Raw genomic sequence first — 72,089 nt, 5'->3', positions numbered from 1 at the left:
AAAAGAAACCCGAATTATTAGCTCTAGCACCCAAGAAAAGTTCCTTATTACAAAGAAAAGGCCGCAACCTATCTCTATCCACAAAGCACAATCAAGAAAGGCAAAGCAAAGCTACCCCCCAATGGAAGAGATGATGATGGTGATGATGAAGATCAGAAGCCATGAACCAACTCATGATCAGCCCGATAATAATCATCTCAATATCAATATCCCCAGCACCACCTCTACTTCTCCGACCTGGAAACTCTACGAGAATCCCTTTTATACTTGTCATCAAAAGCCGCAGCAAAATCATCATCATCAGAAGCAGCAGCAGCAAGATTCTACTGATCATCATCAGCGGCAAATTCACAGGCTCCACCTCCCTATATCGGCCCGGAAGATCGCGGCGTCTTTCTGGGATTTAACATTTATTAAGCCTTTCATGGAGTCGGAGCTGGAAATGGCCCGAGCCCAGATCGCTGATCTGAAGGCGGAGCTTGAATGTGAACGGAAAGCCAGGAAAAAAATGGAGTCCCTGAATAAAAGGCTGGCCAGGGAACTATCTGAGGAACGGAAAGGGAGAGAGGCCCTGGAGAGAGTCTGCGAAGAGCTTGCCAAGGAAATCTCCTCTCGCAAAGCGGAGTTCAGTAGGATGAAGAGAGAGATTGAGGAGGAGAGGAAAATGCTCCGCACGGCTGAGGTTATCAGGGAAGAACGCGTGCAGATGAAACTTGCCGAGGCGAAAATCCTGCTTGAAGAGAAGTTTTCGGAGTTGGAAACTGCTAAGAAGATGGGAACTGAGTCGTCATCAGGTTCCAAGAAAGAAGGAAAGATCAATTACGAAGTGGATAATGCTGTGAATCCCACTTCTTTCGGGGAGAAGCTGAGGTTTGTACTGGGGGACAAACTGCCAGCTTCTGTTAACATTGGAAATGTACATTCGATGGCTGTGATGCAGAGAAAGGCCTGTCCAGAAGCTGAGAATCCCCACATCAAACGTGGGATCAAAGGGTTTGTCGAGTTCCCGAAAGTTGTCCGAGCAATTGGTTGCAGAAGTAGTAAGCATTTGGGCAGCAAATTGGAGTGTCAGAAGGCTCAGCTGAAGATTCTGCTCAAACAGAAAGGGCCTGTCAGGTTTAATGGCCTTATTGCAAGCTAAGATCAACCTGATGACCCATGTTGAATATTATGTAATTAGTTTTGTCTCCTGATTGGATTTGGTTTTGAATACTAGCAGATTATTTACGACAACTAAAGACTTTTGTTTCTTATACTTTGAGCATGTTTTTGCAAGTGGATTACTTGTCAGGAGAAAGGATATATCCATTGGAAGTTTGAAGCAAACAGTGTTGTTGATTAATTGCTCCTGGATTTGTAATAGTAATTGAAATTTGATGTTGTTTTAGCATGAACTGTGGAACTGTATAGCATAGCAGTTGTGTAATATAATTTCTGGGAAATTCTTGTTTTAAGAGTCAGGCAATAATTCTTGTTTTTTGATAAGATTAAGGTAATTAGTTAATTATAAGGGTTAATTACACTTAAAACCCATCTAAATTACAAAATTATACTTTTTTTCTCAAAAAAGTTCTAAAATTACACTTACACCCTTTCAAAAATTCTTCCTTCACACCTGACGCCCTTCTATTGAGGTTTGGACGAAAAATGCTAATGCTAACCAAAAAAAAAAAAATTACATAAATTTTTAATTTTGCCCCTCATTTAATAATTTCATGTATATTTTTGTATTTATAAAGAGATAAAAATAATATATTTATATATGTGAAGTGAGGTTAACATCATTACATATTTTCTCTTATAAGTACAAAATTATTACTCGGGAATGTTAAAATTAAACATTTATGTAATTTTTTTACTAACCCCAATATTTTCATCCAAATACTGACGGGAGGGGGTTAGATGTAAATAGTTAATTTTGGAGAGGGTGTAAGCATAATTTTAGAATCTTTTTTAGAAAAATTATAATTTTATATCTTTAAAGAGAGATTAAATATAATTAACCCCTAATTATAACACAAGTATAATTATTTACATACATTCTCTTATGCATAAGACCACATGTATAGATAAGAATAAGATCAAAATCTACTCTTTTTCTGATGGATTATAGCTTACACGGTTGACTTCAGGTGGATATAAACAAAACTGCAGACGATCGACGACTCGAGTAAACGGAAAGGAATTAATTCGACATGATGGACAGGAAAGAGATATTCTTATTATAATACCAAAATTCAGACAACACATGGCTGTGAAAAGTCTCTTTTGAGCTGTCTGAGATGTCTAAAGTTGGAAGAAGGTGAGAGTACAACTTAGAAGATAAGAAAAGAAAAAGTTGAGAACCATATGCTGCTGTTTTATGGTACAATGGCCAGGAAAAGTAGCAGAGAATTAAGGGGAAAAGAACATTTATGACCAATCTTTAATCTTTATTACGACCCACGATTAGCACAACATGAACTCATTAATAGACAAATTCTTAAACAAATCATGTTCGGTCAATTCATGTGATTGGTTATTTTTTTTAAACTATAGACCAATGATACAACAAGTATATTATACTTACATATAATTGACTCAAATTCAACCAAAAACAACTCAGCTAAAATTTCGAATGATTAATAAATGCAAAAGAGCTCATAATGTTAAAACATTCACAATTCAATAGTCTTTACACGAGAGGAATGGTATGATCTAGAAGGGTGAAAGTATTATAATGGGAGAATTCTTATTACAGTTGGATTTGATGACAAAATCCAGACAATCATATGCTAGAGGTATTGAGTATAGTGATATAATTGATCAATACTCTTTTTGATTTTGTACATTAATCTTTTATAATCACTGTAATTTATCCTTTATTATTCCAAATGCCTTTCTCCTAAAATCAATAAGGGTTATATTTACTTTCCTAACTTATAATCTATTTCCACAAATTATTTATATTTTTTGAATAATTACACATGTATCCACAAAAAACATTAATGTTATTTACAAAAATATTTTTATTTTTTAAAAAATTATATACACAACAAAAAATGTTAACATCGTTGTATAAACTACCCTGAATTTTACTATCAGAAGTATTTTTTTTAATTATATAAAAAATAAAAATTTATATAAATAGATTATAGTTGAAGATGCATGTAAACATAATTATCCCAATCAATAAGTAGTAATGTTGAGATTGAGAAATCACCCCACAACGACCTTTCTGAGGTTTGGTACTTTCCTGTTGTATGAAAAATTTCAAATACCCTCTGTGATGTTTGATAAAATTATGTAATTCTTGGATGAAGATATAAAATTGTCAATTTGTCTTTATTGTAATTTTTTCATTTTTTCTAAAAAATATTAGAAATTTGTAAAAAATCAGACAAAGTGGATGAAAAATTATAAAAAAATTATCTACTTATTCAATAAAAAAATTATTTTTTTTAAAAATTAAATAAAATATAATTCTTATTTTATTAGGACATTTTGATCCGTTCACTATAAAAAATGGATGAAATTTTAACCAATATTAACAAAGTTGACTAATTGTTAGACGATCGTTAAAATTAGAAGAGCATTGATGAATTTTTAAATAATAAAAAAATATTTATAATTATATCAAATTTAAAAAGAATTCGTTGTAAATCACTGTTAGACTTATAGAGGAATTTGGCAAAAGTTTTCTTTACTAATGTGCAGCCCATTTTAACTAGCATCGCCACGTCTAAATGTACTTACATTGTATGGAGTACGATCAATTAATTTAGGTGACACAACAATTTATTTGATACAATGCCATCTTATTTTGACTTCATTTACCTTCTTTTGCAACTTATTTTGGGGTGAATTTATGAACATATTCCTTAGTAGTTTCTTGAATAGTGATAGGATTAATTACATTGAGATTTTCTTTAAAACTATAGAATTATACTTTTTTAAAAAATAAATCTGAACTTACACTGTCACTTTTTTTAGAATTATTCATTTGCAACTGCTACCATTTTTGTTAGAATTTAAATAAAAAATACTAATTTTAAAAAAATAATAATAAAACATAAAGTTTTGATTTTACGCTACATTCAACATATGGAATGAATTTTTTGACAATATAACTAGCTTTTTCATTTATCAATAACTTATTTTTATCCAATGACAATAAATTAAAGAGAAAAGAAAATTTTTATCCTATAATTTTGACCCGAATTTTTTTTTTGTCCTTTAACCCGACAATATTAGATTTAGTTCTTTATCTATCAATTTTGTGTAGATTCAGTCCTTTACCTAATTTATAACTTTTTTTCCTTTTTTATGATAAAGCTTAATAGTCCATCCTAATGTTCTTATAAAGCCCAAGATACTTTCGAAATAAAATTAAACTTCTATAAATTACCATTCTAGGCTAGCATTAATTGTGAGATGCAAAATGAATGGAGATGGACTAAATTTGGTCTTTAAAAAGTTGTGTAGGAGTATAAAATTGTTCAAAATTGGGCCAGAGGACTAAAATTACACATTTTTTAAAGTTACAGGACTAAAACTAAAATGTGTAAACTTAAAGGTCTAAAAAATAATTTTACCTAAATTAAAAATAATATTTCACTTTCATCCTTTTGACTTTATATATACAAGTACAAAAATATTACTAGGCGTAAATGCATTTTTTTATCCCATAATTAGGTCATTTAATATTTTGTCTTTGACTTTTTAGGACAATATTTTGATCCTGCATTATCTTAGTTTCATGATTTTAGTATTTTTTCCACCAAAGTTGATCATTCTCATCGAAAAAATACACATGGCTCTCATGTGACGTTTTAAAATTGGGGTTTTATTTCTATTGGTCCATTTTTGTTAACACTTCTATCCTTTTAAATTTTTAGGATAGTATTTTTTTAATTTTCACGCTTTCAGACCTTTTTTTGCCTGCATTCACCCTTCTTACTGGTGAAAAAGAACTCCGACAAATAAAAAGATTGAAATCGTAGAAATAAAAAAAATGTATGATCAAAATGCCATAGAAAGTTAACGGATAAAAGTACTAGATGACCTAAGTTACGAGACAAAAAATGCATTTAATTCAATAGTACTACGACACTATGTCAATAAAATTATGGAATGCTGAATGAAGGATAAAATTAAAAATTTTGATAAATTTTTTATTAATATCAGTATTTCCATCCAAACCCTAAATAAATAGGTATGTTTGTAACTGGGAAAGTCTCAAAGAGGTGAAAGTGTAATTTCAAAGTTTTTGTGAAAAAAAGTATATTTTGCATTATTGAAAGGGGTCAAGAATAATTAACCCATAATAATGTGAAAAACAAAAGAACACACAAACACCACTCATTTCGGATTTTCTAATTATATCCTTCCTACTTCCGTTATAATATTAATATCTTTTTATTTAAATTAGATTTAGGGAGTGTTGGCAAAAATTCATACTTTTAGAAAAATGAGTTTTGTAGAAAAATTAAAAGCTATAGTAGAATCAAAATTGAGTATTGTCTATAAAAAAATGTGAAAAATAAATTTAATTCGTTAAAGATCATTTTGTTCCTATGTGTTAAAAAAAAACTACTTTTTTATGTATTATTTCATTTGTTGTTTGTCAATAATAATTATTATTCCCAAAAAAAGTAATAAATTTTATTTCGATTGGTATATTTCATATATATTTTAAAAAAGAATGTTATAAAGCATATGTTTAAATTAATAATGCCCCCATTAAGGACTCTTTAATTAGAGCATGGATTGAAAAAGCTATTGATTACGTTTTCTTGGCGAACAAAGAATTATTGCAGCTAATTAAGGAAGTTAGATCCTTTCATGATTCTTAGAATAAGATTATTAGAAGAAAAGTACGTTCGTTATTCAACTCGTACAAAAGATTCATAAAAATAGTATTCTGTTGACCATATCAATCTGTTTGATGTTGACATATTATTTATTATTATTTTGCTACAATTGTAATAGTATTTGAAAATAATAAAAAATGAACTGTAATTTAATGGTGAATACTAACTTAAATCTCTAAAATAATCCATTAAACTACTCATGACATTGAAATTAATGTGTGTATGTATATATATATATCATTTACATGTGTCAAAAAAAGTAGTATTAATTTCGTATTACTATTTCATGGTTAAGTTAATTAGTATTTATACGGATTGATTTATTAGTTGTACCCTGAAAAAATGTATGAAAGTATGCAATTTACGAAAATTTCTTCTAATTAAAAAAAATCTCAAGTTCTCCAAAATATTTGAAAATTTTTTATAACTAATATTAGGGGTGACGAGGAGTCTCCACCGAGTTAACGTGGATTAGAAACCTAACCCGCCAACTTTGGAAAGGACCTAAAACTTGCCCCATCTCGCCCTGCCACAAAATCTATCGTGACAGGTCTGACCCGATAGACCGACTTTCTATATTTTATTTCTTAACAATATTTGAAAATTTAATTGCTTCACAAATAAAATTCAATATATTATTTATAAATAAAATTATTCCATCGTGTTATTTAAATATTAATGTCCAAAAGAGAATTTTGAACTACAAATAAGATTAATTATATTGGAATGGGTCCTCATGAACTCGTGACCCAATCAGATTTTTATTTTTTGAACCTAAATCGATCCTGTTTAGAACAGGTTCAAGTCGAACACCTGAGGAACTCTGCTCGGTTGCATCCCTAATAACTATTTTCTGTCAAATGAAACTACAAGTTGAACTAATTAATGTTTTCCTAAAATTTTGAAGTCTAAAATTTGGAAGATAATGAAGGAAAGAAAGGCATAACCCATCTCCTAATATTTTTGTAATTACATGTATATTTTATGTGGTTAAAAAAATTATATATATCACTACTGAGGTTTGTTTCTGTTTAACAAATAAGTTCTTCTATTACTCAAAATTTACCAAATTTGCTGATATTAGCAAAAATATTTAGAAGAATAATCTATATTAACCCTCACTTGACTTATTATTGACTTGTTATAGGTCAATTGAATTTTTTTGTGATCAAATTACCCCGTACATTTTCACGCGTTAATGCATGCGAAGAGGTATATGTTCACCATTATAAAGGTAATTTAGTTCGAAAAAATTATTTGACAAGCAATAAGTCAGTAATCAGTCAATTGAGATACTAGAATAAAAAATATCTATTGGCTACAATTTTAATAGCTATGAACTAAAACTATGGTAAATAATTTTTATTGACCATGGTTAAATAAAATCGATGCAAAAATATAAATTTTCTACCAAAGAAAAAGTTATTTGCCATGGCTAAGAGCCATGATAAAAATATTTGTCGTGGCAAATATTTTAGCCATACTTGTAGATATCACGGCCAATAATTGTTGCATGATCGTAGTCAATGACTGTTTGCTATGACTATTTTATTTTTAACTACGACAATTAACTATGATTAATATCATATTTTTTGTAGTGAGAGTAAATATCAACTCTCATTCAATTTTTTATTAACATCAACAAATTCAGTGAATTTTGACTAATAAAGTGATTTATTTATTAGATGAAAGTAAATTTTAAAAATACTAGATATAATTTTTCATACCATAAAAAATTTATGTCTAAATTATATTAAATTTTAGAGAAGAAATCTGAAATTATCTCCAAAGGAAAAAAATGTGGAGTAGAAGGAATTTATGTGTTACAGTAAAAGAGAAACCCTAAAAAGTAGTAGCTCACCTCACATCAATGCAAAGTGTCTTCCCAATTTTGGACAGCTTAACAATACTCATAAATGAAGGGTCCAGATTGAGTAGAAGAAACAAAGCAAGAAATAAGGAGGGAAGGGAACTAAAAGCAAAAGTCCCACAGATGTTGACAGTTGATGGTCCCAACCCCCCACCTCACCCCACCCCCCGGTGCGCATCCCCACTCCCGATGCGCAGAATAGCAAACGGCGTGCAGGATAGAAAGCGACGTGTATTGACGGAGAACGTCATATCACGATTTCTTTATTTTTTATTTTTTGAGATAATTAGACTTTCTTTATTTAACATATAAAATTTTTTATAATTTAAAAAATTACATCTAATATATTTTATATTTATTTTAGTAAGTCTCTTCATTTATTAAAATTTATCGAATTTGATGATATTAATAAAAAATAAATATATATATATATATATTTATTTTCAACTGACTTATTATTAACTTATAACAAATCAAATAGAAATTTTTTTATAACCAAATTATCTTCATACATCGTTAATGTATGTGAGTAGGTACTTTTTACTGTTATAAAAGTAATTTAGTTTGAAAATATTATTTAATCTGCTATATGACATCAACTTTTTTTGTTAATATCAGCAATTTCAGTGTATTTTGACTAATCAAAAAACTTATTTATTAAATGAAATACATATAAAGGGTGTCAGTTGTAATTTTTAAAATTATAAAAAAATTATATAATTACACTAAATATGAAAAAAAATAATTGTAATTATTTATTTCTTTTTTTCTTCATCTAAATTACAGCTAAGATAAGATGTAAATCCTGGTCCTGACATTGTTTGGACAGTGGGGGGAAGGGGTTTTACTGCGAGTGTGTGTATAAAAAGAAGTAAAAGTCAAAGTGAGACTTCATTGTACTTTCCTTTTTGTACTCATATCACCTACCTCTATTTACTACTCTCTGCCTAGCCATCTTCCCCGTTGACTACCAATTTTCACTGTTAAAAGACTCACTCCTACATCATTACATGTCAGAACTAATACCTTTAATAATATAATAAATTATAATTATGATGTGGGAAATTGCATTTAATATTTCTGACATATTTATTTATATTATTAAAAAAATTGAATGAAAATTTATAATTATTTTTTTATTGATTTATTACTGTTCGATTACATGTTAGATAATTTATTTTTAATTTACCTTTGCAAGACTATTTTTATTATAAAATATTTAATTCATATCATAACTGAGTAATAATCAATTGATAAATAAATATGAATTTTTAGTTTTTTTTATTTATATCAATAAATTTCATAAATTTTGATAATAAATAAATTTATTAATTAAATAAAAATAAACGATAGGACTATTAAATATAAATTTTCAAACTACAAAAAGAGATAATAGTGTAATTATCCATAAATTAAACACACAAGTCTATCATGGTCGATGAATAGTAATCGGATGGGTTCACTGAAAATTACACGATGAGTATGATACTTTTCATTATTGATTATAAAAAAAATGGAATGATCTCGACTCAATCTATCAATAGGTATCACTACATGTTATTGTTAAAATTACATGTCATCATTATAAAAAATATAATATTTAATTATAGTTAATTGTCATGATTAAAAATAAAATAGCTATAGCTAATGATCATTGATCATGACCATACAATGATTGGTAGCTTTGGTATTTGCAAGGCTGGCTAAAACATTTGTCATGATAAATATTTCTACTATAACTCTTAACCATGACAAACATATATGTATTTTTTTTGGTGGAAAAAATTATATTTTTACATTAATTTATTTAATTTTAGTCAATAAAAATTATTTGCCATAATTATTAGAATTGTAATCGATAATTTTTTTTTCCAGTGCATCTATATGAACATTTAGTAATTATCTACTAATATAAATGCGTGGAAAGAAAGAATTAAACCCAGGATCATATGTCTGAAAACAGTTGATTCTTATCGATTAAACATATAAATATTAACGGTGAACGAGTTACCATGCTAGCAATTATTGTTTAATCTATGCCTCGTTATATTTCTACCATTGATGGTGAAGATAATGGGTCTATTATGTTTGATGTTAGAGGGTCAATCGACGGTTGCGGACATAATATTTGTAAAGGTTAAATTCGTTTTGCCTCATATTATGGAGGTGGTTAAGAAAAAAAAAAAAACCCTCCCACTTTAGAAACGTTTAAAAATCGGGTGAATAACAATTTACTCCTCTGTGGTATTGAAAATGAGCACATTACCTTCTTATGAAAAAAATATAACAATTTATTACCCTATATTTTTTAAAATGAAGCAATTTACCTCCTTATACAATTGCTTCATTTTAAAAATCATAGTGGGGTAAATTGTTGTATTTTAAAAAATACAGGAGGTAAATCGCTATTTATTTTTTCATAAGGGGGTAATTTATTCATTTGCGACATCACAAGGAGGTTGCTTGCATTTTTTCCCTGTTATTTATATCATTTCATAAAAGTTATTGCTTTATTTTTTAATATACAGTATTGCTAATATTTTTGTGTTTATTTAAAATTACAATATGAAGCAAATTTTGCAACTTGACTTTTTGGCTTTTAGAGGCAATTTAAAATATTTTCAATTTAAAATTAGGGGATGTTTGAAGATTTTTATACTATATTGATAGTATACATGACTGAATTTAACCCTTTTACTTATACATATTATGCATAAATGTACTAATGCAACCACCTAAGAGCAACTCACAATGTATCATCCAAAAGTAAATTGAATTAACATTGCATCCATAAAAGTAATCCGTTGAAGACAAAAGAACTTCAATAAAAATTTCCATTCAATTCTCATTTGGGGGAAAAGTATTGAAGAAAAAAAATCTCTACCTAGTTCTTTCAATTCTGAGAAATGGAAAGCATGATTTTGAACTAAGAAAAAGTGAAAAAATTTAGAGTAGAAAAATATTTTGGTTTTGATTGTTATGTTTTCAATATTAAAAGACTTTGACTTAAAAGAATTTTGCTCATCACCTATTCGTTATTTTCTAAAAAGAGATTGTGAATTATGAGGTTGAATCTTTAATTTTTAATAAAATTTTAAAATTAGTTTATTTACTACTGGTAATGAAGTTAAGTCGGACGATTTTATTGACAAATTTAAGCTAGACTACTTGCTCATCATTTAGTAACTAGAAAAGCAAATGTTCTCATACGTACTCTTCTTTGACTGGGTAACATCCATTAGATATTTTACTAGTATAGTTGTAAAATTATGCATCAAATTGAGGTAAATTTTGCATTTTTTAATGTGGACCTAAATAAAGAAATTTATATGAATCAATCTGAAGATTTATTGAAGCAAGTCAAGAAAGAAATGTATGTAAATTAACTAAAATCCCTGTATAAATTAATAGCACACCACCAAAGGAATGAAAAACTTGATTCCTGCATGATGGAGAAAGATTTTGAATCAAATGAGTGTGACGAGTGCATCTATCATAATTCTTAAAATAAGTCATGTCAGTTTGTTTTTGTGTGATGTGAGAAAAAAATTGCTCATTTAGGATATCCAAGACTTGAGTCCTTTAGGCCAACTTTCTTACAAGCTTGGAAAGGTACCCGTAAAAAGTATGTTAGCACTCTAACACTCAAATCAGTAAATAATTATGAAAAGATAAAGACTGAATATACGAAAGCAATAGTGAATCGTAATGTTACATTAGAATGCTTAAGATATGGGTGGATGCTTTATGAGTGAATTGTTGCTGAAATGTGTGTTATCCTCTACTGGGGAAAAGAGACTTCCTTTTATAGCCATAATCCTCCACCAGTTAAAAGAAGCATGACCCACTGGGACTTGGGTCAGTGATTTGCTGCGAATAAACCTACATCAAATCTAAAAATAATTGACAAGAATGTTGAGGGGTTCTTGTGGTTGGATAAGTCCTTTAATGGGATATATCCCATCTTCTTAGGGGGTAGTTGGAGTAAACCTTAAGGTTTGGGCCCTCGTCACATGCCTCGTGGACAGTTCGTCCCATTAAGAAGCGAATAACATGTCGCTACTTGTTCGTATACACCTTGGCAGCCACTTGGCTGCATTGACATCACTCCTCGCAGATCAGTGGGCCTTTGATACAACCCACCTCCTAAAACAGCATTCATCAAATGTTCGGATAATGGGTCCTTCCCTTTTAAGGCCTCATGCATTCATCAAAATGAATTTTCGCTTGGACTGGGTGCAAATTTGAGTCATCATTCAGTCTCTTCTACTCTGAAGAGGACGAGATGTAATCACTCCTCCTTGGAGTAGTGAGTTTCCTTTGGGACTCATTGTCTTGGCTACTCATCTTTCTCCCAGAGAAGGAAGTCCTCTCATAGAATTCTTCTTGTTTTCCAGCCCCCTCGGGATCATCAAACACCTTTATCGCGAAACGCATGTCTTTTGTCAAAAGCAAGTTGACGACTACTTAATAGCCTGTAATGATGTCTAGGCGCGTGGGTGCACCTTCTAAGCATAGTGGCCAATGGTTATGCATAACTGCCCCGCGAGTTATCACTATTAGGTAACAACCTAATAGAAAGCGATTACTTGGATGGGACGTTGGTGATTACAGCTCCCAACTCCGTCCTCCATCCTTATTGCAGCTTTCCTTATTCCTTTCCTTCACTTCCCCCTATGATTTGGAGAGAGAAAATCCTAAAATTTATAAAATTCTCCTTTTGTATTTTCCGTCTTCTAGGCTTTCCTTTTTCTTTTGTAGGAATAATTACACCCCCCCAAAATTTGGTGTAATTACATGTAGATTTCCTGTGGTAAAAAATTATATTTATCACCCTGAGGTTTGCTTCTATATAACAAATAAGTCCCTCCATTAATTAAAATTCACTGAATTTGCTGATATTAACAAAAAAGAGAGCGAAAAAGAGAGAGTGGTGGCAGCGGTAGGGACGGGGGGGTTGGTGGGAGAGGAGAAGAGAAGAAGAAATGGGAGGGGGAGGGGGGAGAATATGCTAAGTATCAGTTATATATATATATATATATTTTCAAACGGCGATAAAACTGGTACAACGAGTATTACAATAATTGAGTGGTCGTGCCAAAAGGAATTGCAATTATATAGCCGTGTATAAAGCCATTACAAACAGAGTTACAATAGATATTATTTGTATTATCATAAACGAAATCGTATTATAACCGTATAAAAAGACCGTTACAAAGTGTACCCCAAAATTATAAAACGATGTCATTTTCTCCCCTTCGTTCAAAAAGTTGTTACAAATGGTATTCCAAATATTTAATTATTTTTTTTATTAAAATGTACAAAAAGTACCGTACTGAAAAATTTAATATTGTAGAAAAATATCCATTATGTGGAAAAAATACTATTAAAATACATAAAAAAAATTATAGTTGACATTGATACATTTTCCCAGTATGCAATAAATTTATATATTCATAAATGTTAGTATTACATTGATATAATTGTCGTCTTACATTGTTGAACTGCATGGTTTAATCAGGCCGTTAAAATTCAGATCAAATCGTTATATAATCTCGTACTTACAAAATAATACATTGGCCAAAGTTTTAGCCTTATTGGGTACACGGATGTAGAGATTCATACCCGAAATAAAAGAGTAATCATTCAATATGGTATATTGTTGAATCAGTCGCGTGATTTTAAATCATACCATCTGATAAGATCTAATAGGTACATTCTCGTATATATTTAAATTTGGTATGAATTGGATCGTAATTAAATATATAAATTTTTGAAATAGATCAAGGGTTGTAATGGCATTTTAAAAGGTTCGAATATTTTAATTTTGTACCGACTTTTGGGGTAGTTTTTGTAATGACCAATTAAATAAAATTTTCCTCCAAACTTTTTCATTTATCTGCCAATAATATCAGATGGACTGGCCTTTGTAACAGCCTGTTAAATCACGATCGTTATAAAAATTCCTTTCCCTCCATTTTCTCTCTTGGCGCCTAAAGTTTTCTGTCATAGTTTGGAAAGGCCACTGTAACTATTTATTTATTTGGTCGTTCCAAATATTATTTTCAAAAGAATAAATTATTAAATTTTTTTAACATTCAATTACAAAACACTAGGTTATGTACCTTCATATTCATCAGTCTCGTAGTTCTCGAAACTATCTTTATCATCCTCCTCTTTTTCATTATTAGTTTGACCATATTGCATCCATCATGTACCTACACCCTATTGTTGTGTAATCGAACGATCAACAACGATCTACATACCAGCAGGATCATGGAGATTGTACATTTGATTGTCCATAGCAACTTCAGGGATTGGTATGACTTCCTCCAACTGATATGCGATATCAGTCCATCGAGACTCAACAACAACTCTGAGCTTTAGTTTTTCAAACAGCCATCCAATCCACAGTGTCTCGCTTCATACTTGGATACTCAGTGTAGTATACTTGTACTGCATGTTATGCCAGTATGAATATTTCATTCTTTTGGTACACCTTTTTGAAGTTTGCATCAACGAGGTGATAACGAGGGTGTACTTTTATGCCTCTTACTGGATTGACCCAACGACACTTGAACAAGACGATGTGCAAGTTCGGGATAAGTGGGTATGTCAATTGAATGATAATCTTCAATTATCCCATAGAAGTTATTGTCCTCGTCTGTATACGATGAACTTTTCACACACACCCCATAATTCATGATTGACTTGCCGACCTTGTGACGTTCCATGTGTGGAAATTGTAACGATTCACAACGTAATAATTGAATATAGTCACCTCTGAACTACGACACCGATAATGACACTTTAGGAGCTCGTTGTCCATGTAGTTTAACCCAGGATAAACCTGCACATACATATATTATACAATTTTGTATGTAGCACAACATATAGTTTCAGTTATTAAAAAAAAAACACTCTATAAATGCTCGGGAAGCATCTCGCAAAAAGCAACAGGAATCAATTTTTGCATGAATAAGTAACAGTCGTGGCTTTTCATGCCGTGCATCATCAACTCCGTCATATTGATGTAGCGGGCAATGTTAGACTTGTAGCCATTGAAAAGCTTAAAACTACGAATCAATTCACATATCCTCCTCTTTTGCTCCTTTATCAGGACGTAGATCGCTTTAGGCATAACGTTCGTCTACGTTCATCCAACTCAAGCTCCGGGCGATTACAGATGATCTTCAAGTCCTTTCGTGCATTCAAATTATCCTTCATCTTTTTCTTTATATCCATCACGGTATTGAGTATATTGTCAAACATATTTTTCAATTTGCATGACATCAAGGTTGTGTTGGATCAGATGCGTTGCCCAGTATGAAATATCCTAGAATATGCTTCTTTTCATCTGTTTATGGTCGCTACATAGCTAGGAGGAAGTGTCAACGGTTGTTCAACCGCAGGACTAATGTTTGCAACCCAATCGCGGATCTGCTCTCTTGTCAATCTCGGATTGTGCAACCTGGACACCCCATAATACCGGCGATACTCCATCTAGACGCCATCTCATAGGCGGGTAGGTCAATCATAGTCCCCATCAACGCTGTCCGCATAATGAATGCCTTGTCCGTGGAATTGTTGTACGTTCAAACACCCACAATTGCAACGGCTCTTCAATCAGATGTTTCGGATTAGAAGGGTTAGGGATCACCATCATAAGAAACATATATACTCAGAACTCATGTACATATCCAGGAAAAATTGTACTGTATAATGATAACGGGCCAACATGAATAAGTACGATCGTATTTCCTGTTCGGCACAAAATTGTCTGTGCAAAAGCCCAATCGAACATTATGCAGCTCTTCTGCAAAATTGAGATACGTCAGTCAAAATGCTTTCAAACCTCTACATTGGAAGGATAACACATTGAGCCCTCCTCCGCCCGGTGTGTGGTATACCATGTCATGCGCTCCATAGTTGCTCTCAAAGTGTACAACCTCTGCAAACAGGGAGTAAGCGGCAAGTACCAAAGAATGACATTTGGGGCTTCTTGTAGCAAGGGTCCCGCTCCCTCGTCGGCTTGTACCTACTGTCTTCACAAAATTTACAGTATTCCACATCGACATCGTCCTTCCATCATAGGATGCAGTTATTCTCACATGCATCAATATTCTCAACCGGTTAACCTAATATTTTATCAATTTTTTCGTATTGTAGTAATGCTCTACGCCCAATTCATCTATTGTTCATCTCCCCAATTTGAATAATTACCCTCCTCATGAGCAACTGGGGTTTGCTCTTCCTGCACTAGAGAAGTAATCACAACATCAAAGTATTCATGCACCATCTCCTTGCTATGCAAAGTCCAATTATAATATTCTGGCATAAACTCTCGATACACAAGTGATAACGGATATCCTCAGGTGTTCTAAACTTTGTATTCTTCCACTTCTGGCAAGGACACCTAATTTTGTCTCCATCCATATGTCCACGCTGACATTTGGCCTATTCTATGAAAGTTTTAACCCCATCTTCAAACTATAGTGTAAAACCTGCCCTCATTGGGAGGTTCTTATCATATATTCATCTTCCCAATTATCATGACATGATATATCACTGCATATGCACATGTTTATATACAATTATAAATTTGACCTATAAATGTATAAATATTACATCACTAATTAAGAATACATAACATGTAAGATAAAAAATCATAAAACTAAAACAAGTAAACTATAATTAATTTAGTTAATTAATACAAAAGACTTAAATTAGTCATTGTTACCTAGTCAACTATCTCAAGAGATCAGCAGTAGCCGGTAAAAAAATTAAGCAATCTACCTGATCAAGTGTCATATAAATGAAAATTTAAGAGATATTGAGAGTGCGTGTGGTTAATAAGCAATTTTACAATAAATGAAATAAGATAAAAACAACTTCCAACACACACATATATAAGATATTTTGTACCTACAATTGTAACGGCCTTTGGAATGCAAAATGTAGTCGTTGAAATATAGTCATTAAAAAATACAGCTATTATAAAGTTCGCATTTACAATGGTTTTTGTAATACACTTGGGTAAAAAAACAGTCCATATTCCCACAATTTTTGTAATACCAAAACAACATCGTGTTTCTTGCAGCTTTTTACTCGTCTATAGTAACGGCTTCTCTTTTTTTTCATTGGCCATTCCAAATAATTAACGGGTTTTGTAACCTTCTTGTTATTTTAAAACTTTGTAGCGGTTGTTTATACATTGTTTGTAACAGCTGACATTATAAGAAATGTCTGTTCCTAAATTAATAACAATTACAGAAATCGCGAAAAATTATAACAATCGTTGTGATGTAACGATTTTTCTGAAAGATTCATGTGGTAACGGCCATTTAAACGGCTTAGGCCGTTACAACTTAGTAAAATATATATTATCTCTGGAATAACATCAGCATAACTTATCCATTACAAATTTGTACTAAATATAATGCATATTGGAATGAGCATATGGTCGTTCCACATTTGACATTACAAATCCAGCGTTTTTTGTAGTGTTAAGAAGCACCCCCCTGAGAAATGACCATTTCACCCTATCATACACTTTGCTCATGTCTAGTGTAATTGCTGCACTACCGCCCTTCGTCCGAGTTGAAATCCTAAGATGATGATTAAGTTCGAACTAACGCATTATCTGGAATCAGCCTCCTTGGGATAAAAGCATATTGAGTTTGAGAAATAATCTGAAGTGAACATTTTAGTCGGTTAGCTATGCATTTCAAACTATCTTAACAATGACATTGCATAAACAAATAGGGCAAAGCTGAGCCACCACTTCTGATGACTCACATTTAGGAACGAGCACTACATGTGTATGATTCATTTTCCTATATAACACCAAATGATTCAAGACACAAAGGTACCCAGCAAGTGACATAATTAGCAATGATAGGCCAGAATTTTTGGGGGGGAAAAAAAAGTGAGGGCATGCCATCAGGATCGAGTGATTTAAGGGGGTATATACTGAACACAACTTACTTCACCTCGATTGCAGTGAGAAGCTCGGATCGATTCATCTCAGTAGTTACTCGTGGTTGAACAATTGATAGTACCTCATTCAACTCGAAGTTTGCTGGTTGAGTAGAAGCGAAGATAATTTGAAAATCCTACAAAAGAACCTCCTGAATATCTGTTTCGCTTTCCCTCCACTCTCTTGTGTCATTTTTATGTCTTTTGATATGATTCCTTTTTCTTTTTTGAGCCGATGCTACAAATGAAAAAATTTTGTGTTACCGTCCCCATTCTTCAACCAATGCATTTTACTGCACTATTGCTAGTGTAACATTTCTGCATTTTGAATCTCGTCAATCTTCTGTCTGATCTGTCCCAACTTTGTATAAGTCTTTTTGTCTAAACACCCTACCTGGAGAGCCTCAAATCGTTCATCTAGTTCCTTTACTTGCTTCGTCGGTCTAACTCCCCTCGAGCAATTCCAGCACAACAGGCGAGCCCGTGTATTCTGTATTTTCCTCCACACCTGAAGGTTTGGATCTGCTACTGTGTCAGTAGTCGAGGTTTGTTCCACCACTTGCCCACACTCCTCAGATTGCAACTAGCTAGTTTCAAATTTGAACAGAGTTTTCCGCTTAATCCCGCTAGTCCTTCCATCCGATCCCATGAGATAACAAGCATGGCATGGCCCAAATACGGTGTCGCTCTATGTACTACACTTGTATTCGAAAAACTCGAAAGACAACGCATATTCCAACAAGCTCAGTCTAATCGTGCCCACACAGCATCGGGGTGCTGCCGTCTATTACACCAACTGTAAGGAGTCCCTGGAATCCCAAGTCACTCAGATCACTACTCAGTAGGGCTCTAAGGAAGTCCTCCATCTGCCATACTGGTCATCGCGTACCTATTTTCTCATTTGGACGAAGGATCTCGTTAGAGCCAGTATCTAATTGTTTACTGAGTTGAACCAATCGATTCCATGTGTCTTTCTTAATTGACGCATCAGTCTCTCCATACAAACTAGTGAATCTCCAATCCGCCAGTTGACCCACGGAGTTCACCTGAACGTCAATGTGATTCAGTGAGAACGAGAATAACTTGAATCGCCACATTCTTACGCAATAATAGTGCGAGGCCTCATGCTTTCCCAACCGCTGGAACACACACTGCAAACAACTTCAATCGATCTCTAATTCTCTCAAACCTAGTACTTCTGCATTTTGTTTCTAACAGAAATACCAACAAGGGTTGAAAATCTAGGATCCACTCTCCGAGTTTGCAAACAATCAAGGGCACCCCTAAACCTCGATAATTCCAACTTAAGATCGTCATGGCTCTCGGCGGGGTTGCGGTTATATGAACTTCCATTCCATCTGCTATTACGGTGAGCTTTTTTTCATTTTTTTAGTTACAGAGAAAACTAATGATGATAATATATCACAAAATTGTAAATTGTAATTTACCTAATATAACAAGTACTTCGAAAAATAATACAATTTTGCTTCGAAAATATCCAAATATATATTAAAATGTTGTTACATTAAATTGAACGAGCAAGGTAAGGATTTTACATTTTAGGTCATGTGTGTCCACAGTAGTCCATTTGCATATTTTTACGTGGAGTCAATTAGTAATCGTATCATAAATTTTAATTGAATTCTTGATAATATTGTTATTTACTTTATAGTATCTATACGATGAAAAAAATAAATTTCATTTTCACTTATAAATAGCAGTTATTTATACCACGATATTATTTTTATAAGTTATAAAAAACATCCTTATGCATTTGCAAGCACCCTACTCAATTAATTTTTTTTTTCTCATCTATATTATCTATACTATCTATCATATTAATATGAAAATTTCACCCACACCAATTTTTTTTTTATTTGTGTTTGATAATATCACTAAATTGTTTTAGTTTTATTTATTTATTTATTTTTTTAAATGTGATGTGTTGGTTTATTATATATTTTAAAACGTAAAGAGTTATTTATTATATGCACGTAGGGACAACGTGTCATAATGGTTACTACTAATATATAAGAAGATGCCTTTTTTTCTCACAAATGATGATTATGACACCGCAATCGTTATGTCTATAATATCTTTAAGTTTATTTTTTATTTTTTTGTTGTGTTTTTTCTTTCTTTTTTTTGAAAATGTGATAGTATTGGTTTATATATATATATATATCGAAAATATATAAAATAAAAATATAATGTATTATATACACACAGGAACGACGTGTCATGATGCCTAGTCTTTATTAAAATAAACTCAAACAGCGAAATCTCGAACCGTTAGAGAATTAAGTTTATTTTTTATTTTTTTGTTGTGTTTTTTCTTTCTTTTTTTTGAAAATGTGATAGTATTGGTTTATATATATATATATATCGAAAATATATAAAATAAAAATATAATGTATTATATACACACAGGAACGACGTGTCATGATGCCTAGTCTTTATTAAAATAAACTCAAACAGCGAAATCTCGAACCGTTATAGAGTAGTATTTGAGTTTAAATGTATTAGATTATATATTTTAAAACCCAATATTATTATTTTATTTTCCCCTATTATATATAAGAATTATATTCATTTTATTTATTTATACAAAAAAATTAATTAAATAAATATATAAAAGAAAATTTCTCATTAACAAGATTAATTATGTACAATTTAAAAATATTTTTGTACGTCCATAAAACGTGCCACGTACCACTAATTTTCTTTAATTAACAACAAATAAGTATAAAAATTAAAAAGAATTGGACTCCATATCCATCTCATACGTGTCTACAATATATGAGTGGACCAGGGTGCATCATGGGGGAGTACGCAACGTAACGGGGGCGAATGTTGGAAGCATAGGAAGCAAATACCACACAACACCCACAAACCCAAACTTCAAAATGGCGGCACCGTAATCACCCATTCTTGAGAACTCTACCATCACCACCCCACCCCCACCCTACCATATATACCAGAACAAGGAAGAAAAGGAGGAACTTTTCTTGCACAAGGGTTTTGAGGTTTGGGTTTTGTGGGTTACAGTAAGAAGAGAAGCTAGCGGACAAGAAGAATGAGGAATGGAAGTGAAAGAAAATCGTCGTCGCCATCGATGCTAGATTGTGATGTTGGGTTGGGTTTGAAGATGCAGTTGCCGCCCAGTGAATCGTATTCCTGTAAGAAGGGCATGGCTCTGAATCTTTGCGATTATCAGCGGCAGCTTGCTTGTTCTCGGAGAAATGCTAACCTTACCAGCTATGCAGGTGATGGAGGTGGTAGCGGTGGGCCCACTTTTGGTAACGCGGGCAACCAGGTGGCGTGTTTCGGTGATCTCTATGGGGCTGCTGACACTCTCTCCCTGCCAAGGATTTCTCACAGCACTGCTCTTGGAGCTTCTGGTTGTAACTCTCTCTCTCCCTCTTTCTTTGTCTGGTCTTGTATGAGAATTGTAGCTCACTAATTTTTTGGTTTTGTTCCTTTAATGTTTTGTTGTGAGTAGAGGGTGAAAGGAGAAAAGGGTGACTTTGGAGAGAGAAAAATAAACGATTCTTGTATCTAAAAGGTGTAATTTCTGTATTAGGCAGCAGAAAAGTGTTCAAAGATGTGATTTTTATTGTTGTTGTTGGTTGCAGGAGGAAGCATGGCTGTGTCTGGAAAAGCTCTTTTCACAGCCTCACAGTGGCAAGAACTGGAGAGACAGAAAGTTATACACAAGTACATAATGGCCTCAATCCCAGTTCCTCCTCAGCTCCTCCTACCTACCTCCTCCACAAGTTCACCTCTTCCTTCACTCTCCCAATCTAACAGTTCTCTCTCTCTCTCTCTCTCCCTCTCTCTTGATTAAACCAAGAAAAGACTATTGCTCTATTGTCTTTTTGCCTGTAATCGTGTTTATCATGTGTACAATTCTGAAGAGTACTGCGTGTTTCTTTCTACAGCATCTGGTCTGGATTTGAGGTTCTCATCAAACGGGTCGGATCCGGAGCCATGGAGATGCAAGAGAACAGATGGGAAGAAATGGAGGTGCTCAAGAGACGTTGCGCCTGATCAAAAATACTGCGAGCGCCACGCCCACAAGAGCAGACCCCGTTCAAGAAAGCATGTGGAAGTTTCAGCCCACAACCCTTCTTCTCAACAACAACCTCTCATCCTTCCAGCTACGAGTACTACTACTCCTCCCCTTACACAGCCCCTTCAGACCTCAACTCCTCAGTTCCCAACAATGGCTTCTACTGCATCATTTGACAAAACCAGGTCTGCTAATTAATGCTGTTTAGGGTTCCTCATGAATTTTCTATCTCAAGTATTCTATTTCATTTCTTGTTCTTATCCGAAGTTTAATGGTTGTTGGCATGTGGGGTCTGCTTCTTCTCTGGCCTTTTGTTTCTATGCTCATAAATGAGTTAAAAATCTTCTATTCCACTTTGTTGTTACTCGAATCGCGTGTCGATATTTACGCGTGGATAGTATCATGCTTCATTTTAAAATCTAATTTAATTTAATTATTATTTTTTAAAAGAAATTGTAGTAATAAAGAAGATCCCATCCCACCAAAATAAATGCGGGTGTTGATATTTTCTGTGACTCGTTGATTTTACGGAAGGTGCGTTGAGTGGTTCATGAGAGGTGGCAGCAGCAGCAGCAGCAGAGACACCGTCCCTGTCTCCACTTGCAACCAGCAACAACAGCAGCAATGGCAGCAACTGATTCAGACATCATCATCATCGTCATCATCATCAAGGTTGGAGTTGAACAGAGACAACACAGACCATGCCAAGAATGTCTCCTTGTATCAATACGAGGGTAATAAGCAAGGTTTTATGAGCTTGAATCATTACATCCCAGATACCATCAGCCTCCAGAGGTTGGAACATCATCAGCATCAGCAGCATCAGCTCAGCAGTTCATTTCTTGATTCAAAAATGGGCTCTTTGCAAGAAAGCTGCCTCTCTCTAAACACTGATCAGGGAGCACAGACAACAACAAGACACTTCATTGATGCTTTGAGCAAGAAGTTCTCACCGTCTGCTCTCAGTCTATCAATGTCCGGTGGGAATGGAGCTGATGGTGACAATGAAAACAGTGATTTGGGAAATGTTGGGATGATGATGAATTCAGACAGAGATAGTGATGGGGTTTTGAAATCTCAGTGGCTGAGTTCTGCTTCTTGGATGAACTCACCGCCTGGTGGACCATTGGGTGAGGCGCTGTGCCTTGGGAATGCTAGTGGGACAAGAGCTGGTGGTTCGAATTTGCCGTCACCTCATGGCTATAGCAACAGCAATACTAATAGCAGCTGCAGTAAAAGCTCTTGTGAAGATGGCAGCCATGCACTCAATTTCATTGGGTGACAGCTGATATTAAATTTAAATTGTTGCTTTTTTTTTTGGTTTGTTTTTCATTTTTTATGGGTTTTTTGCCATTCAAGGGTTGAACTTGAGCAAAGAGATGTGCAGCAAACGTGGCCTGAGATTTTCCTTTTTTATGTTCATCTTTAATTTGGTTCATTTACTCCTCATAACTGCTTCCATTTCCTATCACTTTCTCTCCTTAATTAGTACTCATTTGACTTTGTGATTGAATAGGTCAAATCAGTATTTTGATGGATTTCATTCTTTATTTTAAATTATATTGTATTTTTTACTTTATTTAATATATATACAGCACTGCATCACGTTTATAAAAATTACATATATTTTACTTGGGAAAATACTTTATACACGTGTTATGTGTTAACATAATGCAAAATGCAATAAAATTTGGAATACATGGGCATTGGATGAAAAAATAATTGCTTGTGATTAAATTTCATTCAAATAACATTTTGATATTAAAAAAAAAGGAGCAATGTATATATAGCTTTTGATCCCAATTAAATTATTCTTCACATAATTATTTATATTCTTATTAAATAATTTTTTTAACTCCTTTGTTAATTTTAAAAATAAAATTCATTTTGAAATTTACGTACAATTTATATTTACGTAACTAGTTATCATACTGTGATTTCAAATGTGATAATCTTTGAAAAGAATAAAATATTTTAAATTTATTTTTTTCATATTCAATTATGTAATTTGGAAGGTTCAAATTGGATCTGAATGTCCCTTTTTTTTTTTTTTTTTCCGGCAAGAATGTCTCTTTTTGTTCTATGTATCTGTCTACAAAAATGGTGTTTCCTTTACTTCAAGAAGAGGGAATCATGCTTTCTGTACAACTGTTCTTGAGGTCTCGTATTCGTTATTATTTTTTTACGTTTTGAAGTTTGGATTAATATTTATTTACATCTAAATCAATTTTTTTTTAAAAAAAAGTATTTAAAATTATTCCGAACAATTAACATTAAAATTTATTTGCTTATTTATATTTTAGAATATATTATTCATTCTCTACATAATTAAGACAAATTAAGAATACCAAATACTTTTATGCTTTTAGCTCATTTCCTCACTAGGAATGCTGACTACAATCATGTTGGAGAATTGTATCTCCCACTGGCTATTTTACTGTTGCTTTTTGTTGCAATTGCAGTTGAATGAAATTCTAATTTTCCATTAAAAAAAATACTTTTCTACTTTGATAGCAATTGATTTTTATAATTAATTTTTATTTAGAGATAATTATATTTACATCCTGTAACTTATGGTATATTTATAGAGAACACCCATATCTTTTTTATATTACACATCCACCACCACAAATGTCAAAATTGTTTACACAAACCACCGTTATTTTTTGAAAAATTAAACATACACCAAAAAAAAAAAAATATCAACATCAACTACCCTTCTTCTTTGGCTATTAGGGGTGGTTAATGTAATTATGCAAAAGGCAGGGGTAATTTGTGTAAACATGCCATAAATAAAGGAGTGTAAATGCTATAATTGGTCCTCTAATCTATTACTGAAAAGAGAACCACAGAAAGTCTTCTAACAATAGTAGTAAACGCTCAAGACAATCTCACTATTATATATTTAATAGTAAGGTGTACTTAGTGTAGTATTATTTTACCTCCGATATATTATGGTAGTATTATAGTATTATTCATATGCTATTTATTTTAAGTAAGGGTATGAATGTCTTTTTACAATAGGGACAAACACATGAAAGATTCACGCTTGTATATATGGTGTAGATATAGATATATAGATTATAAATATTCTCTCATTGTTTAAAAAATTATAAATATCCCTTTAGAATTAATAGTCGTCTAATAAATGTCCCCTACAATAAGCTATCATGAGAGGTTTTTATTATATGACCATAATTTTAAAAAATATTTATAATTTTTTAATCAATAAAAAGTATTTATAATTATATCAAATTTTAGAAAAATTCGTTATAGTTTATCCTAAATATATATACTCCAAGAAAAATTACATATAGAAATGGTATTAAAAAAAATATTTGGTAACATCTTAAGCTGTGTATTTGTGTTTTTTTATTATAGAGAAAATTATTTACTTAATACGAAAAAAACAAATAAAAATTGAATTTTTTAAACATAAAATATGATCGTTGGAGCATTGGCATAAACATAAAAAATGACCGTTGGAGCATTTGCCGCGGAAAGATCATAAAGGCCCCTATTTCTGTTCCTTCTATTTTAAAATTCAAATTTATGTCAACTCATTCATTCACTCCTGCAAATCTCCCTCACCTCTTGCCTCCATCTCTCACACGTTTGAGTGCGTGTATTTTCGGAAAATGGGGATCCCGACGGAGTCTGAACAAGAACACAAGGTATAAAGAGGAATCTGCGCGTTATTAATCTACAACTTTATTCTAAAATGGGTTTTGTTTTTTATGATTTTGGTTCTGGAAATTTCAAAGAGTTATTGTGATTACGATCTCATTGGAATATGATTTCCATTGCCAAGGTCATTCAACGTTCTTCTTCTTCTTTTTCTTTTTTGTAATTTGATGTCCTCTTTGCTGAAGGTATCTTCTTCATCTTCTTTTCCCCCTTGTGGTTTCCTGTTATGACAATCTTGGAAATGCAGGCTCCGTTTATTGGAGAAGAATTGGGATGATAGAGTGCTTTTCAGTTATTTGATTAGTTGTTCGTTGCATTTGATTTGAAAAGACTTTTGGATTGTAGTTCCAATAATTGGCCTGTAATTCGGAAATTGGATTTTAGTTTGAGGGATTTGGGTTGATAATGTAATGATTGGTTTAGGGTTTAGCGTCTTTTGATTTTACAGAATGTACTTGTGAAAATTGCAATTGTTTGTAATAAGAAGACTAAGTCAAATTGTTGAGATCATGTACTGTGTTTGCTGGCAGGAAAACGGCCATTGGCAGGTCGGATTTTATTGTTCTATTGGCTTTATTTCTGTGCTATAAGATGGTGTATTAGTGCTTTAATTTTCTTGATATCATAAAAGATATTAGATGACTGTTTGTTGTTTATCTTTATGGAAGGAGAGAAAATTTCTGTAGTATATTTGGTCTCTTCACTATAAGCTTGGTTACACAGTCAAATAGTTGATGTAATTTGGTTGTGTGTGCAATATGCTCACTTCATGTGTATGCATTGCTTTGGATATCTAATTTTCACTTTGCTTTTTTCTTTAGGCTTCATCAGAGAGCACAGCAGCAGAGAAAAAGCTGTGGACTCTCAATGACTTCGACATAGGAAAGCCTCTTGGTAGAGGTAAGTTTGGACATTTATATCTCGCAAGGACAAGATGGTCAATCCTGTTTAGATTTAGATCAGTGTGATCTTCTTGTCCATCGAATATTAATGGTGTGTACTTTACAGAATAACAATAACTTAATCTAATGTGAAAAGCTCAACCTTTCTTCGGTCTCACATTAGACAATTACTGTATGGAATATAATCATTTTCTTTATATTCATGTAAATCTACCAAAATTAAGTACTCAAATTTAGTCTTTGATATTTTAGCTGATCAGGGGCATCTAAGAACTTAGTATTTGGAAGGGACTAAAAAGATCGTGTGAACTTTATTTATCTTGCTGAGATTCTAATTGCTAAGTGGAGGGAAAAGGGATTGGCTGTGAGGATAACTTGGTACCACTTGTAGAAATGCTACTACAATGTAGTTTTTCCTCTTTTGAGCAGAGCAATCACATTGTAGCGTTAAAGGTATGTTGTTTAAGAGCAAGCTCAAACAAGCTCATCGTGAAGTCGAAACACAGAGCTATCTTCGACATCATAACATATGACGGCTTTATTGCTTACTTTTACGATCAGGTATGATGGCTTTTCTTTAATTTCAGAGTAGATGATGATAACTTTATAGTAGACTTATGTTTACTTCATTATAATTTCAGAAATGAGTTTGATTCTGGAGGGAGAACTCTACACAGAGATGCAAAGATGTAAATTATTTGACCTACAATAAGTCAGTAATAAGTTAATCGAGGGTAAATATTAATTTTTATTCAATTTTTTTGGTTAATATCTGTAAATTTGATGAATTTTGACTAACGAAGGAACTTATTTATCAGACGAAAACAAACCTCAGGGGTGCTAAATGTAATTTCTCAAACTACAAGGAGTCTACGCGTAATTATATCAAACTTTAAGGAAGGGGGCGTAATGATCCCTTACATATATGTACACTTATATATATTTATATATACAGTTACATAATATATATATATGTGACCAGTGTTGCCGCCCCCAACTTCTGGGTGACCTCGCCGTAGCCGCTCAATCTGGGCGATGGAGGCGATTGACTAGATCCATGGGGAGGCAGGGCGGCGGTGGTGGTCAGAAGCTTTGGGGAAGATGATCAATTTTAGTTTTTTCTTAGTTTTCCATTTTTTTAAAAAATGTCGTAATTTTAATTAAATATAATATAGCTGAAAATAATTTATATACTCTTTTATTTTTTAGTATTTAATTATTTTATTCTAAATTTATCATAACATAATTAAATTATTAATATAAATTTAAATTATAATAAAATTTTGTTTATATCCATAAATATTTAAACTTGAACAATTAATTTTAGTATATAAATTTCGTATTATGTCGAGTCGATTAAAATTTTAAATTAAAAATTATATATTATATGTATTTTAATATTCAATTAATAATATATCTTATAAATAAATATAATTTATTAAAAATATAAAACTAAATAATAGATAAAATTTGTCAATAATATGAAATTTATTAAAATGATGCTCTTTCCAAAATGAGAGTGGGAAGACATTTGCATACTTAAATGTCTAACAAAGGGATCGAAATGGATATTTGTTAACTAAAAATAATAATAATAACCTCAAAGATGATGTCAATTCTGCATGTTCATGACTCTCCTTTAAATAACATAAATAAACATAACACAAGGAGATTTCACGCTATTTTTTTAAAATTAAGGGGTCTTATGTAATTTGCCCATAATTATTGTAATGGATGAATAAATCATTTAATTTGTTCTTTGTAATTCATTTTTAAATTTAATTGATAATATTAAGTAAAAAATTTATACGTTAAAATTGAGTTTTTTACATTTCGTATTTAATAATTTTCATGTTTAATGATTTTGTACTAGAACAAATTAGCACAACAATAAAATATACTATATAAAAAATTTGATATTAAAATAAAATTAACGAAGTCCCGTATTTTTGAATTTTTGATAATACGATTTAATTTATTAAAATTGATCATGTTTTATTTTTAATATTTATTTTCTATTTTTTAATTTATTTTGTGTTTGTTATATTATTCTATGAAATGTTATATTTTTTTTTATTTTACTACTATATACTGAATTCTTTTTTTATTTATTGATATGAAATGATTTTAAATTAATAATTTATTATATTTTTTTATAAAAAAATTAATCTAACTAGATATATCCATAGTATCCATATTAATTTTTATTGAAATGTCCTCATTCTACTTTATTTACTTTGATCAAATTGTTACTGTTTTTTTTTTTTTAAATAGCATATATTGTCATTGCAATTTAAACCTAAATTGTATTTATTAGTGTTATTTTACCTCCATTACATTATGGGAAAAAAAAAGAGCAAAAATACAATCAGAAAAGAATTATCTAATACTGATGAGGGAATTTGCATAATTACCGAAATACCCCCCTATTTTTGGCACAAGCTCTACACCCAAGATTATAATCATGCCTGCACCTAGGACTGAGCCTATGACTGCGCATGGTGGGGCCCACTGTGCAGTTGCAGCAGCAGCGGCTGCAGGTCCGACAGAGGGTGACATGGCGCGCCCTCACTGGAGCCACGTGTGATGCATGCAGAGGGTACCGTACCAGTATAAATACCCTCATTTATGGTATTTTAAATACGTTTTGACTATCTATTTTTACCGCCAATTTGTGTTCTAGCTCCATTACCTTACCTTATTTTCGATCCCATCCTTTCTGACTTAAGCATCGGAGGGCCATCGCCGAGGGCCTCTCGGCTAGTCTGACGTTTGCTGTGTTCTCAGGATCCGTTCCAGGTAGCTTGAAAGAGGGAGGTAGCGATCACGACCCGGTTGCTCGACCTAGCGACCCCGATCCGGAACACCTAATTTTGAGAAAAGCAAAGAGATCGGCGACCCACCTGTTTACGATCCGACAGCGGGAGGACGAGACGCTGAAAACTTTCATGGGGAGGTTCAACAACGAAGTGCTGGAGGTGCAGGATCTAAGGATCGACATGATGGTTAGTATTTTGATCCATGGTTTGCAGAAAGGTCCTTTTGCATCAGCGCTCGCCCGCGACCCGCCTACGGGCACGGAGCAATTAATGGAGATGGCCCAAAAATATATCGATGAAGAAGAAATAAACGCCATGAAGGATAATTATTGGTCTAGAGATCCGACCAGGATGAGGGGAGAAAGGTCACGGAAAGGAAAACAACGAGCGGAAGGAGATCGCGAGCGGAAAGGACCTTATGTGCCCCGTTACCATAGGTACACCCCGCTGATGACTACCAGAGAAAAGGTGATGATGATGGTGGAAAACGAGGGCCTCTTGCAGCGACCAGAGAAGATGCGGGATACCCGTACAAAAAAGAACTCAAATAAGTACTGCAGGTTCCACAAGGATAGGGGGCATAACACGGAGGATTGCTCCCAACTAAAGGACGAGATTGAACGGTTGATAAGACAAGGGTATTTCAAACATTTGATTGATAGGAGGGCAGAACAGCGAGATCGCAGTAGGTCGCGAAGCCGGGAAAGGCTCCAGAGGGATGAAGCGGGGGCGAGCGGAGCTCGAGACAATGCTCCTAACAAGGGTGTCATCCACACTATCTCGGGGGGACCCACGAGTGGAGATTCAAGTAGAGCAAGGAAAAGGTACGCTCGAGAAAGCAGGTGGAAACATGATGGGCTAATGATGCATGTGGAAAAACAGGAGAGCATCATCTTCGGGGACGAGGATTTAAGTGCTGACATGGTGGAACAAAACGACCCTATGGTCATAAAGATGGACATTGCGAACTACCAGGTACACAAGGTATTGATTGATAATGGCAGTTCTGTTGACATTATTTTTAGTGATGTCCTCAGGAAAATGGATTTGGGAGATGTGAAACTAAAGGCCGTACGAACACCCCTAGTTGGGTTCGGAGGGAACGAGGTCATCCCAGAAGGTGTAATCGAGCTGCCAGTGTCGCTAGGTGAGGAGCCCAAGAGGAAGACGTGCATGATCTCGTTCCTGGTCGTTGATAGCCCGTTCGCGTATAATGTTGTGTTGGGACGACCAGGATTGAACAAGTTTCGAGCAGTGGTATCTACCTTCCATCTGAAGATGAAGTTCCCGACGCCACAGGGAATCGGAGAAGTCAAATGCGACCAACGGACAGCAAGGCAGTGCTATAATCTTGCTGTGAAGCAGGGAGAGTCGAAGAAAGAAAAAAGAAAGGAGGAAATGAGCCGGGAGGCAGCAAAGAGAGGAAAGATGGAAAGGATTGAACCATCGGGCGAGTATAAGGAGGTGGAGTTGATCTCTGGGAACTTTCAGAAAACGACCAGGATCGGATCGCAGATGACTACGGAAATGGAGGCGATGATGATCGACTTCTTACGGAGTAATCATGACCTGTTCGCGTGGAGCCCATCAGATTTTCAAGGTATCAATCCCGAGATTATTGTTCATAGACTGAATATTGATCCACAGGTCAAACCAGTGAAGCAGAAGAAGAGGGTTTTCGGGGTCGAGAGGAATAAGATAATCGAAGAAGAGGTCGCCAAGTTGTTGCGTGCTGGCTTTGTTCGAGAAATCCAGTACACGACCTGGCTATCAAATGTTGTGGTGGTCCCTAAAGCAGCAGGAAAATGGAGGATGTGCACGGACTACACGGACCTTAATAAGGCATGCCCTAAAGACCCATCCAAGGATTGACCTGCTGGTGGATTCAACGGCAGGATGCGCACTCTTTAGTATGATGGACACGTACCAAGGCTACCATCAAATTTTCATGGCAAAGGAAGATGCTGAAAAGACTGCGTTCGTAACCAAAAAGGGAGTATACTGTTATGATGTGATGCCATTCGGGTTAAAGAACGCAAGAGCAACTTACCAAAGACTGGTAAACCGCATGTTCAAGGACCATATTGGGAACACGATGGAAGTATACGTGGATGACATGCTGGTCAAGAGTAAGAAGGAGGACGATCACTTGACAAACTTGCGAACAGCTTTCGATATCATGCGATCATATGGAATGAAGCTGAACCCGTCCAAGTGCACCTTCGGGGTGCGGGGCGGCAAGTTTCTGGGTTACATGGTCAGCGAACGAGGCATTGAAGCGAACCCAGAAAAAATCAAGGCAATTATGTAGCTAGAATCACCAAAATCTATAAAGGAAGTGCAGCAGCTGACAGGAAGGATCGCCTCGCTGAACCGTTTCATCGCCAGGTTTGCTGATCGCAACTTACCCTTCTTTAAAATTTTGAGAAAGGTTAACAACTTCGAATGGAACGAAGAATGTGAACGAGCTCTCCAAGAGCTTAAAGTATATTTAACCACCCCACCCTTGCTCTCTAATCCCATGGTGGGGGAAAAGCTGTACGTGTATTTGGCTGTTTCTGATTATGCAGTGAGCTCAGTGTTAGTTCGCGAGGAAGGCGGCAGGCAGAGCCCGGTATACTATGTGAGCAAGATGCTGCAGGGAGCAGAGAAGAAGTACATCCAGATAGAAAAGCTAGCGCTAGCTTTGGTGATTACGGCGAGAAAGCTGCGACCTTACTTCCAATCCCACCCCATTGTTGTACTGACAAATCACCCTCTGAAGCAGGTTATGGCGAAGCCGGATACATCGGGCAGGATGGTTAGGGGAGTTTGACATTGAGTTTCAGACAAGGAACGCGATAAAGGCGTAGGTATTCGCCGATTTTCTGGTCGAGTTCGCGGGCGATCAGCCACAAAAGGAGGAGAGGTGGCTTTTACATGTAGACGGGTCCTCGACCTCAAAAAACGGTGGAGCGGGCATTTATTTGCAAGGACCAGCCGAAGTTGAAATCGAAATCGCGGTCCGGTTAGATTTCCCAGCAACTAACAATGAAGCCGAATACGAGGCTCTGATTCAAGGGTTGCAGACGGCAATCGATGGGGGCATAAGGCAAATAGATGTGTACACGGACTCACAACTCGTTGCAATGCAGGTACAAGGTACGTACGAAACACGAGAGCGGTCCATGATACAATACCAAGCGAAGGTAAAGGAGATGATGAAGAGATTTGAGCGGTGCACGATCAGTCAGATACCGAGAGACGAAAATATGCGTGCAGATGCATTGTCGCGGTTCGGGTCGCTGATCGAGGGAGTTAAAGAAAGAAAGATCGCGGTGATGGTGAAAACTCGACCGGTGATTGAAGAGACAGAGGTTCACCTGGTCGAGGCGGAAGAGTCTTGGAAAACACCATTTATCAGGTACTTGAGGTATGGAGAACTGCCGAAGGACTCGATTGCGGCAAAGAGATTAAAGTTCAAAGCTAATCGTTTTACCATGATCGGGGACGACCTATACAAAAGAACCCCGGAAGGCGTTCTACTGAAATGCCTGGATGCAGAAAGAGCGCAGTACGTTTTAAGAGAAATACATGAAGGCAGCTGCGGAAATCATTCAGGAGGGAGATCGCTGGCGCAGAAGATTTTGAGGCAGGGTTATTTCTGGCCTACGGTCGTAGAGGATGCGAAGGATTTTGCCAAGAAATGCGAAAGTTGCCAGAGGTATGCTGGACTGCTGCACTCACCAGCGACCCCTCTTGAACCTCTGAAGGTCGCGTGTCCGTTCGATAAATGGGGGATAGATATCGTGGGCCCTTTCCCCCAAGCGATGGCACAGAAGAAGTTCCTGATCGTAGCGGTCGAATATTTTTCCAAATGGGTCGAGACTGAGGCTCTCGCCAGGATCTCTGAGAAAGAGGTAATTAATTTTATTTGGAAAAATATCATTTGCAGGTTCAAAATCCCCCGCATTCTTGTATCAGACAATGGAACCCAGTTCCAAGGAAAGAAGATCATGGCGTGGTGCAAGGAGTTGAAAATTCAGCAGAATTTCACAGCGGTCGGGAACCCTCAAGCGAACGGTCAAGCGGAGGTAACCAACCGAACCCTGTTGCAACACTTAAAGACCAGGTTGGAAGGAGCGAAGGGGGGATGGGTCGAAGAATTGCCTGGGGTTCTCTGGGCATATCGAACGACCCCGCGAACGGCGACCGGAGAGACCCCGTTTTGTTTTCCCAAGAACGGGCCTTTGATCTGACTGTGATTGAAGAAGGAAGGGATCGCGCTTACGCGAAAATATTGCGCTACAAAAGCATGATGACCCGGAGTTATAATCGTCGAGTGCGACCACGGCATTTCCAGGTCGGAGACCTGGTGCTCAAGAAAGTGGAAGTATCTAAGCATGTGGGAAAACTCGATCCGACTTGGGACGGCCCATATAAAGTTGTGGAAATCCGGAAGAAAGGGACGTACATACTCCAAGATTTAGAAGGAAGGAACTTGCCGCGACCATGGAATATTCATAACTTAAAAAAGTTTTATGCTTGAAACGCTTGTAAGCTTAGTCATGAGAATTTTGCTGTGAGAAGGGTCTGTACTCGTCTAAAAAAGACGATAAGAAGAGAGTTGTGTACTTGTCTATGGAAGACATTCCCGCCTCAAAAAGGCGACCTATAAAAGGTCATTATCTAAATTACATGCGATTTCAAAAGATTGCAGGATCTCCTAACCTAACAAGGTTCATAAGCGATCTCAAAAGATTGCAGGATCTCCTAACCTAACAAGGTTCATAAGCGATCTCAAAAGATTGCAGGATTTCCTAACCTAACAAGGTTCATAAGCGATCTGAAAAGAAGGCAGGATTTCATAACCTAACAAGGTTCATAAGCGATCTCAAAAGATTGCAGGATCTCCTAACCTAACAAGGTTCATAAGCGATCTCAAAAGATTGCAGGATCTCCTAACCTAACAAGGTTCATAAGCGATCTCGAAAGATTGCAGGATCTCCTAACCTAACAAGGTTCATAAGCGATCTCAAAAGATTGCAGGATCTCTTAACCTAACAAGGTTCATAAGCGGTCTGGAAAGAACGCAGGATTTCTCAGACTAAGGTTCATAAGCGACCTCAAATGATCGCAGGATTTGTTATCTTTAAGGATCCACAAGGAGTGCAGTGATGTAAATTCAGGATTCCTAATCATGGAAAACGATCAGCAAAAAAGGCAATAAAAATGGGTAATTCGAAATTTTATATATTCCCGGGGCGACAAAAACAACCTCGGTCGTGAAATTACAAAAATAACGGGGGATACCCGCTGTAATTGTGCGAATGCACCAAAAATTACAAAAAGGGTGTTTGTCCGACGAGCATCATGAAATAGGAAATGGAGGGGGAAGATCATCCATCAAGGGTAGGAATTCCGGGAAGGCATCAGTTGGTTCAGGGCCGGAAGGGTAAGGCTCGAGGTTTCTGTCAAAAGAGACATCCAACTGATCGAGATCGAAACCTTCGGCCAATCCATTGAGCTTCTGGATTTGTCCTTGGCATTTTTCAAATCCCTCAATCATCAGTTCCGTGGCTTGGTTTTCCACGGCCGCTCGGAAGGTTTGGGATCTCAGAAAGTCTCGAGCACCGTTCAGCCGAGCCTCTTTCATCATGCCTTGGAAGTCTTGGCTCTGTAGAAATGAAGCTTTGCCCTCGGCCATGCCCCGATCTCGACCCTCGGCTAATCCTTCTTCCCTGCCGGACTCGAAAGCAGCCACTCGATCGGTGTGGGTTGTTCGCTTAGTCTCTTCCAATTCCCTTTCGGAAATCCCCAGCTTAGAGACAAGCTCCCCTTTCTCTGCACGCAGGGATTCGACCACCGTCTGCAGCTCGAGTATCTTCCGTTCCATCTCCGCGGCCTTCCCCTCTATCTGGATCTTGTCATGTCTCCACATGGAGCCTTGCAGGGAAATATGGTGCGCGAAGGCCATGGCCTACATGAGATCAAAAATGAGTTCATGCTGATTAAGCGGTTAATAAAGTAATAAAGTACCTGGGCGATGTTGTGCGCAAAATGCTCCTCAAGAGAAGTCAAGGAGGTCTGCGCAAGGATGACCTGATCGCGTTCCAGGCAAGCAGCTTTATAGACCTCCCAGGAATCTTGCCCCGCAAAGGTACGCAGGACGCTGCTGTTCTTTGAGATGTTCCAGTCCGGTACCCATTTTTCTCCGGACATCTCAGCACGTCGGGCAGAAGCAGGTCGCTCGTCCCTCATCCTTTGCCAGTTTTCTTCCAAAGCGGCGAGTTTCCTTTTATTTTCGGGTTCAGCGACCCGATCTGCAGCAAGTTTAGCCTCGAGTCTGCCCTGCTTCGTCGATCTCGAGGAAGGATCGCTTTGGCTCTCAGTGAGTAGTGTGGGCTCAGGCCTCGGGATGGATTCTTTCCCCCTCTTTCTCTTCAGACTAGGTTCTTCAGAGATTTCTACCACCTCGACTTGCTCGTCTGGGGTACGATCCCTAGTGGTAGTGGGGGTCGATTGTGGTTCGGAGGCAGTGGCGTGGGGGGAAGGAGTTGGGGTCGCGGCCCGGGTCTTAGGCTTTCCCTTTGCAGCCGCTGCAGCCTCTTTCAATTCGCGATCAACGGAAGGAGGAAGAGTCCCCTTCTTAGCTCTCGTCTTGTTTGCAAGTCTGGCTAGCATAACTTCAGTTTCTGCAAAGGTAAATCAGTCATTAGAAATCGTCCAAAAGATGAGAAAAAATAAATGAGGAAGAATATGGAATCACCTAAGGAGCTTTTGATCGGGATAGGAGCAGGGGAGAGGCCCGCGAGCTTCAAAATCGGGGTTAGGTTTTGTTTCACGCCAACCCAAGTGAAAATCCCAAGATTGACCGGGTGGAGGTCGAATAAAAAAATACCTATCACGCCAAGGACCGACGTTAGACCTCAAATCGTCTAGAAAGCGGCAGTCCTTGCGTGCTGTCAAATAATACCATCCAGTCTCGCCCGATCTCTTAGAAGAGGTGATATTGTACAAGGACCAAAAATTGTCAAACGAAGAAGGTAAATCGAGGTATTTCATGACGATTATAAACATGAGGATATGGCTGATTGAGTTGGGAGACAATTGCATAGGACAAAGGCCTAGCCGGACTAGAATATCGTTCACTTCTCGGGGCAAGGGGAAGCGAAGTCCGGCATCCAAATGGAGTATGGACAGAGCGCAATAACCCTCAGGGGGTTGATGCATACGGTCAAAGGAGCGAGGAATTTTAATATCATAATCGGCAGGGATATAATATTTTCTTTTTATGGCAACGGGGGTCATTTTAAGGTTGCTCGCTATTCCTAACCAAGGCTTCTGTTGCATCATTTCAGAATATTTTTGGAAAATAGGGACATCATCAGAATCACCTACTTCTTCGGGAAGAGCAGAAGATTGAGAGACGGAAGCAGTAGGGTCGCGGGAAGTACCCGCTGCCTCCCGAGGGGAGGTCGCGGACGACCCAGACGACGAACCCGTTTCCGAATTCGCCGCAGACTCAGAAACAGACACATGAACGGATACACTCCTAGACTCAGACGACATATCAAAAGCTGGAAGGAGAAAGGAGGAAAAAGTACCTGGAATTCGGAGATAGATCGCAGGAAGAGATCGAACGCGACTAAGCACAGCGGTCAAAATGGTTCAATCTGTTGCATCATTTCAGAATATTTTTGGAAAATAGGGACATCATCAGAATCACCTACTTCTTCGGGAAGAGCAGAAGATTGAGAGACGGAAGCAGTAGGGTCGCGGGAAGTACCCGCTGCCTCCCGAGGGGAGGTCGCGGACGACCCAGACGACGAACCCGTTTCCGAATTCGCCGCAGACTCAGAAACAGACACATGAACGGATACACTCCTAGACTCAGACGACATATCAAAAGCTGGAAGGAGAAAGGAGGAAAAAGTACCTGGAATTCGGAGATAGATCGCAGGAAGAGATCGAACGCGACTAAGCACAGCGGTCAAAATGGTTCAAATGCGGGGCTATTTATAGAGGAGTACCAGTAGCGACGCGCCTTTTCACACACCATCAGTAGGGGACGCGTGGCGTGGATTGAACGGCCATGATGCTTCCCCCAACGGACATGTGACTGTTCATTTCCCTTAGTGTCATTAATGACACTTAGAGAAATGGGGGAGTAATGATGAGGGAATTTGCATAATTACCGAAATACCCCCCCTATTTTTGGCACAAGCTCTACACCCAAGATTATAATCATGCCTGCACCTAGGACTGAGCCTATGACTGCGCATGGTGGGGCCCACTGTGCAGTTGCAGCAGCAGCGGCTGCAGGTCCGACAGAGGGTGACGTGGCGCGCCCTCACTGGAGCCACGTGTGATGCATGCAGAGGGTACCGTACCAGTATAAATACCCTCATTTATGGTATTTTAAATACGTTTTGACTATCTATTTTTACCGCCAATTTGTGTTCTAGCTCGATCCCATTACCTTATTTTCGATCCCATCCTTTCTGACTTAAGCATCGGAGGGCCATCGCCGAGGGCCTCTCGGTTAGTCTGACGTTTGCTGTGTTCTCAGGATCCGTTCCAGGTAGCTTGAAAGAGGGAGGTAGCGATCACGACCCGGTTGCTCGACCTAGCGACCCCGATCCGGAACACCTAATTTTGAGCGACCTACATCAAATACTAATATTAACAATAAAATCAATAAGTTCGAAGTCCCTCGCATTAAATTGATGATCTTTATTTAGAATTTTCTAATAATTATTCTTTATTATTTTTTTATATTTTGAAGTTTGAATTAGTTATTTATTTACATTTTACCATATGCTATAATTTTGAAATTTTGGAGTGTCCGAGGTAAATAAATTTTTATTAAAGATATTTAAAATTGTTCCTAATAATTAATGTCAAAATTTATTTACACATTTATATTTTAGAATATATTATTCATTTTCTAAGTAATTCAGACAAATTAGGAATACCAAATACTTTTTTACTTTTAGCTCATTTCTTTATTAGGAATGCTGACTACAATTATGTTGGAGAATCGTAACTCCCGTTGGCTATTTTGCCCGTTGAATGAAATTTTTATTTTTTAATAAAAAAAAACTTTTATTCTTTGATAGAATTTGGTTTCTTATAATTATTTCTTATTTAGAGATAATTATATTTATATCCTGTAATATATGGCTTGCTTATGGAGATCACTCTGTGTCCTTTTGATATTACACATACACCACCAAAAGCGTCAAATTATTTATACAAACCACCATTGCTTTTTAAATAATTACACATACACTCCCAAAAATATAACATCATTCCATAACTACCCCTATTCTTTGGCTATTAGGGGTGGTTAATGTAAGTATACAAAAAGTAGGGTGGTTTGTAAACACGCCATAAATAAGGGGGTGCGGAAATAATTATCCCTCTAATTTATTATTGGAAAGCAAAATACAATAAGGATATGAATGTTTTCTCACAATAGTAATAAACACTTAAGTTATTTTCACTATTATATATTTAATCATAAGTTGCACTTAAGAAGTATTATTTTATCTTTGGTATAATACGGTAAAAATAAAAAATACATGAAAATATAATCTCAAAACAGTTTTCTACTACTAAAATCAATTAGTAAGAAGTCACCCATATTAATTTTTTTGAAAAAGCATTTCTAATTTAATAAGATTGATAATTTTAGTTTAAAATTTCATGATATTTATTATTTCAATATAATTATTATTTAGAATTTATTATTCCAGGGTTATTCATTTTAAGTTATATTTTGCCCTAGTAAAATAATATTTTTAAAGTATTTAAAAATATATTCTAACAAATTAAGTGCACAGGCATATTTTTTTAGTAGAATATATTTAAGAGGTATTAAACTCTTAAATAGTCATCTTTTAATAGAATTTTATACTTTTAAAGCTAATTTTTATTTATTATTATAAAAATTACTTAAGTAAGAGTATAAAACGTCTTTTCATAATAGGGAACAAGCACATAAAAAATTTATATTTTTATATAAATATTACAAATTTGTTATTAGTAATTTTTTATAAGTTTGAAAAACATCTTATAAGACGTAAGAAAACTATAAAAGGAGAAATTCGTAAGCGATCAGTGGTTTGGAGTGGGAAAATTCTTTACTAACCTCAACATCATAAACCATATATTTAAAAATGATCAGACGGGTACTATGAATTCATACATACTCAATTTTGGAACAAATCGGGCCGGATTGAAATGATGGTGAATCTTCATCTATTTTATAATTAAAATAGTAGATATTTGATTTGTCCACGACACAAAATTACCCACACGTAAATGTCTCCCAAAAAATTGGAGGAAATCAGTAGCAAAAAGGCATAAACTCATCTTTTTCATTGTGTATGTTAATCAAGTTTACGATATTAGAGTAGCCTTCCAGGGAGAATCAATTTCCTAACCCTATATCTCTGTAACCACATGATTTTCATACACTACAGCAAATATCACTAACAGCAACGATATATATTTTTTATAAAATAGTGAAATTCTTTGGTAATATAAAGTAATAATGAATTTAGTAAGAAATTTACTTTTAATAAGCTCCACGTTGATTTTAGCATTAAAATTTATTGGAACTATTAAGTATTTTTTTAGTTATATCCAAAAATTAGTTTTGACAATCAATGAATAATTTGAATATCGAACATACATATTACAAATTGTGTACTTTACATCGTAGTGGAAATTTATAATTTTGTTTTCAAAACTACAAGAAAATTATAATTTTGATCCCAAATATATGATAGTTTGTAATATTCGTATCATACTCTCTGATATAGTCAACATTACTCCCACACTTTAAAAAAATAATGTAAAGTTAGTCCCTCATTGCAATATTAGTCCCACACTTAATGAAAACGTTACAAAGTTAGTCCCACACTTTAAAAAAATGTTATAAATTTAATCTCAAACATTACAATTTTTTTACCGTGGGACTAACTTTGCAACGTTTTCCTAAAGTGTAGGACTAACTTTTCAACATTTTCAAGTGTGGGCCTAATATTGGCTATTTCAAGAAGTATGAAACTAATATTATAAACCACTCTATACTTGGAGACTAAAATTACGATTTACTCCAAATTACCAAAAAAAAGTTTAGAAATAGAACTTAGGGTAAATTATATTTTACCATCCAAATTATGCATGTTTTTACATTTGGTGCCTGTTTTTTTCTTTTGTGTCAACTTACCATTTCAACTTTGCAAAATTTGTACTTTGCCACATATGATCATTTTTTTGTTGATTTTTCTGCCGTAAAAATATTATATGTTGTGCATATGTCTAAAATATCACATCAAATAATTCTTAAATGTCACATGTGCACTGCATGTGATGATTTTTGACAAAATACTTGATGAAAAAATAATTATAAATGACAATACAAAATTTTATAAAGTTGAGATGGTAAGTTGATATAAAAAAATTTAGATGGCAAAAAATAAAAACAATAATAATTCGAATAACAAAATATAAATTATCCCTAGAACTTATAAAAAAGTAACTAGAAACCATGGAATTGTATATCAGATAGATAGTGGGGGATCCCGAACTTTATAAAAATCATAATTATCTGCTTATATATGTACAGGGTTAATTACACTTAAAAAATGTAAAAAAATACATTTTTCTTTAAAAAAGTTTTAAAACTACAATTACACGCCTTAAAAAATTTACTGTTTATACCTAACCCTTTTTCATTAAAATTTGAATAAAAAATGCTAAAGTTAGTAAAAAATTATATAAATTTTTAATTTTATCACTCATTTAATATTCACACGTTATAATCTTGAGGCGGCAGCCAGCCAACCAGAGCTTCATCTCCACCGTGAACAAAAAGTTATTCTCAAAGCTAAATCCCAACTACCAACCAGACTATATCGTTGGGACATATAAATTACTTTTTGCTACATCATCTCAATGCTTACAGAGTTACGAATGATAAAGCAAACTGAATCATCAAAGGATAAAGAAAAGGATGATCCATGAGATATCCACTTCACAGACATCATCGTTTTCAGCAAAATTGACAGAGAACTCTAAGTTTGTGAAACTACAATGCTAGTTCAGGTATATATAAGCCAAGTATCAATATAAAATAAAAAAATAAAGCACAACTAGACAACCTGCATAAGGGCATAGCATCTACCTCATTCTTCTCCAGCTTGTTGATGCAAAATCGACATCCTTAAATCCAGACACAGCTCATAGTTCAAACTCATCTTCGAGCTTCAATTGCTCCGTTGCAGCGTCTTCGTCTTGATCATCAATAACAAAGTATGGATTATGAGCCTCCGGCTTGAATTTGTACCCTGTGAATACATAGAACGCCAATGTAGCCAACTCTCCTGCGACTATGCTAGTCCAAAGGTATTTGTAAGAAGTTATAGTTTCCAGTGCGTAAACGACCACCCGAGTAAAGTAAATGTAGCATATCACCACAATGTAATAATGCCTAAACAAAGTTAACTTCATCAAATTCACCGCAGCCTTCCCGTCAGTCCTGGCCGCTTCCCGCAAGTTCTTGATGGACCAAACAATTGGGAAAAGCACTGCGCAGCAACAGATGACATCAACAAGCAAGAACACTTGTTTCCATGTGACCCACTCATGGCGGAAAGGCCCGGTCTCATCGATCACAACCTGGGCTATATTCGCAACCACCTGAAGCGGTATCACAATCATCAAAACCTTCTTGTCCTTATCTTGCAAGTATGGCTTCAAGAACGACCATCCAGTTCCAATCAACACAATCAAACTAAACAAAGTAATCCCCTTCAAGAAACTAAATATGTAAAACAAGACATCCCAGCCGTGGGCCGACCCCGTTCGCTTGATATATGATTTGTCCTCAGCCTCGCACAATAGATTCAATGCTTTCAAAAGCACCACAGCCAACATAAAGTAGTGAATCCCATGAACAGTCAACCTTTTCTTGTACAAAACATTGACCCATACAACAGCCAAAACGAAATAAATGATGGAGAACAGGAAAAAAGCCCTAGGCAAAACAGTTTTACCAGCAGAGAGATAATCGCGGCGATTGGAGTTACCGTCTTCTAAATTGTACATCGCCGAACGAACACTCATCGAGACCTTAAGCTGCGGAAGGCAGTTGGCGAACACAAGTGTGTACTGATCAGCATCTATTTCGGCGTAAACGTAATTCAATTCGGTGGTGGTGAGGCTGGGGAGACGATCGAAGGTGTAGACTTTCTGTACGGCGTCTGATCCTAGGACGCAGTTGATTTCGCCGTCCTCAATCTGTTGGAGCACATGAACCCAGGCGTCCCGGGTGCTGAGGAAGAACCCCACCTTCGAAAGCGCTGGCGAGTCCGGTGTCGGCCCGGATAGAGAGAGTTTAGTGATGTTCAGCTCCAAACGACCGCGATGCGTGAACCCGAACTCGTCGAAGGGGATTATGGGGCGGCCATCGGATCGAATTTCGGAGAAACGGACCTCGGCGGCGACGAGTGAGGCGACTGAGAGGAGGCTTAACAGAACAAGAGGGAGCGACATGGCGATCGGATCTCTCGCACTCGCTCGCTGGAGCAAAGAAGAGGGAAAGAATGATGGTGTTTGTCTATCTTCCGGATTTGTTCCTCGTTTGGTTTATTTGTTCGATCATTTTGGTGGGGCGATGTATGATTCTTTGTGAAGATTCTGAGAAACCGAAGTGCGGAACAATTGAGGATGTTTTTGATTTTCAGTTGTCAAATGAGGTTAGAAGTTGGTGCAATGACTGTAAGTGCGGAAACTGGCCGATGTGTTTGGAATAGTTTCTTATACTGCGTTTCAAATTTGGAAAAATTTTATTTTGACCCCTACACTTACTAAAATCCATTTGACCCCCCCATATTTTAGTACAAAAATACATGTAGTTCCTCAACTTTTAGACTTTCAATATATTTAGATTTAACTGTACTTTAAATATTAACAAAGTCATGTGCGACTCACATGATCCTCCCACATTCGGATACTTCAGTACCACATGGCTCAATGTGACACTACACGCAAACATTTGGATCACACTGTAGTTGTGATCAATGAAGAATCATGTTTTCAAAAAACTAAGTCTAGCACCCAAAGATTTCGTATTCTTACCACACTCCCGTTTTCATTATTTGCAAAGCATCTCCTGTTACTTTTTGAAGTAGCATTTATCTCACTAAATTAATAATTGCAACACTTACCCCTTCTTAAATTGACTGATTTGGCAAAATTGTCCCCCCTTAAATAATTATATTATTTTTAATCTATTTTAATATTGTTACATATTAAATTATTAGTAAATTGTGTTCTAACTAAAAAGAATATTTTAATTAAGATATAGAAAAATATGTAAAGAATTTAAATTAAAAGTAAAGTAATAAGTTAATATAATAGAGACACAACAAATATAATATAAAAAAGATTACATGAAATTCTTTTCTGTATGTATTATACTCATTCATTATATAACTATTTAACTTATTAAGGCAAAATATCATTTTTGGTACCACTAGATAGGGCTCTTATCACTTTTGGTCCCACGCTTTACATGTTCAACACATTTAGTCACAAAATTCTATTTTTTTTTAACAGTAATGGTCCTGTTCCGTTAACAACTAACGAAAACGGCACGTGACTTGGTCAGCTGGCGAAGAAAACAGACTACTATGCTTGTGTTCAATTTTCGGAGGGAAATAATGCGCCAAAAATATATTTTTTTGCTTTTTATATATCTCAATAACCCACAACACCACATAACATTTTCATCTTTTTTTCATAGGCCAAAAGATGTCACAAATATCTCAAAACTCTTCAAATATTGAATGATATTGTCATAAAGGTGCTCATTTGAAGACCTTGTGGACAAGTGACAATCCAGGTAGAAGCTTTTATACTTGTTTTTCGAGTAGAGGTAGAGGTGGATGTGGATTTTTTATGTGGTTTGATCCACCAATGTGCGTAACAATTACAGTAATAATTCTCGATTTGTTGCGCCGATTGAATTTGCAAGAAGAAGAAATTCAAAAAATGCGTCGAAGAAATCAAATTTCGATCTCTGTAATGGTTGAATTTTTTTGTTGTTGTTATGTATGTTGGTAGTTTGAAAATTAGGTTATTATGCATTATTTGATGTTCTTATATATTACTAGATGACCTTTTAGTAATAGTCATTTATATGTAAAAGGACTAATGGATATGCCTTTTTTTGCAAGTAATTGTAGTTTATGTTGTAGCATCTCCTGAAAGCAATAAAAACGAAAATTAAAATTGCACAAAAAGCACTAAATTGCAAAAGGAAAAGAAAATATACTCAAATGCACAGATTTTGATCATTAATGAAATGTGTTGTAAAGTACAACTTTACATGCTTAAAATCTGCCAAATACTATCACTTTATAAACTCAAAATGTGCCAAAAGTCTTACAGTACCTAACAATATTTTGTTCCTTAAAACTTCACAAATTTCTCTTGCCAATACAAGTCAAAAACCTGCTGCTATACAAACCAAAAAACGGCTGCCAACACAATTCAAAAATCTGTTGCTATACAAGCCAAAAAATCTACTGCCAATGCATCTCATTTTGCGACAATAGCATTCAATATTTAAAGAATTTTAAGATGTTTGTGACATCTTTTGGCCTATGAAAAAAAGATGAAAATATTGTGTGGTGTTTGTTGGTTATTAGGTATATAAATAGCAAAAAAATGTATTTTGGGCGCCTTTATTTCCCTCCAAAAACGGAACACAAGCATAGTAGTCTGTTTTCTCGCAAGTCACGTGCCGTTTCCGCCATGTAAGCGCATTTTTAGTTAATAAAAATGAAATCCCCAATTAAAAAAGTCACGTGATGGCCATGTGCCTTTTTTCGATGACTGAACCAATTTTCCGATCAGATGTGTATCAAAATTGAGCTATTTTAAGTTATAGAGGACTAAAATGGAACCTTAGGAAGTTACGGGACTAAAATGAGAAGTGCTTGAAGTTAGGAGACTAAAATTGTCTTTAATTCATTTCTTATAAATAGAAACTTTGTGCAATCATTGAAAAACAAAAATCTCTTATTCTCACACTCTATTTTCTTTTAGTTTTATGCTTTTTTACAGCATACTTTCGCAATCCACATGAATTTTATCACTTCATAATCATATTCAACCATTATCTTCATATTATTTTAAGTTTTTCTTTTTATTTTTTTTTAAAATCATTGCTAACTTAAACATTGAAATCCTCTAATGCTTGTTTTGAGGGTTAGTCCTCCTTTGAACTTAAAATTTTGTAAAAGATCCATCAAGCTTCAAGGTGTTGTTCGACTCTAGTATATATATATATATATATATATATATATATGATACCCTGTTTTCGCCTTCCCGACCCTCTCAACTTTGAGACTATCTCTTGATATTTTAAGCTCACGAGCAAAATTGACTAGGCGGCGTGGAATCAAATAAACGTGACTTTCAATTTTCAATTTTTAGTAGAAAATATATACTTTTAATTTTTTATATGTTTTCATTTGAAAATAAGAATATATTTAGATTAATTGATGAATTGTGTTTTTTTTATATATATCATTTCAATAATGTCGAATCAATATATTTTTTTAATAATGATAATTTATTTTTTATTGTTCGCAGTGTCAAATCAAATTTAGTTTACATTTTGTTATTGATTTAGAATTATTAGTAATATCATATCAAAACACTGAAGAATAACACATTATTAGTGTAATAATCCAGAGTGATATATATATATATATATAGAGGCTCTTTACAGAACATTGAATAATAATTACAACGTCAAAATATGTATGGTATACATGTGAGAACAAAAGGAATCAACTTTGGACAAGGTAAAAACCTTCCAGTCACCACAACATCATTAATCAACCACAGCTTCAGTTTTCCATCTCATCATTATCTGATCATGCTTGTAGTTTGGGACAGACACTTGAACTAGGTTTTGCAATGGAGCCTGCAAAGCAGCCACAACGTTGCGAAAAGATATTAGCAAAACCCAAGATGGACAGCAGCTCTATCTATATTGCAAAAGAAAGATGAAATCAAAGACTTACAGAAATCCGACAGACAAGGTTGCATGGATGCCGGATCATCCTCAAACTTCGGAGGAACTTGTCCGTACACCATCTCACAGCTCATGTCTTCAAAATCTACAAAATCGTCAACGGGGACTGAACTTAGACACAACCCTTTAATTTTGATCGACGTCGGTGGAAATTAAGATTCCAACTGATTGACATACGTATAAAATTATATTTTTAATCTGATAAGATAGGATTCGATATTTTTATACTTCTAAAAATTTTAGGAGATTTTTAAAGTATTCTTAAAATTGAAAAAATTCTATACATGTAGTCCTATGCTTTACAAATTTTCAAAACGATTCAAAAATAAGAAAACTTTTGACAGATTTTAGCCTCATAAATCCTGTAATGCAAAGGACTAAATATAAATTTTCTCAATTTGCCGACTATTTTGAAAATCGCATAAAACAAAAGACTAAAAGTGTTGAGCTTCTATATGTCTTATGAGACTAAAAGTGTAAATTTGCATGCTTACTTGGAGTCATTGTTAATGGAAGGCCAAATTCATTCGTGAAGAAATCTTGTGTCGGTATTTTGCACATGTTGACGCACATTCCTACACAGCCACTGTTCTCCAGGTACCTTGATGGCGTCAAAATGTACAAATACATCAGCCAATATTACAAGCTGAAACTAGTATTACAAGAAGCGTTGACTCATGATGAAACATTATGTGATATCGTATAAAGTAAAGCATGCTTGCATGGTCGCTCCAAATACCTTAATCAAGTCGAATTCATACACTAATGTCGCATAATCGTACCTGCATTTCTTTATAAGGACTCCACTCTTTTGCTTCACCCCGTTCACTTCCACCTCCACCACCTACTGAACGCCCATATTTCAGATATACATGCATATAAACGCAGAGACAAGCATGGCGTAGACGTTGGGGATTATGAAGGTCTATAGTGTGATGTCCATTTCTTCCAGTTCATATAAGAATTAGGAACATTAGGGTAAACATTGTATTTGTGCGGGGAAGAATGAAAATATGAGTAACGTATGTGTTGCATTTGTATGATGAAAACATCATTGGAACAATGGCAAGAAATGCTAATTGGATTTTCTATTCCAAATCCTATTTTATTTAGCATAGCATATATATACACGTCGTTTGTTCAAATATTATGTCATTTCTTTCATCTAACCAAAGATTTTATAGACGTAGAGTTCATATATATATATATATATATATATTAATTAAAGTGAAAGATACATTAAGATTTACCATAGAAAATTCAATTAGGATAAAAATAAGAATGTGATTTGATGCAGCCAGTTTAGGGTGGTAGGTTGTTAGTAAGTAGTAAAAACTGTAAGCGTACGTAGAGTATGTAAATGTGTACCTCAGAAGGCCCGACCAACCAGTGGAAGAAAGGTACTGTCAGTGCCGCATTGAACTCCGCAGCCCACTTTGTGGGTGGAAACAATTTTCTGAACTGCAAAGCTAAAACGTTTTTGTGAGATATTATTTCAATTTCGTACGTCCCATTAGCCATCTATTTGAATATATATTTGTTCACAAGTACATATAAAAAAGGCTGTTCACACTTGACATATGAGCTGGTTTGCCCGAGAGGTTAAGGGGGAAGACTTAAGATCTTCTGCACATAAGTGCGCATGGGTTCGAACCCCATAGCCAGCAGCACCATTTTTCTTTAATTAACTTATATTTTAGTTAATAACAAATCTCTCCTCCAATGTTTTCGGGTAAAGTCGCTAACATTAAAATCGTGCTCTTTTTTTTTTCTTTTTCTCATGAAAAGATAAAAGAAATTAAATCATAATTTTCTGTAGAGTATACATATTACACCACATGCAAATGATACAACTTCGATAGTCTAAAAATTATTCACAAAAGATTGTAACAAATTTATAATATATCTCAAAAAAATTATTTATTAGTTCAATAATACATTAGATGGTATTTTCTGCAAAAATAAAAGATATTAATTTAATTTCCATCCTTAAAAAGGAAAAGAAAAACATGGAAAAATTTTAGTTTGGACTCCACCCGCCAAGTAAATGTAAAAAAAATTAATTTGTTTCGACCCAACTGATCCGCAAGAATTTCCCAATAAAAAATTGTGAATTTGTTCTATTACAAGGCATTAGCATAAAATGCTTCCGTGGCGTTTGTTGGGAACAAAAGGTAAGAAAATAGGCGACAGAAAACTGCAAAAAAGAGAAGATGGCATACTTGAGCAGGGGCGCCAGGAGGAAGCATGGAGAGCAGCACTTCCCGCACCACTTGCTGCTGCTGCAACCGCGACCTCCCCACCATTACTCTCTTTGAAACTTCAACAAACGACTCGTAATCATAATCAAACCACCCCTTCTTCCTCCCCTCTTCCTCTCCAGTACCTCTCGCGAACTTCTCCATCTTCCGCGCGAACAGAGTCATGAACGCCTTCTCGAACAGCGCGTCATTGTACTTCGTCTTCTGCCCCATCGGCGCCGGCTCTCCCGACGCCTCCGCGATCCCACATCGGACTCTGCCGTGTCTGTGCCTCTGAAAGCAGCAATGCCTGACTGATGGGAAGTTGATCGCTTGGAAGCTCAGAACCACCATTAAATTCTCGTTTTGCTTCTGGGTTTAGCGACTGATACTGCACTAACAACGTAGAACAGCTGCGGGGTGGAGATTTTTTGTGTCTTGGGAGAGGTTTTTGAGAACAATGCCATGAAATAGGCGTGTGGTGGTTTTTGGGTTTGGGGCTTTTCTTATCGGGAGAATAATGGCCATCCACGTGTCCCCTGACGACAAAGCAGCATATGAACCTCTAATTTTATTTATTTATATGTATATATTTTTTGAGAAGGTATGGACCTCTATTTTAAAAGAATGATGATGGCCCAATCCGGATAGGATTTTTTTCTTTTTTTTTGTATTTAAAGTAATATTGACCTCTCTTTTAAAATATAAAATTATATTTTTTAAATTATAATTACACTATTTGAGAGTTTTTCATCTATAATTGTATTTCTTCAATTAGGGTTTGAAAAGAAAAAAAAATATTTACTCAACAAAAAAAATACATAAATTTTATTTTACTTATTCAACATTTCATATAAATTATTGATAATACAATCGTTTATTTCATTTGCCGACTATTTTTTCTGATGATAATTATTCATAAATAGTTTATTGTGATTAGACTCTTTTGACTTGTTCATTTATCTCTTTATAAGTACAAAAAATATCATTAGGATATTTACTAATAAATTATATGGAATATTTAATAAGAGGTAAAATAAAATTTTCATTTCAAAAGGTCATACACATATAATATTTCATTTAAAATGTAATCAAATTTAAAATAAAAATTTCAACTCGAGTTGAAGGAAAAGAAGGGTAAAATGCAAATTACCTTCCTGTGTTGTTCAAAATATTCATATAAATTCCTGTAAAAAATAAAATATTATTTTACCTTGTGTATTTTTCTAAGAGTGGACCACACTACTTTACTGGTAAAGGAGACAATTTACTCCTTTTTAAAGAATACAAAAGGATAAAACGATATTTTATTTTTCGAAAGAATTTATGTGAACATTACGGGTAGATAAAATTATCAACATATGTTTGGCTGAAATATATGTACTCATCATAGTGATTCTCAATTAGTTATTGGCAAAATATTTTACTTAATAAATGGGTAAAATACAACAAGATTTCATAAGATTTGATATTATTACAAATATTCTGTTATTACATATAAATTATAAATACTCCTTATTTTGGTCAGTTGACTACAAACGAATAGGTGAAATCTAAAAGAATCTAACGAATTGGACTAATTGCTAATAGACCGTAAAAAATAGAGTGATATTGATAATTTTTCAAATAACAACAGAGTATTTTTAATTATGCCAAAATTCAAAAAATCTCGTTGTAATTTACTCTGATAAATGAAATAAAACTTCAATATGATAAAAAAGATGTTGAGAATCTACCAATTCTTGACACAAATTTTAATACATTGCACTAAAAAAAATTACTATTGACTACAACAATAATGACTATAACTAAAACCTATGATAAATAACTATTATTAATCATAGTTAAATGAAATCGATGTAAAAAATTAATTTTTCTATTATTAAAAAGTTATTTGTCACAACTGAAGCCATGGTAAAAATATTTGTCATGACTTCTAGCCATACACATTTTTTAGATGCCCTTGCAAAAACCAGTCAATAACCATTTAGCATAATTATTTGTTATTAATTATAATTAAATATTATATTTCTTGTAATGTCGGGTGATCATATCATTACTGCACATTCATTTTCCAAAAAAAAAAAATAGAGGTTTTATCGAAATAATCCATAATCTCAATGCACAAAGCATTGGAGGATATAATAGACGGATATTTTGAAAAATTATCTATATAGTGTCGAACATGTATCGAATACTGACACTCCTCGAACACATGTCGGACACGGAAATGGCATGTTCGAAAATTTAAAAAAAAAAAAAAAAATAAAGAGGACACGAGTGTCCGTCACGTTCTAGACACATTTTGAATTTTTTGGCATGTCCGACACATTTTGAAGACGTGTCTGACACGTTTTAAATTGTTTTATAATTTCAAAAAGTTTTGGACTATTTAATTTTTAAAAAAAAAATTGACTAATAAACAATCAAAGAATTAACTCATTCATCTCAACTAAAAATTTTAAAAAGAAATTATTAAAAATTTGAGAGATGGTCATGATGGTTTAATTAATTTGAATATTAAATATTTTTTATTGCATCTTTTTAAAATAAATTGATTATGTGTATTTTTAAAGTCATATTTGATTAAAAATATAGATGTAGGACATGCCTATTTTATATCTTATCTTAATATTGTTCATATTGCATATTCTAATTCATGAAGAATTAAGAATATATATAATAAAAATATATACTATATAGCCATATCCGTATCGTATCGTGTCGTCTCTTAATTTTTCTACATTTTTCGTGTCGCCGTATCCGTGTTCAAGCGTTATAGTCCCAGATGGATTGCCTAGAAGATATGGAAACTATGACAGTCTATTTTTATTAGGCTTTCCAACAAACCTGATGTAATTTCCAACTTGTACATCTCAATATTCTTTCACACTATCAAAGTAAAATAAATTATTTTCTACAAATAAACACAACCTAAAAGGCCATGGTAAAATAACACTAACTACCACAACAAACAAAACTAATCACGATTAATCAACATTTGAAATGATTCTAACTATTGCCAAAATATTGCTACGGTTGTCAGCTGTGATTAATGTTTTGGCTATGCCCGTTGAAACAAATGGTTAACAGCCGTCGATAAATTAGTATTCGCCGTTATTTTTCACTTTAGACAATGAGAATTAAACATAACAAGGAAAATATATTTCTACTATAGCATCCCAAGTTGCAAAATCACCATTTATTCCACATTTCTTAGCAGCTCAGTGACAAAACAGGACATGTTTTCTCATCTGTTATAAGGAACACGAATGCCATTTGAAGGCTGGAGTTGCAATTTTTCAGGGAGCTAAACCTAAATCTCATGCCAAGGAAAAAAAAGAAAAAAAAAAAAAAAGAACTACAACATCTCAGAAAGACAAACGTACAGCAGAATTTCTAGTCAGCAGTCTCGACAGGCTTTGAAGCCTCAACTTCTTTAAACTTCTCCAATGCTGATACACGTCGGTCCAGAGATTCATAAAGACTACTCACCTATGTGAAAGAAGTAAACAGCATAAAAGACAAAGCACTAATCTTCAGCTTCAAGATACTTTTAGCTAAATTATGCGGAAAAATGAAGTCATGTTAATATTGGAAATCACCTAAATATTGGAATCCTCATTTGCATCGCTAAAAATTTAGGACAAATTGCAACGAGCTTCCTGAGGTTTTGCATAATTACAAATACCCCTTGTTGTTTAGAAACTTATTAACCCCACTTATCTTAACGATCGTTCAACAACTAAACCGATATAAACCCACCAGGTTTTTGTTAATGAATTATAAGTTTACTTAATTTTTAAAAACTTTTGAAATTATTTTACGAACTAAATGGACAATCTTTTTTACAATTTTTCAAACTTTTCCATCCACCTCATATAATTTTTATGATTTTTCAATGTTTTCTAAAAAGAGAAATAATATCGCAAGGGCAAAATTGACAATTTCAAATCTCCATCTAAGATTAGATAATTTCATCAAACATCAAGAGGTATTGGTAATTTTCCAAACAACAAAGAAGTATTCTTAATTATGCCAACCTCGGGGGATTTTGTTGTAATTCGCCCAATAGTATATCCACAATCAAAGTTTGTATAGAAGTGTGAAAATCCCATGAGTCCTTGTTATCGGTGTAAAAAGATATTTATGCTTAATTTTAGAACCCAACACCAACTAACAATACATCTAATGATCAATAAAATATTAACAATCACATAGATATTAAGGAATTAATATATGAATAGGTTGAAAGTAGACCAAACTACAAATGAATAATTATTTCGAAGAGTTAGTAAATCTACAGGTCGGAAGGACAATTTTACAATTGAGATTTACTTTCTTTTTCACCATACCAAACAAGTTAAAGCCTAAGGAGGAATTGAACTTGGACAATTCTCTCAATAAAACTGGTCTCGAAGAACTAAAATGCAGTCGTGCATTGTACTTGGTCTGCTATTGCAGGAAAATTTGACAGGAAATGAAAACCATCAAAATATGCCTTCAGCAATCCAATAAGCACATGCATATTTAAGGCGTTCGCAGTTGGTTTTTGATTGGCATGAAATTATCTATCAGTAGGCTTCCTTCACTTTCTGGATAGCAATCTAGGGAAGATTTAAAACATTATAAGTTGATGAGCTTTCATCTCATATGCTTAATTCCTTCTGTAGTTTATAGATTAACTTTAACCATCTTTTGTTTTCTTATCATTATAACTCTTGAGTTTGGTCCTTCTTGAATAAATGCTTTCATAGCAAGGAGGTGATTGCCAGCAACTTCTTAGATGATATTCTACAAACTGAAGAAGGCAAGGACTTTAAATGCATTGTTCTCAAAGTTGTGCTTGATATTGCTCTTTAACGTATTTAGCAAGTGAGCAACAATAGGATGCTCAGGAAATTATATGTGATGATATATGAAGTGATTAAAATTGTCAGAGGTGCATTTTTTTAGGGTTCCACAAACCAAACTAATTTGAGGTTGAGTGGAGAGCTGCATCTGTCCATGTTCCGTTGCAGCTCCCAGTAGGTTGCCTTGTTTGGATGCTAGAGTAATTTTCTTCGAGTCGCTTGAAGTTTCCCTTAGAAACTTCATCTTACGTAATTTCTGAAGGTCATTCCACATATCACGATACACATGGCTTGTATTAACAATTGACTTCACATGAAAAAAGGATGAAGATGGGAAGACCAGAAAAAAAGAAGAGAAGAAGAAAGCGAAGACAAAGGTTGATAAAAAGAAAAAGGAGAAAAAAAAAAGGAATATAAGAAATAGTTCCAGGAGGATTGGTCAAGAAGGTTCTGAAAACAAAGCTGCAGACAGCATCAAAACAGGTAGGGAAGTGCGGTATTTTGGTCTATCTGAAGATTTTTTTAAGAAGAAAGACCTTCCAAGCTCTTTCTTTAAACTAGGCATTTCTTTTAAGTTTGTGACTTTCTTGTGGCAGAAATCAAAACAGGCGTAAGGATTTGGCTAATCAGGTTCACCTTTTGTCCACAATGACAGTACAAAAGGAAAATTGACAATTGCTTCCCGTATGTAGACAAGACATCAAACCAAAAGGGATAAAGGTAGGCTCACTATCAGTTGGCATTTGGAGGAGTTGAACGTAGAAGCTACCATATCCAGATCGTGCAAGATGATACCATCAGAGAGAACCTATTTACATGACAGGCATAAAACAAAAAGGAGACATGATAGGAACCAATGCACCTTGTGAAAAGATTTGAAGCTAGAGAGAGAGAGCTAGGGATAGATAGAAGCTACGTGATCACTTGGACACCTCTGTTCACAGAAACATCACCAGATATAGAGGACAAGGCCTGGATTCAAGTGATCGACTCTTAGCAACACGGTAGCAATCGAGAAAATAGAGAAAAGCCTGCAAAGGCTTCTAGACTATGCTTTCATGTAACCGCTATCAACTTGGAGTCCACTACACCAAGGAGATGCAACTTAGGGTGAATTTCATAACTAAACTCAGTACTCTTAGTTAATTATCTGCGCCCGGTGTGAAGTAAATATGTAGAAATTAAGCAAATTAATCACCTCTCAACCAAATCCAATACGCGGACTTGTGAACCCAGTCCAAGCATCTTCAACTGAAAATTGCAAATCCTGGTCGTAATACTCACATTCTATTCTCCTAACATTACACAGAAGCAGAACCAAAAGGCATATTATGATTCTTTATTTCACTTAGCATCGTGTCATTTCTCAACCATTCTTCATCTCACACAAATTCATCTATCTTGTGACTCGTACAATCTATCTCGCCAGCCTCAAACCAACATCTCTTTCTCAAAAAAGGTTCAAATTCTTCCAGACATTTAGGATCCACATATTATTTACATATTCAATTCAGACTAGTAAAAAAAATCACATTCGACAACTCCAGACCTAACCACCATTTCCACTTCTATGTATTAATCGAGCTCAAACAAAAAAAAATCGAACTTTATTTCAACACAAAAGAAGCAGAAGAAACACAAGAAAGGTCGTCGAAAAAACCTGTTCAGAAATGCCCTGGTGGGCAATCTTGTAATCCTTCTGGAGAACATAGAGACCCGCGGCGGAAGCTACTGCGGCGCCCGTGAAGAACGACGCAAATCTGACTCGCAGCACATACCCCATTCCTCTTCTCCTGCGATCTCACGGTGCCCAACAGTCCAATTAATCAATTTTCAGCTCTGAAATTTTCACCTTCCGAACAAGAACCTCTTTTTCCTTGGCAAGAATATAACTGGATTGCAATATGCAAAGAGAATCAAAAATGGGCAGACGTCTGATGAGTCTAAGTAGATTAAACCTTTGGGCCTCACTTAGGAGAACGATACTCTTCTCTCAACTCTTCTCCAGTTAGATATGGACTGTACGGCTGTTTATGGGCTTGAGCCCATTTATATTCTCCCATGTCCACAAGTTCTTTTCCTATATTTCTTTTAGGGGCATTCTGAGCTTCAATATTCTCTATTATATTTCCTTTGCACAAAACTCACTTTTCAAAAAAATATTATGACTCAATTTTATCTATGTACTTCGCTTAGAAGAAAAAGCACAAACAATCTCTTATTTGTGTTGTAACATTGAAGTTGTATAATTTTCATATGTCTTGAAATCGAGTTTCAACAAAAAAATTTTGTTGGCGTTAGAAAATATTCAAAAAATAATTTTATTGTGCTAAATTATAAGTACCATGCAAATAGATTCTTTTTTTGATCAAAGTATAGGGTATGGAATTGAACAATTCCCATCTTGGACTTCAATATTTATGAATGAACTATACGCTTGAGTCTTTCATTTATCAATATAGAAATTCCATTCTTATTTGGTCAATTGTTGTGACCATGGGCTTGGGGAACACATAACGTAAAGAACATAGGAAATTCATTATCATCTCATGATGCGCGATGAATTCAATTTTGAAGCTCACCAACTTCCATGCATGCTCTGACTATATCTAAAACATGCTTTTCACAAGAACAGAAGGAATCATAGTTGCATCGGCCATGATCAAGTTGTAGTTATCCTATTCATAAGGTATTGCGCAACCTCAAGTCAAGAGACAACTTAATGCACTATTATAACCAAGGAGATTGAAATCATATCGATCCTGCCTTGATAGGCTTCCATATGACATATCCTACGGGCCGTTCAGTGAACTTGCTAGCTCTTATCAAGTACCGACTAAAGTATACAAATATCACACGTCATTCTCTTATAGAGTTATCTGGATTTAATGCAATTTATCTCCATGTCATATTGCAAATGAGCAAATTACCTCCTATAAAAAATAATAGCAATTCACCTCCTGTATTTTTTAATATGAAACAAGCTATCTTTCTCTCGATGGAGGTAAATTACTTTATTTTTAAAAACATAGGGGATAAATTATTGTATTTTTTAAAATTATAAAAGATAAAATACTATTTTTTTTTATAGAAAAATAATTTAATCATTTAAAATATCACAACAAAATTGTTTGCATTTCCCCCTAGTTATCCTTACTTTATTTACCACGACTGAAAAAATCCAGATCATTCAAATTCTTGCTATTTTCTATTTCTTTCTTATCTCTTACTATCTAATAAAAGTCCCCTTTCTTTATTTATGAGGGAACTTATATAGTAATTGAGATATTTATTACTCTTAGTGTACAATGACACCATTCTCCCTATCACCAACTACTTCTTTCTTTTTCGTAATTTATTTGAGGGACTTTACGAGAAATTCATCGTATCACCTTAGATCGTTATAATGAATTTAAGTAACTTATTCCAATTTGTTTAAAAAAATATTGATTACACCATGCAACGTCTCAAACTGCTTAGAATTTGGACCGTTCATACTAATTCATTCTAATGCATTGTGTGCACCATTTATTCATAGATGCAGATTCTGCTGCAATCGTTAATTACGTCGGTCATCTTTTAAGTTACATTAAATTTAGACCACTCATCCCAATTCATTCTTGGACGTTGATTTCACTATCTATTTATGGATGTAGATTCAAACATATTAATTTATTTTCATTTGTTAATAAATTCTTGTCCTTTATCATGAATAATAGAAATATTTTGGTCCACTTAACCCATTTACGTACAACATATCATGATGGAACCCATAATCTAACTTAGTTAGCTCATAATGATGATCGTGGGACGGTTGTTGCCAATGAGCTTTTATGACAATCGTGGAAAAAAGAAATGCAGTACGGCTTCTTACATGTGAAAAGATTGATGGTTTCAACATGTCCCGACTACTTTTATTCTAGTAAATTAACAAACCAGAAGCGTGTTTTAAATTTAAAGCCAATATTGAATTTATCTCAATTCTCGTACTAGAAAGTATGATTGTTTTACCGGTTTAATGTAATTTAATCCCTATAATATTATAAATGAGCAAATTACCTTTTTATAAAAAAAAAATATAGTATTTTACTCACGTATGTTTTCTCATAGGGGGTAATTGGTACATTTGCAATATCACAAGGCGATAAATTACATTTTTCCTGATTTTTTTACTTGGTTAATTGTCATGATTAAAAATAAAAAATTATAGTGAATACTAATTAACCCCGATTGCATGATGATTATTACCTATTATTTTTGCTAGACGATACCAAAATATTTGTTACATAGCCAAAAATTGTGGTAAATATTTTGGCTACAGATAAAATCATAGCAAATGTCGATTAATCATAGTCATAACTTAAGTTTTTCCATCAGTTTTGTCTGACCTTGGTAAATAATATTAATTTACTATAATTTTTAAACTGCTGTGATTTATAATGTAAAAAATAATCAATTTTTTTTTATAATATCTCTTTTATATTTATCAATAACATTTCAAAATATGCGCATATACATGCGCTTGCTATTCATTGATCACTCGATAAAATATTTTCAAGAACAAATATGAAAACATAATATGTGAGAATCAATTATTATCAAAATTTCAATGTCATAATATATATATATATATATGCACATGTATTGAGAGGAAAAGTAGGTTAGTTTATATTCATCTGTACTATATATCAAGAGGGAGCATCTTTTTATTATTTTCCTTACTAACTTCCACATATCTCCAATTATCTACAAGTGATAAAAATTATTTTTTAAATAGTTATTTATTTATATTTAATATTTTTTCTCTTTCTCCCCTCTTTCAAAATTATTTATTTTTTATCATAGCCAATTTCAAATTATCATTTTTCCTACGATAAAATTGTTTATTAAATGATATTTAATTATTGTAATTCTTTTCTACATGTATCAAATGTGTCACATCCAACTAGTTACTAGAAAACATGTCTGAATAGATCAGAGAACACGCATGAGGGAGAATATTATCATCACCCTCTTGTAAAACGCGAGATTTTTAGTACGTAGAGTAGAGAAAGAACATTAATTTTGGCTACAATATATATATATATATATACACCCCTCATATATACTTTTTTTTTTCTGAACAGAAAATAAAGATATTTTTATTAGTGCAGATTAAATGCCATTACAAAAGTGGAAGTAGTGAGCCTTGTACAACTACAACTAGGATCTGTGATTACAATGTCTTGTACAAAGGTTGCCAGGAAACACAGCATTCATAATATTGTTATTGAATTAGATAGAGGAACAAGCACCCAAGGCCTTCATCCCTTTACTCGGGGATTCTAGGCAGCTCCTAACAGAGCTTGGTTCTGTGAAGCCCACTTTCTGTTGCCGGCAGGCAAATTCTGCAGCTGCTAACCAAGATTCAATGCAGATTTTTTTGGCTTAGGCCTAGTTTGGTTGATCCACTGTATATATAATTGATTACGACATAATTATTTTTTTAGAAAAATAATTATGATATTTAAATTTATTATTTTATAATTGATTATAAAACTTACATCATTTTTAAGATTAAGAAAATATTATTTATTTGGTATAATGGATAATTAGATAAAATAATTTTGATGGGACTAAAAGCTATAATTTGTAGCTTTTATCATTAAAAAATTATGATGAAATTTAATTCCAAAGTAATTATTATATAGGGGTCAAATGTCATGAAAAATTATATTTACACTTAAAAATATAGTTACAACCTGCTCAATTATCTATACTAATATATATATATATATAATGAGTTCTTACTCATAGTCGGCGTTTTGTGAGAACGTAACACTAAATTTTAATATATCAATTATACATATAAGTATTTGTACCAATATAATTATTATTTGTTTTAAATGTTCCATGTCTCCGCTTTCACTCATGCTAATCACCTGATCCACTTTTAATCATATATTAATTTGTGTTTTTAAAACTTATATAGTATTTAGTCGATCATATAAACTTAAGTACTACAAAAATATGATTCAGTAAGCCACTATAAAAAATATAATATTTAATCATAATTAATTGTCGTAGTTAATAATAAATAACAGTAATAAATAATTACTGACCACGTCCATGAAATGATTGTTGATAGTGGTTTTTGTGAGGGTAGCTAAATCACTCGTCGTGATTAAAAGTCATGATAAATATTTTTATCATGGCTCTTAACTGTAGCAAATAATTTTTTTATGGTAAAAAAATTAATTTTTTATATTAATTTTATTTAACCATTGATAATAGTAATTAGTTATCACGACTTTTGATCATAATCATTAATATTATAAGTCATAGTAATTTCTTTTTTTAGCAAGCATAAATGCTGCATGTCATGGTGGTCAGTAAAAGCAAATGAGAACTTAGTCCAATTATGACATGATGGAACCCATAATTTAATGGGATAATTACACTCCTTTTTTTTGAGCTTTAAGGTAATTATACGTAAATTCTCTGTAGTTTGAAAAATTACATTTAGCACTCCTGAAGTTTGTTTTCGTCTAACAAATAAATTCATTCATTAGTCAAAATTTACTGAATTTGCTGATATGAACAAAAAAAATAAATGAAAATTGATATTTATTATCGATTGGCTTATTGCAGTTCAAATAATTTTTTGGATTAAAATATTATTATAATGGTGAAGATATGTCTCATCACATGTATTAACACGTGAAGACGTATGAGGGTAATTTAATTATAAAAAGATTTATTTGACCTACAATAAGTCAGTAATAAGTCAATTGAAGGTAAATATAGATCTTTTTTCTGATTTTTTTGTTAATATCAGCAATTTGATGAGTGTTGACTAATGGATAGATTTATTTGTTAGATAAAAGCAAACTTTAGAGATGCTAAATATAATTTTTTAAATTATAAAAAATTTATATGAAATTATACCAAATCTAAGAGAAGGGGAGTTCAATATCCTAATCTAATTTAGTTAGCTCATAATGAGAAGGGCCGGACGGTTGTTCCCAATAAGCATTTATGAGAGCCATGGAAAAACGGAAAGGCAGTACAGTCTGGAAATTACTAGAAAACAGATCCAAAAGTCACACAGCAGTTGACTTATTGACCGATATTTCTATTGGCGGTAATCCCGCAGTTGACTTGGGAGTATGCGTAAGTTTTCACGCCCAACTTCCAACCACTTCCAATGTATAGTCTTTCTGCCTCTTTATTTGTCTTCCCTCGATACACGTATTCAATATTTTATTCCGAAAAGTTTATTATGTTGTTCTTTTTTAAATTCACGATTTTTTTATAAATTTAACGTAATTATATGTAAATCTCATATGATTTAAAAAATTAATTTTAATATTTTTTATGTTTGTTTTTGTTTAATAAATAAGTTATTCGTTAGCTAAAATTCATAATTTTACTGATATTAACAAAAAAAAAATGAAATTTGATATTTACTATCAATTGACTTATTGTTGATTTATAACAAGTGAAATAATTTTTCTCCGACTAAAATTACCCTTATATAGTGAAAATATACCTCATTACATGCATTAATGCGTGAATATATATAAGGATAATTTGGTTATAAAAAAATTTATTTGACCTGCAAAAACTCAGTATTAAGTCAAATGAGGGTTAATATAGAAGATTTTTTTAATTTTTTGTTAATATCAACAGATTCGTGATTAACGGATGGACTTGTTTGTTAAATGAAAGCAAACCTAAGGGGTGTTCGGTGTAATTTCTCAAACTATAAGGAGTTTATGTGTAAATACATCAAATCTCAGACCATAATTTCTCAAACCATAATGAATTTTAATTTACTTATTTTTAAATTTTTTTGAATTTTTTTTATGGATTAAGTAAATAATCTTTTCTACAATTTTTCAAACCTTCCATCCACTTGGTATAATTTTTTTAAAAAAATAAAAAAATATAATAAGGACAAAGTTGAAGATTCCAGACTTTCGTCCAAGAATTATATAACTAATTAACCAAACATCATGAGAGTATTTATAATATTTCAAGTAATAAGGGAACACTATAATTATACCAAACTTAAAAAAACTCCTTGTAATTTATTCTATTCATAATGATAATAAAGACCCAAAATAATTACAATTGGCATTTATATCAAAAGCTGTTTAATTTAGGTAAATAATTCTGAAACCAAAGGTCTTTTTCCAATGTCGACCTGAAAATAATGTAGTTGGCTCCACCATACATTGCCATCGTTACATAAAATTCGGGCATATCAATAAAAATACCTATTAGTTTGTCTAAAATAGAAGTATAGCAGTACATATGACAGGCTGACATGATCAATGGCCATAATGATTTGTCTCGAAAAGTATATGCTGTACATGCCGTAGATGATTTAGATAAAAACCTACTGCCAATTTAAGGTTTGCTTTCGAATTAATTATTGATATTGATGCTAGCTTGCACGTTAAACGTTGGATCTACATTGATTTCATAATTCCCTTGACCAATTTTTCAAAGAGTGGGGAAATTTGGTGCATTTATGGACTCATTAATTAGAGGGTGTCCACTACTGAGTTTCGATCCTATGCATATAGGTATTAATCTACTTTTATAATAGTATGTGTATATTATTTTTTATTCCATTTGAAGTCATTAATTGATTTAGAAATATTGTTGTATTGCGTATTGAATGTTGTAATAATATATTACTTGTTTTAAAGACATCGTTGTATTTTCAAAAAAAAAAAAAAAAAAACAATACAGGGTGTTTGTGGTTAAGCCTAAGGTTAAAGTTAAGGTCACATAAATAAGTTTAAAGTTATGAGTTCAAGTTTTATCGGGCGTGTGGATATTTTTTTAATTTTATATGAGTGTTTGTCTCACTTTATGTGTGTTATTGAGTTCTTGTAATTTGTTGCTACTCTTGATCATATTGATGTATTAATTGAATTGATGTAAATATTACTATTCTTAGTTACAGTAATGTATTGGTTAAATACATATTTTACTAAAAAAAATTTAAAAAAAATAGAGGGTGTTTGGCTAAATTTATTTAAAATATTTTGTAAGTTTATAGGACGCATTTTGAAGGAACGAAAATTAGCATTGTGGAGTTAGTAGCATTTCCCTATTTGAGTCGAGCAATGTGGCGCGGTGTAAATTTATATTCACATCAATTATGAATCGTTAAATCACAAATAAATATAATTATTTATTTATAAAATAACATACATACTGCAATAATAATGCAATCTTGAGAGAAGACTCTACATGGCTCACTACGACAAGTTTCAGCAACTTATTCTATGTTGTAATAATAGGATCAAAATAAAAATCGTGTTGACAACAATAGACATTAAAAGATTGAGATTACACTTCGTTGTTACAAAACTATTTACAATATATGTAATATATGTTACAAAACTAATTAGAAAAACATGCATTTTTCGACTAATATATTGAGTTCATTTTCAATTTAGTCCCATTTATTAATTTTTTATCATATTTAGTCCTATTTGTTTTTAAAAGTCCAAATTACCCATTTATTGAAAATCAAATTACGCACAAAATGTCCCTAAACTTAAAAAAAATAAAAATAAACAAAATTAAAAGCATCTTAACATTAAAATAGAAGCATTTAACTCCCTTTGTCCTGTTGTACTATAAAACAATTGAGTTTCCGCTACACTATTAATGATTACGATTTAAAATTTATAATAAATCAATACTATTAACCACGGTTAAACAAAATAAAAATAAAAAAATAAATTTTTACCACGATTAGTAATATTTATCATGATTTTCAGCCGTAACCAAAATATTTGCCATAGTTTAGGCCATAGCTAAAGTTTTGACCACACCTGTAGAAATAACGGCTAATGATTGTTGCGAAGTCGTTGTTCATTTGTATTTGTCATAATTTTCTTCTTTCGACTATACTAATTAACTATAGCAAAAAAATTATATTTTTTTTAGTGTTGTGTTCTTCACTTGAGCAATTTGCGAATTAATTATTATTTTTTGACTTGTATATTATATATTTTATCCTCGTTTACTAACTATAACCTAGATATGTAGCTAATATCTAGTTGCATTTTCTCTCACAAATTTAATCTAATATTTTACATTTAATTTTTTTTTGATAAACTTAGTCTTATATTGACAATTTTGGTCATAACGGTCTATAGTTATAATTTCACATTTTAAAAATGAGATTAGGCCCATTCTGGACATTTTGGTGACTCTAGGGCGAGTAAGGAAAAAGAGGCTCCTGCTGCAGCATATATAAAATAGTTGGTCCGTGATTGTAATTTTTTTTATTATAATTTTAACTGATCAATGCTAAAAACAACGTAAAAATATTAAAAATACAAAATAAAACATATATAATCAGTAAGTGAGTTGCAACAAATCTATAATCAAGGAAAGTGATTTTGTCGAACATTCCTAAAAGCAAAATCATCAATCATGGAATCGACATCTATCTTTCCCAACATATCATTTTCAATGCATCATTGATGAGTAAATTTAGATTGAGTTTCATCACTCAATTACTTTGATTAAAAGAGTTGACATATTTTGATGGGGTGGGGAATGTGGTGATCTGATAATCGAAAAGTTCGATTAAGAATTTGAAAGAATGATATAGAAAAATACTGAATATCAAGTAATATGATATCAATGTTTGTCCCATGATGGAAACCATTATGGGGATTTCTCGTCTATTCCCTAATCTTTCAATCGATGTAAAAAGGATCACGATGAGATTTTTTTTTCTAAGTAGCAAGCGATTCTTTTTCCTTATATATGTATAGTACACTACTTACAGAATTTATCAAAAAATAATCAAATATAAAACGTTCCGAACTAAATTTATAAAAAAAACTAAATATGTAAATAAAATAAATTAAAAAATTAAAAGTACTGACGATCTAATATTATAAAATATATATATATATATATATAATTTTGTATCTATCAAACGTTAAGGGGCCTGCCTGCAAATGATGCGGAGGCAGCAGTTGACACTTGGCAGGAGGGGTGGGCGGCGGGCGGATAGAGGTCAGCAGTTGAGGAAGCATTAGTGACATACACAGAGAAGCAGCTCACATGCAGACAACTCCCCTACATACATTTCAGCTCTCTACCTCATCAGTTGTTCCCCAATATTATAATCGTTTTGTGTGATTCATACTCCACCCATAAGAACCATTTCAAATGTCAAATAATGGTTCAAATGTATTTGATTATTATTTCTTTGCCAGGACAAACTTTAAATGTAATAATCCTACTCTGATAGTGGTTGTTCTTTTTATTTTTTTTAATAAATCGATTACAATTATATAATCATTTCAACCATGGAAAATAAAAATGATGTGAATGTATATACAAATAAATATAATATATAACATTACATTTATATTTATAGAAATATATATTATATTACTGTAATAACATACAATATCATGAAATACATTAGGTGATGTAAAGGACAATAATGTCTAACACATTTTTATTGACAATTTTTCAGGAAAAAAAAAGGGAGAATACAAATACCATTAAAATATTAAATTTTAAATTTTCGAATTTTCTACGCATATGTCTAATTTATTAAAATATATTTTCTTTCCTAAACTTAAAATCAAATTACCAAATAAAAAAAACATGATGCTCAACAATTAAATTTTCAAAAAAAAATTGCGATTTTCTATCAAACAAACAGGTTCTAATGGCACTGACCATGTCATTATATGTAGTATCGTTTTCATCACATCATCTTAAAATATTCAATGTCGTATGTAAGAATTTATTTTAAATCAATATACACCATTGATTATATAAGCCCAAATTGTTGTGTGTTCTTTTGTATTAGAAGAGTTGACTTTTCGATTGACATAAATACTTGGGACAGAAACAGTTGTCGTGTTGACCTTAATTCAAATATTGAAAAACTCTGCAAGTGATATGCTTCAGTGTATCCTCGTAAGGTTGAGCTCCGAAGCTGTTCCACAGCAGACCACAGTGAAAATAAACTAAATTCAAACGTCTCATAAAGACTTGGTTCTAACAATTTCCTTCAAGCTTTAAATCCATTAATTATCTATACTAAAAGGGTTGAAATGCATTGCCATCTTATGTGAAAATATAAATAAATTATTTTTTTGAAAAAAATTAGCGACGCAATGCCTGAATTTAGAGGGTAAAGAAAAAGGGCAATGCGACTCCTGATGAGGGATAAGTGAATTTCCTTTTAAAAGTTTAGGGATCGTTGTCTTTTTTTTGTTTAGAGTTGCGACAGTGGTGGTGTTTGGGGATTTCAGCATCTATGAGTTGCTCGTCGGAGATTAGGCTAATTTTTTTTTGAATTTGTGTTTGTTTTATGTGCCTAAGTGATGCATTATTTCTCTTTTATAAATTCGTAAAGTTGTGAAAATATGATCCTTTAATGATGCATGTGACATAATTTGATGAATAAATGTGACCTAGGAAATAATCATAAGATTAGACGTAATGTGCATGTTGTTATGTGACCGTTGCTTTGAGCAATAGTGGGGTAGTGAGGCCTAATTTCATGCATTTTAATTTGAATTGTCAAGACAGAGAGTTGTAATGCTTTTGTTTGTATTAATCATGGGAGTTTTTGTACACCTTCGTATCTGCCTAATTGTGCAAACAAACCTCGCCCATTCGAAAGAAAAAATAATATAGCATGTATTCTGCTGGTTTAGATCACTTAGTAACTGAGAGATTTAATCACAAATATTGTTATTTGTATAAAATGTTGACCAAAGCCATGAGCATACAATGCACTTTAGGTAAAACGTCCGCCATTCAAGTAAAATAGAGTGAAAAAAGGTATTGTGTTGATGCGACGAGAATTATAATATTAGAAATTAACTTAGGACATGATTGGTATGTCGGAATGAATTTAAGGGAAATAGAATAGACATAAGAATGGAATAAAAGAAGAAATCGAGTGATTTTTGGCATACCATTCCTATGTTTCATATACCAAATGAATGCAAAAAAGAAATTAAATCAAAACTTTTCAAATTACTCATTTATATGTCTTGTAATTAAATAATGAAACTTAGAAATTACAATAAAAAAAATAATAACTAAGAAACATCTCATTCGATAAGAAATATTATTTTGAAGTGTTAAGTTAATTATAAATTTATAATACATATTGTTGGATGTTTTCATATATTTATTTATTTCTAATAAATACTTATTATTTACATACTCCAGCATATATATTATAAAAAGATATAGAACCCAACAATAAAAGAGATATATGCTATTATATAATATTTTATCTCTGTAGTAATATTTGGTAAAAATGTATATAAAGATGTTAATAACTTTATATTATATTTAATGAAATATTTAAAAATTTAATGTTTTTATATTTAGTTTTTCATTTTCGGTAACATATATTCAAATATTTTATATTGATATTAATTTTATCTAATATATTCAAAATAATATATATTGTGACTATAAATTTTAAAAGTATAATTTTATTAAAAGTTATTTTAGCAATATAATAAAGGGTTAAATACACTTTGCGCTTCTAAACTATTCGTCATGTAATAATTACCCCTAATCTAACAAATGTAACACTATCCTCCACAATTAAATTTTTAGATAATATTGCCCTTATATTATAATATATATTTAGTTCAAAGAATTTTTCTTTTTTTAGTAATTTTGCATTTTAAGTTTAATTATTTTTTTTAATTGAAGAAAGTATAATTTATTTAAAATAAAGTAAAATATAATTAGTGAGTTAAATAATTTGAATTTTATATTTTTTACAGACTCAAAATTAACTAATAAATGAGTACAACAAATACACAAAAAAAATTCATGAAAAGATTTTATTAATTTGGTGATAAAATTAAGTTATTAACTATTTATTTTTTAGATAAAAGTAAATATTTAAATACCATTTTTAATAAATTTTCTTTAAAAATAAGATAAAATATATTTACTTATTTTTTTCTAAAAATATTTAAATTTAGGTTAAGCATATATATATTTGTCAATTTCTTTTAAGAAGCATATTGAGTTGTTGGTTATATTGTACTTATTATGTATGTACTATATATATATATATATATATATATATTAATTTATACTACACTATTAATGTAAATTTTTTACTTATTAGAAAATAATTTAGTGATGACTTAATGTGCAAAAGACTGAAATATATTAAAAATAATATAATTGTTCAAGCATGAGGGATATTTTTGTCCAACCAAGGGGGTAAGTGTTACATTTATTAGTTTATAAAGATAAATATTATATGACGAATTATTCAGAGAACAAAGTGTATTTTATTCTATAATAAAAAATCTATCTCATTCTATTGGAATAGCTAAAACTATCCTATATTTATGTGAAAAGACATTCCCAAGGGAATTGGTATTGCTATTCCTAATTATACCAAAATGTGCTTGGAAGGAGTTTAGAAATACATATTTCATTCCTAATCTATTCCCTCATACCCTTATAAATTTTATTGAAACTTGATTATTCTATTTGTTACTTGGCAAAACAAAGTGTTATTCTGTGATTCGCGTCTTAGCCTCTTTATGATGAGTTAACATTTTCATAACACATTAATGGGTTTATGTTTTGAGATTATGTGAACCTAAGTTTGTTATTATGAATTCATGCCATAATGTTCGAGGTAATTTTTGCACCATTTAAGCCGTTAGACATCCTCAAGTTTGAGTTTTTGTTCGAGGACAAGTAAAAAATTATTCTACAGAGTTTGATAAACTTAAATTTTACGTATTTATAAGAGGAATTCGATTGTATTTCCTCATTATTTTGGATGCAATTGCTAAAATTTACTCCTTTTTAAGTATTTCCTTTTAGGGTACTGTTTTTTTCTGATATTTTACTCCTTTGAATTCTTAATTAAGCACAAAAATAATAAAAAATAATAAAATCAGCTAGAGCCCAAGATACAATACGACCAATCCATGCTCATGCCACACGCCCGTGTTCCTCAAGATAATTTTGAAATTATCTTGCACATGGTACATCCACGTTTATAATGTCCAAAATGTAGATAGATCCCTTTGGAGCTTAATGCGTACTTAGAGATAGATCCAAAATGCTGAAGTCAAGTGATTGCACTTGATCCATCAACAAAATTTCATTTTTCATTGATCGTAATTGATTGATATGCGCATGTGATTAAGCATGGACATGTTTCTCGTGTTGGAAATTAAAATTAATCTTTAATTAATTTGAATTATTAATATATCAGCATTGAAATATTATTATACATCAAGACTGGATCAATATAGTTGCATGCTTTATATATTTTGGGAAGAGTATCTCTCTCTCTCTCTCTCTTTCTCTCTCTCTTTTTTTTTTTTTCAAACACATTTTGTCTGTATTTTAATTGTAAATATTAGGTTCGAGTATATATATTGTGATAGGTCAAGTAGCATGCAAGACCAATTAAAATATTGTCTAAGTTATTAAATATGAAGACTTTATACCATACCTTATAAGTATCAATTACCTATATCTACATGACTATTTAGCTTAAATTTAATAGATCAACTTCATAGAACAAGTCAATGTGTGTTAGATTGGGGACCATATTCTTTTAATGGGGGCGGGGGAGAGTGTGACATCACGTGTCTAATTATATTAAATATTATTTATTGTTTTTAAATAATTAATTTATTATCACCTATGAGATTTATTTTTCTTCACTTATTTCTTGTTTAATCTTTATTCATGATTATTTAATTTGAGCTAATTTGGAGATAAAGAAGAAATTATATGAAATTGGATTTGTTTATATGTAAGGGTTGAAAATCTCAAATCGACTAAAAGATAAATTATTGGGTATAATTCGAAAATATTAAAACTTTAAGGGGACTAAATTGGAACTTTATAAAATTCTTAGGATTGAATTATATAAGTTTGAAAAATTAAGAGACTAAATTTATAACATTTTATAAATTTATTAAAAAAATATTGAAGGTGGAAAATAGTGGCATGAGGTTGCCAACCCCTAAACGACGAATCTTGAAGATCTTGGTATCATTTATCATTATGATCGTCTCACCACTATCATTATAAATTACAAGTCTAGTTAGTTTGTAGACAAACAAAGAAAAGAGACTCAACACACACACACACACACACACACACACACACACACACATTTCTCTTAGTCTCTGTCATTTCGAAATGGGTAAGAAGTTAATTGTTGTTAATTAATTTATATATTTATTTTATGAATTAGATGCAATTGTTATTATTTAATTTAATGTTTAATTAAAAATTTAAAAAAATGTGATTATTTATAAATAAGTGATTGATTAACTATTCCATTTGAATTAAGGGTGTTATAACCGTTAATTAAACTATTTGGTTGGCTATGGCTTTTATTATAATTAATTTAATTAATTTAACTTTATTTGGTATTCAATTAATTTCTATAATAATGATGAATTGATGATAATTTACTAAGAATAGTTGTTTAATTTCTTTCAATTCGATAAAAGATTAGTTAATTACTTAGTCCAAAAATGATACTAATGCAACTGATTATTCCATTAAATGGTAGAGTTATTTGGAAAGAGATTACGTCTAACCAAAGTAATCAAAATGATTTGTTTAATTACATAGGTTAGAGTATTTCCAAGCCACCTTCATGAGCTTATGATAGCTTATTGATAAACAAAAATAAATATATTATTATGTTATCTATACGGATTGATTGAGATGTTGGAACTCTATGGAGATAAGTGCTACCACGTAATTATTATTTGCATCATGTAGACTTCTGGTATTCATTATGAACTTATGCTGTGAGATACATCTAGAGTCCATCCGAGTATCTAAAAGGTTCCATTAATCTTGACATTGTTCAATTTATCGTAATATCCAATTTGCATGTAGTTTTTAAATAATTTATTTTTTATATGATTATTCAGACTGGCTTTATGAATTTGGACAAGTAGTTCTCGCAAAGCGGTCAATGAATCCTGGGTTAGACGGTTCAGGGGGTACATTGGGGTAGCATTGGGCAGCTAGTAGAGGCCGCACTTGAATGTCCTTTCATAGGCAAGCTAGAGGTTGTCTGCATTTGATTGGTGTTGCCATGTACCTTAGTATGCCTAGTTGTGTGCAGTCAAGAGGTCGCTCCTTGCTTGGAGAATGAGATAGTAAATGGCCTTTCAGGAGACATAAGGTAGTAATTATGTGATTCTATCTTCGTCTGATATGGTCTTCACAGGCTTGATTGATATTGATATATACGGTGCAAGAGCACTTGGCCCAAAAGAGATTATGAAGCCCAAGCTAAGCCCATTAACCCGTGATGAAGGTAGCCACCAAAGATTCCCAGACTCGCGCCAAGAAGAAAGCGCAATAAATGGCTTGCTAAATCACAGGCTTGTCTTCAGAGCCCAACCCAGGAGAAGGGAGGTGTCCCCAAAACTCAAGACTCTTTAACTTAGAAGAACTCTCTACAGAATCGGAGTCCTCACGTGCAAGGAGTCCTCTCCCAAGCAAAGATGTCCTGACCAGCTAAAGATAAAATTGAATCATGCCTTATCCAAAGGTATCTTGCCCCTTTTTTTCGAAAATACAGGTAGTATGCAGAGTCCTCACTGAGGGGGAACCCCTCGTATTTAAATACAGGCATCATCCCCCAACGGGGAAGCCTTCCCAAAAATCGGAAAATTGCTTTCTCTACTTTTACTACAGCTATCAACTCACATTCTAACCATATTTTTCTCACGAATTTCTTATTTATATCTCAATTTCTAGTCACGATTTATTTTTGGTTCCAACTCTAGGGATACTGGGCTACCGCGGACTTTTAGGAGGAGTTCGTGAAGAATAAAGCGAACTGAACGGCGAACCCCAGGGCGTGCTCTAGTGTGTATTGCAGGGGACCCTCCTTTGTCGGTATGCACAAGAGGATGATGGTAAGTACATTATGTTTTTTTTTAAATTTTATTATTTTATAAATATTATGCCAACTGTTTAATTTTTCTAAAGGAGGCAGAGCTCGATCTACCGCCCAAGCAGATGGAACTTTTTGCTAGATGCTACAAGAAGAAGGCGAACAACAGCTGGAGCGGGCATAAGGTAGCTGAGGTGGTGGTAAGTTAAATTAATCATTTTATTATTTATTAAATTATTTGGGGTAAATTAAGTTCTAATAATTTTGTTTGTTTTGCAGGAGACGTTCCAAAAGTTGATGGAGGATCATCAGACTCAGCCTACGGTTGAGGACCAAGATACTCGGCTGGCCATATCGGAGGCTTCAGCGGCAATGACCGAGCATCAGATGTGGCTGGCTGCAGACGGGGGGCAAGAACAAAGGCGAGTATTCGGCCTTGGTTTTGAGGCTCATGTCTCCAGCCGGGCCTTCTCATCACCATCGTTACCCCCATCAATTCCACGACACCAAACCCAGCCATAGAGGCACGCATGAATAGGCTGGATATGATGATGGTCGATATAATGGCTATGATGAAGGAAATGAACGTATTCCTAAATAAGATTGATTGTTCATAATACCATTACTAAAATAATTTTAAATACACATTCCTAAATAAGATTGACCTTTCCTAAAATAGTTACAAGAGACTGTTCTAAACAAAAATTTAACCGTCTAATACTATTGAAAGATTGACAAACAAGTCATTCCAATGACCAATCCTAAATATATTACCAAT

General features: G+C 33.4%; 5 protein-coding genes and 1 non-coding gene across 7 annotated transcripts in view; 3 read left to right on the top strand and 3 right to left on the bottom strand.

Moving 5' to 3' along the window:
* The window catches only part of LOC105156058 (protein BRANCHLESS TRICHOME), a 1,806-nt gene extending 380 nt beyond the window's left edge, over positions 1–1,426 (top strand). Inside the window, exon 1 of the mRNA XM_011072091.2 lies at positions 1–1,426. This exon is cut by the window's left edge and continues 380 nt beyond it. Coding sequence (XP_011070393.1) covers positions 1–1,141 — 1,141 coding nt within the window. The 3' untranslated portion in view covers positions 1,142–1,426.
* On the top strand, positions 20,495–23,209 carry LOC105156057 (growth-regulating factor 8). Of its 2 annotated transcripts, XM_011072090.2 has the most exons (5): positions 20,497–20,878; positions 20,966–21,100; positions 21,335–21,508; positions 21,641–21,956; positions 22,306–23,209. In XM_011072090.2, exons 1-5 carry the CDS (start codon positions 20,776–20,778, stop codon positions 23,051–23,053), a joined length of 1,476 nt encoding a protein of 491 aa, XP_011070392.1. In that variant the 5' UTR covers positions 20,497–20,775; the 3' UTR covers positions 23,054–23,209. The 2 variants fall into 2 exon arrangements, with proteins under 2 accessions (XP_011070391.1, XP_011070392.1); XM_011072089.2 differs by having other exon boundaries at positions 20,495–21,100.
* On the bottom strand, positions 41,176–42,954 carry LOC105156056 (protein GPR107). The gene has a single exon (XM_011072088.2). The coding sequence runs from the start codon at positions 42,725–42,727 to the stop codon at positions 41,414–41,416; it is 1,314 nt and encodes a 437-aa protein (XP_011070390.1). The 5' UTR covers positions 42,728–42,954; the 3' UTR covers positions 41,176–41,413.
* Positions 45,968–49,009, bottom strand: LOC105156055 (beta-carotene isomerase D27, chloroplastic). Its single transcript, XM_011072086.2, has 6 exons — positions 48,506–49,009; positions 47,652–47,744; positions 47,066–47,127; positions 46,778–46,884; positions 46,273–46,368; positions 45,968–46,172 (listed from the first exon to the last, which is right to left on the bottom strand). The coding sequence occupies exons 1-6, from the start codon at positions 48,875–48,877 to the stop codon at positions 46,123–46,125; spliced, it is 780 nt and encodes a 259-aa protein (XP_011070388.1). The 5' UTR covers positions 48,878–49,009; the 3' UTR covers positions 45,968–46,122.
* On the top strand, positions 47,868–47,950 carry TRNAL-UAA. The gene has a single exon. It is a non-coding gene; the product is annotated as a tRNA-Leu (tRNA).
* On the bottom strand, positions 51,686–55,300 carry LOC105156054. Its single transcript, XM_011072085.2, has 2 exons — positions 55,037–55,300; positions 51,686–52,018 (listed from the first exon to the last, which is right to left on the bottom strand). The coding sequence occupies exons 1-2, from the start codon at positions 55,157–55,159 to the stop codon at positions 51,923–51,925; spliced, it is 219 nt and encodes a 72-aa protein (XP_011070387.1). The 5' UTR covers positions 55,160–55,300; the 3' UTR covers positions 51,686–51,922.

This window comes from Sesamum indicum, linkage group LG2 (assembly GCF_000512975.1).
Source record: "Sesamum indicum cultivar Zhongzhi No. 13 linkage group LG2, S_indicum_v1.0, whole genome shotgun sequence".
In the NCBI taxonomy this organism is placed as follows: domain Eukaryota; kingdom Viridiplantae; phylum Streptophyta; class Magnoliopsida; order Lamiales; family Pedaliaceae; genus Sesamum; species Sesamum indicum.
The sequence above is the reverse complement of the archived record's forward strand: the minus strand, read 5'-3'. Positions and strand labels throughout refer to the sequence as shown.

Coding starts and splice junctions, on each gene's coding strand:
- LOC105156055 (XM_011072086.2), bottom strand. CDS start 48,877: ATGGTGGTTCTGAGCTTCCAAGCGATCAACTTCCCATCAGTCAGGCAT. Junction 47,128..47,651: donor GGTTGGTCGGGCCTTCTGAG/GTACACATTTAC, acceptor GGCGTTCAGTAG/GTGGTGGAGGTGGAAGTGAA. Junction 46,173..46,272: donor ACCTTGTCTGTCGGATTTCT/GTAAGTCTTTGA, acceptor GCTGCTTTGCAG/GCTCCATTGCAAAACCTAGT.
- LOC105156054 (XM_011072085.2), bottom strand. CDS start 55,159: ATGGGGTATGTGCTGCGAGTCAGATTTGCGTCGTTCTTCACGGGCGCC. Junction 52,019..55,036: donor ACCAGGGCATTTCTGAACAG/GTTTTTTCGACG, acceptor TCTTTCACATAG/GTGAGTAGTCTTTATGAATC.
- LOC105156057 (XM_011072089.2), top strand. CDS start 20,776: ATGAGGAATGGAAGTGAAAGAAAATCGTCGTCGCCATCGATGCTAGAT. Junction 21,509..21,640: donor TTCACTCTCCCAATCTAACA/GTTCTCTCTCTC, acceptor TTCTTTCTACAG/CATCTGGTCTGGATTTGAGG. Junction 21,957..22,305: donor GCATCATTTGACAAAACCAG/GTCTGCTAATTA, acceptor ATTTTACGGAAG/GTGCGTTGAGTGGTTCATGA.
- LOC105156056 (XM_011072088.2), bottom strand. CDS start 42,727: ATGTCGCTCCCTCTTGTTCTGTTAAGCCTCCTCTCAGTCGCCTCACTC.